The 72089-nt window shown below is 38.3% G+C and overlaps 1 protein-coding gene across 1 annotated transcript; it reads left to right on the top strand.

Annotated features, from left to right (window-relative positions):
- Nucleotides 1-14746: 14746 nt before the first annotated feature.
- Nucleotides 14747-55228, top strand: STUM (stum, mechanosensory transduction mediator homolog). The gene is made up of 3 exons (XM_070949582.1): nt 14747-14972; nt 47974-48153; nt 55191-55228. Exons 1-3 carry the CDS (start codon nt 14747-14749, stop codon nt 55226-55228), a joined length of 444 nt encoding a protein of 147 aa, XP_070805683.1.
- The last annotated feature ends 16861 nt before the right edge of the window (nt 55229-72089 follow it).

Here is a 72089-nt window from a genome sequence, read left to right on the forward strand (position 1 = left end):
GGTGGGCGGGGCCTCCTGCCGGTTTTACTACCGGTTCTATAGAACCAGACAGAACCAGGAGCAACCCACCACTGCTCTGAGGGAGACCCAGTGTGGTATAATAGCTAGTCTTATATTGACACTATAGAGACCCAAGTACTAATTTACCCTCAGTTATAGAAACTCAGTGGGTGACTTTGGGCCCATCACTCACCCAATCCAACTTACCTAATGGCTGTAGCTGGGGGCAGGGATGGGGAGGATAAAAGACTACATAGGTTGCCTTGAACTCCTGGACAAAAGAAATAGTATATAAATCTAACAAATAAGTAAGTAAATAATAAAAGTATAATCAATCTAAGCAGAAAAGATGGTTATATACTTTATTCTTGGACGGTGAATTTAATTTATGAATATTTGGAGCCCCCCTTTCATTGCTGGCGGTACAAGCCTCAATATATTGCTTAAGAGGAAACCCCGGGGATTCAATGAGATGAGCTGCTAATTAGCTTGTATCAGCCATAGTTTTTCAAGTACAGAAAGTTCTGGTTTTTGTAACAGGAAACTTTATGTTAGTTTTTATAAATATTTGACTTTCCTGTCTAGAAAACAGTAATTGTTTTCCTCTGGAGTCAAGATGGAGTCAAGACACTATTCCCTCCCCCGCCCCCCCAAGGGATGCAGAGGACATCTCTTAGTCTGGAAAGTGTCATTTCTTAATATTGTTAGCATGAAATATAAATAAGCCACTTTCTACTGGAACAGAGGGCTAGCCATGCTAGCCTGTGAAGAGATACAATTAGTCTTAAAAGACTAACAGTTTGGGGGGGAACACAGGTCACTTCGTTAGAGTCATGAAGTTGTGAGGTGCATATATACAACTGTATGCTTGGAAGGGATAAACAGTGAAGCCAGAAGGAAATTAAATACAGAAAGTACAGATTGAGGCTGCTGCACTATTAACAATTGCTATTCTCAAAACAGGTCTTGGTTTGAACCATGTTAATTACTGACAGACTAATCTTATGTATGATTTTTTTTTTTTAAAAAACCCTTTTTCTGATTCTCATGCACAATGAAGAGTTCTTAGATTAGACAAGAGAAATGTTTGTGGAAAGACAATAGTTAAAAAAAAGGCGTATCCCAGAAAGTTAGGCTGGTAGGATGGGATACTTTCAACATGTAACAGAAGAGAAGTCATAATTGGAAAGAAAAATTACAAGAAAGAAATCAAAAGATATTTCAAATGCTTATGTATATGACCTGTAGAATGAATAAGATCCTTAATAGCATATTAAGCAAATAATAGAGATTATTCCAAGGAGTAGAGGCAGTCCTCGAGTTACGAATACAATTGAGCCCAAAATTTCTGTTGCTAAATGAAACATTTGTTAAAGACGTTTTGCCCTATTTTACGAACTTTCATACAACAGTTGTTAAGTGAATCACTGCTGTTGTTTAGTCTGTAACAGGGTTATAAAGTGAATCTGACTTTCCCATTGACTTTGCTTGTCAGAAGGTCGCAAAAGTTGTTCATGTGACCCTTGGAGACTGCAACCATCATAAATATGAATCAGTTGCCAAACATCTGAATTTTGATCAAGTGACCATGGGGATGCTGCAACAATCATAAGTGTAAAAATGTTCATAAGTCATTTTTTTCAGTGCCGTTGTAGTTTCGAGCAGTCACTAAATGAACTGTTGCAATTTGAGGACTACCTGTAATAGAAATTTCATGAAAGCTAATTTTGCAGGTCATTCAGTAGTAAGCAAAAAATAAGACAGAAGGAAATGTTGTTTAAAATAATAGGAGTTTCAATTTGCAAGAAGAAAGTGGGAAAGTGGGTCAGTAAGCATTACAAAATACGTATTTGCAATATTATAAATTTCATAGAAACAAACAATCTTGGTAAGAAAAGTTCTTAATAAACTATGTTTTACTAGTTTACATATAAAAATATTCTTTACAGCATTAAGAAAATTGGTTAAAATGATGTACGTAAGTTAAACTCCTTCCTGTGAGTTTTTATTCAAAATAAAACAACTTCTAAACATTATATTGTATTGCATCCTGAATGAATCTGTATGCTACCTATATATATCTTTAGTTCAGGGGTGAAATCTACTTACCTTCTCTACCGGTTCGGAAGTGCGCACTCTGTTCACGCACATACATGTCACATGCGATTTTGGATCCTCTGTGCAAGCACAAAGCCTTCTGCACATGCGCAGAGGGTAAAAAACAGGTTACTCCCTGGTTAAAACCAGGAAGTAACGATGTACGGGTGGGTGGGCAGAGCCTCGCACTGCCGCCACTACTGGTTCGCCCGAACTGGTGCGAACCAGTAGCATTTCACCCCTGCTTTAGTTGATGGGATGTGATCAAGAGAACGTTGGCTTGCAAAATAGTCTTAGATCAGAGATCTTAATCATGCTTGGGTTGTATTTGCTGTATATTAGCTAAAATTTCCCCAAGCAGAGGTTGCTGATGTGGCATGGGTACAACTAAGGTTGGTTGTCTCAACTTGCATTTTTTTATTTTGCCAAAAAGTACACAAAAGCCTTGTTTGATCATGTTTCATGGCGGAGGTTAATATTCATGAGTTCTTCTATTAATGCCCATGCATATGGAGGATTGCAACTTAGCGTGTAAAGTGAATGTATGGTAAAGAAAAATACTTAAGTATAAAAGTAAAGAAACAAAAAATAACATGTGATAGCATTGCTATCACATCCACCTATTGGAGAGCTGCCTGGCTGCTTGCTCTTACACTTTTCCATTCCAGAAAAGCAATAGCAGTCATAACAGAATGAAATATTTTAATATCTATGAATATATGTATGTAAGAGTGGCATAAATTCATACATATGTATGTGTGTTTGTGTCCCACATATTTTACATATAATTTTACATAAATGATATTAAACTGGCTCACACAACAGTGATCTTTAAAATAAAAAATATTTTCTTGCCAGTTATTTTACACTCAATTAACCTCTTGTTCTTTTCTTCTTCATTAATGCTAAAACAGTACACTATCTAAGAGCTTTACCTAGTAGGAAAAAGGTTGCTGATTTGAAACCCAAAAGTTTTTAAAATTAGTGTTCTTTTTCCTTCACTTTGAAACTCTTGTACTTAAAGGGAACTGAAAAATAAAGGAACAATGGAACCTTCTTCATTAAGTCCTCAGCTACCTAAGAAAAGCAAACTAACCAAGAAAACAAAATAATAATTCTAAAAAAGCACTGTTTATTCCCTAAGGGAGTAGCATTGTATGTATGTATATATGTATGTACGTATGTATGTACGCATGCTATTTGATCACCAAGAGCCCTTTAGTTTTAACAAATTTGAAAAAGGAAAGGCATGATATGAAATTTAAATGATACAAGGGATAGGTACAGTAAATAAAATTTCTTTTAGTCCTTTTACAGGATTAGGTGGTCATGAATTCTGGAAGTCTACCATCTACCACTTCTCCCTTGGTAGTCAGCCATTCAAGCAAGCTCTTCCTTTGTACATTCAATACACTTCAATATTTTAAATACCTGACACCTGTTTCTTCCTAAACAAATTTTTCCTCAATGAAGTAAGAAAGAAACCGAGACATATTACAGTAGTCCTTGTTTAACAACCATGATTGAGACCTGCAATTCTGTTGCAAAAGGATGCCATTGTTTAACATCAAGTGACCACTGCAGGCTTAAATTCACTGCAGTCATTAAACAAGAAATCACGTGACCACAACGTTTACTTCTAGCTTCCTCTTTGACTTTACTTGTCGACAGCTGGTTGTACAGTGGGCAAATGGCAATCATGTGACTGTGGGATGCTGTGATGTATATCTGAACAGAAAGTTAGAGAGAACATAAATATAAGAGACACAATCCAACTCCCCCAGGTGACAATATATATTTGTATAATAATATACAAAGTTTATACTTTATTGAAAGTTCTACTTGAGTTTACAATATGGGGAAGCACTGCATGCCAAAAATGTTCATAATTTTTTAGAGGAAGGGATAAAAGCAGAAAAAAATTTTTTTGTTGCTGACTGTAACAATGCTGAAGTAAACATTTCAACTATATGAGTTACATCTCAAAACAGCAAGTAGTTAGCTATAATTTATCAAAAATATGTTTAGAGCAATTTAAAAGTAAAGATCCTTTAATGTTGCCCAGGTTTAATAATTATAAGTAGATTGATTTGAAAAGCCAAGCAACAATTCTGAAACTCTTCTGCAGATTAATTGCTCCAAATTTCAAAAACAAGATACTACACACTTAAAGCAATATCTGAAGTTTCCTGCTTCTTCATAGTTTTGTTCATGCTGTTTAAGAGGTCCTTTTCTAACTTGGTGTTTTCAATCAGTCTCTGTAGTCCACCATATATGAAGGGTAACAGATTGGAAAAGGGTGGCTTGATGTCGCATTTGTTATCCTTGTGTTGATCTTAACCGTACATGTTTTAATTGGTAGCGAACAGCCATTGCTAAAGTAATCCAACATAGTTTATAACTTCGAGAGTGAACATCTTCACTCCTGAAATTAAATAGCACATAGGAATCTTTTACAAATTTGATTTGTGCAATGCATAGATTTTGTTCATGTGGAATAACTGTGAAAGACTGCTATTTTCAGTTTCATGGCACATTTCTGGCCAGTTTTAGCTTTGACATTTGCAATTCAGAGTGATTTAAGCCAAAATGGAAAATTTCTAATACTCATTTCCACTTTCCAAGATTTCCAAATCCAGCTTGGATGTAAAAATTGCTTCCTTGTTTATTATGTTTATTGTTTATTATTTATTCCTTGTTTAACCAAACCGCAGTTTAACCGCAGTTTAACTAGCATCTGGCACCAGCACATCCATACATATTTGCAAAAAACCAAATAAAACACATGTCCTTCAGTTGCATGTCTTTGACCCTTTACCCATTATGAGATGGCAGAAAATAATATCTACATAAAATTTGCAGCTCCCCATCACTGATTCCTATGCTGTTTCTGTTGCACAGGAATGCCAAGTGGGGACTGCCCTATTCTTTAGCAACATCATTTATGATGTGAAAAGTGATTAGAGTTTGATTTTGCTGTAGTCCTTGTTTAGTACTGTACCAATTGGAGAGGAAAACATTATTATTTGTTAAATTATTAACCTATCTCGCTGTGGGGCTACTGTAGGTGGCCAATTCCATACTGTAATTCAGTAGGAATGGAAAGAGATAGGATCTGACAAAAATGGCAGTACTCTGCTTAGGCTTCCCTCAATTGTTCTCTGTGCCTCTCCGTCGACTAAAGTGTAAAAAACACCCACAGGAATTGCAAGGAGAGAGTCAAGTCATTGGCAGAGATTCTCAAGGGACAGCACTTCTGGCTACTACGTAGTCAGAAGAAAGACACCAGATCGCAAAGTAGCATCCTTCCAGGGTAATCATTTGGAGTAAGGTAATGGTTTCTTCCAGAAACGATTGCACTTTTTAGATTTCTTTTTAAAAGTTCAGTCATTTCTGGGAGGAAACATTACCTTGCCCCACATGATTACTCTGAAAGGATGCTGCATTGTGTTCCGATGCCTTTCTTCTGGCAACATAGTACTGTGGGGACCGTGTGGAGGAAGACACTTAAAAGGCTGGGGCAGTAAAACAATGAACAATCTATTGTTCTGTTCAGTGCTGCAGGAGGAGGAGGAAAGCCAAATTGCCTTGCAATTCTTTTTTTTAAAAAATATAACTGTACTGTACTTCTATTGCTGGCAAAAAAAAAAAAAAAAAATCATTTCCAGCAAAGATATCTCTTTTTTAACCTTAGCTGGTGCACTTTCTTTCTTTTTTTTTTTTTTTACAAAGTAAAATTTCTGCCTAGACAGAAATCGAGAACCTTATTATTTCCTATTCAGCAGAGATACATAATCTGAGACCTGGAGATGTATGCTTTGTACGCCAAAGTCTTCAGTACATGCCCCAGCAACTCTGCTAAAGCTGTTACTGAATTCTGGTTTTTAATATGAAAGAAGAAGAAAATGAAGTGAGGTGTTACCAGTAGGGTCAATTGCTGTAAGGTTATTGCTACGGAAAAAATGAGCATGGACAACTGTCACTTGGAAGAAAATGGATTGATTACAAATTTTCACTTGTAAAGCTAACCAATTAAAATTATTATTGGCATTCATTTATATTTATATTAACTAAATTTCATTTATTTTCTTGGCTGCACTTAGTTGCTCCCTTTTCTACATTGGATAAACTGTATGAATTGATGCAGGCTCCTTGAAATGTAGAACATTTTTTTCCTAGAATAGATGTCTTTCAAGGGGCAAACAGAAATCCCTAATTTTAGTTTTTCTCCTGAGCAACTAGTTTTGTTACGCATAACTGATACTGCACTGGCCATGTTACTATATATATTTAGCTATATCAAATCTTCTTATGAGCAGAAATAATTAACTTGCTCCATTAAGAGCAATCTAAAATTACAAAAATTAGATCACTGATATAAATGATAATAAAATCCTAGCAATGGGATACTCCCATATTTATGCCAATGCAAGTGAAAATGGGGATAGGACAAGTTATGATAGGATAAGCCAACCTTTTAAGAGCTGTCTTTTTTCTAAACAGCATTCCTAACTTGTTTTACATTTTGGTCTATTTTTGTCTCATCTCTGAACTATGTAAAATGGCCTGGTAATCGTTCAAGATTTGTATACAGGATATATGCTTTAAACAGATATTACCCAGAGCAGAAGAAAGTTTAGAAGAAACAGAATAGAGTTTAGTTTCTTTAAAGCAGCACCACTGGCAACTATATTTATATTTACATAAAGCAAGTGTAACATGTTGGGAATCAGTGACCTGTTCAAAAAGGGCTACACAGACACAGACTAACCTTACATCAAGTTTTCAAAGAACAGATGTTCACTTCAGATACCTTATCTGCCATCAAGAAATGGGGGCTGTTTCTGGTTCCACAACCTCCCATAGTTCAGAGTGAGAGGGTTAGGCGGAAAGTATTCTCTGTGGTGGTCTCCTATTTTATATAATACTTCTGGAGGTACAGATGGTCCCTGTTTTTTGGCATTTCACCAACTGACCAGAGTCGTGGCCTTTTTCTAGGTATTTGGCCTTTAATGAGCATCTTTAGGAGAGTTAATTCTTTGATGATATTTTGATTATTTATGCTGGATAGCATAGTTTGTTTTCTGGTTTGCTTCTATTATATCCCACCCCAACTCCCTTTAGATTGGGGTATGTTCTAAACTCAGTGAGTCAGTATCCAAATAATTGCTGGAAAAGCCTTTATATTATCCAATTCTAACAAGGTGGTGGGGCAGGGGTGGGTTACCTTTACTACCGGTTCGCAGTGGGAGTGCATCAGGGGTGGGTTCTAATATTTTTTACTACTGGTTCTGTGGGCGTGGTTTATTTTGTGGATGTGGCTTGGAGGTCATGTGACTAGGTGGGCGTGGCTAGCTGGTCAGAGTCATTTCTGGAAGGTCCTCGCACTTACGACCAGTCCTCGCACTTATGACCCGACTCATTTGTTTGCTTTTAACAGTGATCAGCTGTAGGACACCCCTTTGAAGCCCCGCGGCAAGAGTTTAAACAGTTTTTTTCCCTCTAGTCATCAGCTGGGACTCAGGAGGCAGCAATAGATTGGGGGTGGGACCAAATAAAAGGTAAGAATAACATGGGTGGGTGGGGGAGTGGGAGGGCGGGGAGGGAGAACCGGTTCGGTGATGTCATATCGTCACCGCTACCGGTCAGCTGAACCGGACCGAACCAGGAGGAACCCACCACTGGAGTGCATGCACTTGCTCACTTCACTCACACACGCGCACTTGCTTCTGCGCATGCGCAGATCACCCACGATTTATTTATTTATTTATTTATTTATTTATTTATTTATTTATTTTATTGGATTTCTATACCGCCCTACTCCCGAAGGATTCAGGGTGGTGAACAGCCACAGAATAAAACACATAAATACAAAAATTTAAAATAGAATAAAAACGAATTAAATAATTAAATAATTTGGCTGAGACAAATGTCGATGATGTTCTGGTGGGTGGGCGGAGCCTCCCACAGGTTTTACTACCGGTTCTATAGAACTGGACCAAACCAGAAGCAACGCACCACTTTGGTGGGGGGGGGTGTTGGGTTTTTTTTTGTTACTTCTGAATCTTTGTGACTTTGGGATGGACACAGATTTGCTAGAATTTTCAGTCAGTAACTACTTTTTTAGGTTCTTGAAAGCTTATGCTCAGATGTCAATCAGAGCAACTAGATTTTGATTTTTCCAGGATCAGAGCCTTTTTCAAACTCCAGCTTTGACATTATATCAGGGGTGAAATGCTCCCGGTTCGGACTGGATCGCCCGATCTGGTAGCGATGGTGGCGGGTGGTTCGGAGAACCGGTAGCAGAAATCCCTGCGCCCCCCCATGCCCAGCTGAGCCACCCGATAATCAGAGGCTGGTTTTTTTAACTTTTAAAAGCATTTTTTCTACAACCTCTTCGGCCAGAGGTTGTAGGAAAAAAAATGCCTTTAAAAGCCTCTGGCGATCCCAGCTGAGTTGCCTGATTGTCAGAGGCTTCTAAAAGCATTTAGAAAATGTAGAAAAAATGCTTTTAAAAGCTTTTTTTTAAAAATTGACCACGTCCACCCAGTCACATTACACCCCCTCCAATCCACGCCCACAGAACCGGTAGTAACAAATTTTAGATTTCACCCCTGCATTATATGCCTGAAATATTTAAGCACTAATCTCAACATTAGTTCTTCCAATACATTTTACTTGATCTATTTTATTTTGTTGCCTAGAGTACTCAAAACTATATCTCCAGTGCCACCATTCTAGGAAACTGATTTTTCTTCATTCAGCATTTTTGATGAAGCAACTGTCACAGATACATAGTACAACTTGGAAGAACATGGCCTTGCAACATATAATGTTTGCTGGCAATCTATCTTTAAAGTGTAAAACTTTGCGCTTTACAATATTTGTCTAGATTTGTCATCGTTTTTCTCTAAAGAAGTAATAAAGTTCTTTATTTGGTAGTTAAAATCAGCATTTCCTTGGACTTTTGAGTCCAGGAAGGTTAAGTTGACTTCCATTACTTCATCACCTAGTGTTGAGTTTGCCCTAGCAAAGTTATTTGTTGTGATTTCTTTGTTTGATAGTTGTAAGCCACTCAGAGTTGTTGAGAGTTAGACAGCATACAACGGATGATTATGAAGAGGATGATAAAAATTTTAGGTTTTTTTTCATGTGTTTTTACATTATTGATAACATTATCAAATGCTAAAGGAAAGAGCTGAGAATTCTGGCTTGCTCAGCTCTGCATTTCAGCAAATGGAACTCAATTTTTATTTCAAATTTCATTTTTTGTTTCCAAGAAGGATGCTGGAGTTGACTGGGGATAAATGAGGATGAACAAGCTGAAGCCTAATCTAGAGGAACTACACCACTTTTTTCATATTGGCCTTAGATGAAATTAACTGCCCTCCTTGCATCAAGTACATAATTTCTGCAGATGGTAATACAATACTGATCAAGATTTTTTTCATTTGATTTACCAATTGAAACCATACTAGAAAGCATGAATTTGGTTGTAATTATCTTTGTTTTAGTAACAACCAAGCCATGATATTAATATGTGGTGGCTCAAATTGGTCAGATCACGTACATGTTACTATAAAAGTTGCACTGAATACTGTGTTTTCCCCAAAATAAGACCGGGTCTTATTTTCTTTTGAGTCCCAAAATAAGCACTAGGGCTTATTTTTGGAGGGTGTCTTATTTTTCCCCCCCCATGTATAGAAGGCCCACTTCTTCTGCTTGCTTGCAGTGGGGCAGGAGGTCAAGCGGCACACCAATGCCACTGCTGCAAGGTGGGGGAGTGGAGCTGCCCCACATGCCCCGCACCGGCTTACCTCAGGGCCCCTGCATCCAGGCCACCCACACCCCGACACCTGCCTCATCTTGCGGTGGTGGCTCCAGCAGCCATGTCCAGCAGGGCCACGCATGACCGCTGGCCCACTTCTACTTGCACATGGCAGCAACAGACCAGGAGACTGAGCACTATGCTGGTGCCATGGCCATGAGGCAAGCAGTCATGTGGGCTTCTGCTGCACATAGTTGCTGGTGCTACCACCGCGAGATGTTGGGGCATTGATGGCCTGGCTGCAGGGGCCCTGAAGTAAGTTGGTGTGGGGCACATGGGGCAGCTCCATCTTCCCACAGTACTGTGAGCAACCAAATACAATGAGCGGTTGTGCGGTTGTGCAGGGTCTTAAGTGGGGCTTATTTGGGGGGTAGGGCTTATATTAGGCACACATGTAAAACATGCTAGGGCTTATTTTCAGGATAGCTCTTATTTTCAGGGAAACAGGGGTAGGTATTTTCAACAGTGTCCCTCTGATTATGTAACTGCTTCAATTTATATTAACTGAACTCATCATTGCAGGATTTCAGGCAGACCCCCAAATACCCAGCTCTTTATTTTGACTTACAACTCGGATAGGACTTTACTAAGTTTAATGCTACCTGTTAATTTGGATATTTTTATTTTGTTCTTACATTTTTGTTATTGTGATAACGAAGCAAATTTATACAAATTCAAATGATTAATTAACTTAAACAATAGACTGCTCAATTCTCCAACCCTTTTTAATGTAAATGTTTTAAATAGTTTAAATCAAGGTTGACTCAGCCTTCCATCCTTTCTAAGGTAGGTGAAATGAGGACCCAGTTTGTGGGGGCAATAAGCTGATTTTGTATAAAATATACAAAAGAATGAAGGCTATTGCTTAACGCATTGTAAGCCGCCCTGAGTCTCCGGAGAAGGGCGGCATATAAATCAAATTAAAAAAAAAAAATCGATTCACAATTCAAGAAAAATTGCCTTGAGTTAAATGGAGCCAACTTTATTCTCTAATGTCACATGTCTACATTTTCCCTTGTGATTTTTTGTAATATTTGCTTTGATTATTTTACATATTCCATCACCACCGTTGTCGCTATTCCAAGCAACTGGCACTTCTATTAACATTCTACACAGTAGGTTGCAGAATGAATTACAATTACTCATTGTCTTTTAAAAGGTTTTTACAACTCACAGTATCAAGACATGTCCATAACTCAAAGAGAGAAAAAAGAAACAAAGAACCATAAGAAACTGGAGGGGTATGTTTTCACTCATTGTATAGGAATCAAATATTTAATTCTATTGCTGTACATTGGAATCAGTTTTCATGCAATAAACAAGTAATACTAATAAAATACATTGTTGCTTTGATTTATAATTTTGATTGCTCTTTTTCAATTGCTACAGAGTATATGATCTCATCAGTGGTGGGATTCAAAATTTTTTATTACTGGTTCTGTGGGCGTGGCTTGGTGAGCGTGGCATGGCTTGGTGGGCGTGGCATGGCTTGGTGGGCGTGGCAGGGAAAGGATACTGCAAAATCCCCATTTCTTCCCAATTAGCTGGGACTCAGGAGGCAGAGAATAGATGGGGGCAGGGCCAATCAGAGGTGGTATTTACCGGTTCTCCGGTTCTGCTACTGATTCTCCAGAACTGGTCAGAACCTGCTGAAACCCACCTCTGGATCTCATGCAATGTGTTTATATATGAAAATGGAATTATTACAATTATACATAATTGATTATATAATTATTATATATATTATATATAATTGTTATATATACTATATAGAAGGGACCTTGGAGGTCTTCTAGTCCAACCCCTTGCTGAAGCAGGAGACCCTGTACCATTTCAGACTAGTGGTTGTCCAGTCTCTTCTTGAAAACCTCCAGTGATGGCACACCCACAACTTCTGAAGGCAAGCTATTCCACTGGTTAATTGTTCACACTGTTAGAACAATGTATTTATTACACAACATATTTGTAATACACAATGTATTTATACAGTACTGTGTATTTATTTACTTATCAATCAATCAAATTTAGTTGCCACCAATTTCATTTTGACTTGTTGTGGCTTACAACAGTTAAAATGCCCATGAAATGCATGACAGTATAAGCAACAAAGCACCCACACCTACAGTAAGAAGTAAAACATTAAAGTATTCACTAACATGTTCATGGAAAATAATCTAACAAAGAACACAAAACAGTATAATGCCTTACCATTATAGTTAACTAAAATACACCCCTAAATACAGCAACAATTTTATGCAATCAAACAATTTAAACTTGCAAAATAGAAAGAAGTCCACAGGCTCTCTCTTATAGCTTGTCTTTCTTGCTTTTCAGAAGATGCTCACAGTGGGGGTTTACTTAATTCCAAAGGAAGCTGTGGCATAACTTTGATGTTACAGTAGAAAAACATCATGTCCTAGCCTGATCCCCTTTATCTCAAGAAAATGTGGGATTAGTCAGAGTTTCTCCCGTGATTAATACACCAATTGGTTCTAATTGGAACACAGCCTGCTTCCTAGAGCAGACAGACTGACCATTTGTTGAAGTCATGTTTCCATCTCACGTCCAGCTTGCTGTTGAGCTGGATAAAAGCATTCTGGCATGAGTGTAGTATTTTAAATGTATTTTTTGTATTTAAAATACAAAACAGTATTTTGTATTTTAATGCTATGGTAGTACCAGACATCCTTTGTTGTGGATGCTTAGTTTGTTGAGGACCTTTTTGGAAATTGATGATTTGTTGAAATTTGGCTGTGCCAAACCTGGAATTATTAAGTTACAATCTATCAGTAGTTGAAGGTCACAAGTTGCTAATATTTGGAAGAAGATGAAGAATCAAACCAATGGATTGCATTGCATTCTCTAACACAGTATTTTTCAGCCTTGGCAACTTTAACATGTGCGGACTCCGGTTTGCAGAATTCCCCAGACAGCATGCTTTAAGATGTGTGGACTTCAACTCTGCAACTGGGGAACTATGGGAGTTGAAGTCCACACATCTTAAAATTGGCAAGCTTGGGAAACATTGGTGTAATCCAAATCCCTATTGGAAGCATGCACAATGCTTCACTGATTTATTATTTCCACTAGCTGCCTCTTTTCTCTATGGTGTTCTCTATGGAACTGATCTATGTATTTTTCTTAAACTTGGAATACAATAAAACTGGTCCCATTGTCTTGATAGTCAAGGCAAAGGATAAAGGAAGAACTAAGATATCAGTTGAGCTGCTTCAGACAGTTGTCAAGTCATAGTATTAGAAATGGCATCTCCATCTGAAGGCAAGGGAAAGCCATAGCTGAGGTGAGAATATGATTCTGGATTGAGGATCCGGAGTGAAGAAAGAATAGATCCTATCATATGGTAGTTGGTTGGTGGATGTAAAAACCAAGCCTAAATGAAACAATCACGAAAGACACGTTGTTGGAGTTTGCATGCAAGGAAATGAAAAACTGAAGGAGAGTCAATCAAGAAAAAATATGAAAATGGAGAGGTGGATGGAAACTTGGAAAAGTATACTTTAATGTGCACTAGAAAATGCATCAGAACTACACCAAAACATATATTTTAGTGTTTTGCTTCTAATTTTAATTTATAGGAAGATAATATTAATAATTAATCATTATATAATTATAATTATAATAATTAATAATAATATTACATTTCTGAATTTTGCCATTGCAAAAACCTCCAGTCAGTTCAAGCACCTAAACTAAACAAATACAGGTAGTCCTCGAGTTACGACCACAACTGAGCCCAAAATTTATGTTGTTCAGTGAGACATTTGTTAAGTGAGATTTGCCCCATTTAAGGACCTTTCTTGCCAGTTATTATGTGATTCATTGCAGCTGTTAGGTTAGTAACATGGTTATTAAATGAATCTGGCTTCCCCATTGACATTGCGTGTCAGAAGTTTGCAAGAGTGGATCACATGACCCCTAGGACAGGGCAACCGTCATAAATATGAACCAGGTGTCAAGGGTCTGAATTTTGATCCTGTGACCATGGGGATGCTGCAACGGTCATAAGTGTGAAAAATGCCCATAAGTCACTTTTTTTCTCAGCGCTGTTGTAACTCTGAATGGTCACTAAATGAACTCTTGTAAGTCGAGAGCTACCTGTACCAAGTGAGGAGCACTCAGTGGCCCCATCAGGGTCAGAGCTTCTGTTTACAAGCTGAAAAGAAAAAAGTCATAAGATAACTGGAGAAATTCCTTTCTGCAGGAGTGGTCTTCTGTTTCATGTTCAGATGACATAACAGTATCAGGACAAAGCACTTAATAGTTGCGTGTGTGGGATGTGCGTGTGGAGGAGCACGGGTGTGTGTGTGGGGGGGGGGGGGAATGGTTGTCCCATTAAAACTACTGTGCTCTCGGAATGTCTATCCACGTGAAAGGGAATATTAGTGGGGGTGAAGAGTGATTCTTCATAACTTTCTACAAAAATTACTCGGGGGAACCCAACAGGTGAGAATAAGCCAAGTTCTTTCTGTGACTGGTGGTCGGAGACAGCCTGTGAAGACAGGACCTGAGGAGAAGAAGAGGCAGAAACGAGGCCATAAATCCACCGCTCGCCTTCGGGCGGGCGAAGCGGCGCGAGGCGAGGACAAACGGAGAGGCGAGAGCGTGCGCAGCGCGGTCTCTCCAAGCGGCGTAGTCGGGCGCTTTGGGCGCGTCTCGCCTTGAGATCCCTCCACTTGAGCTCAGGCGCCTCCTTATCCTTAGGCAGACGCCGACTCCCGGTCAGAGCCTCACTCGAGCGGAGACGCTCTGGGGCGCAGCTACTCCGGCGCTCCCTCGCTGCACCGGCTGAAGCGGACAACCATGGACCATGGCCTCAAAGAAGGGGACGCTGCCGGGCCGACCGCTGCCGGTGCCGCGCGAGGAAATAATACCGCCGCCGCCGCCACCACTGCCGCCTCCTCCTCCTCCGGCGGCGTGGTCGTGCAAGTGCGCGAGAAGAAGGGACCCTTGCGTGCCGCCATCCCCTACATGCCGTTCCCTGTAGCCGTCCTCTGCTTGTTCCTCAACACCTTCGTACCTGGACTAGGTAAGCCGCCCCTGCCCTTCAAAATTGAGCGCCCGCCAGGCGGCGCTCGCGTGGCTCCACCTGCCGGGAGGGAAAAAACCCAAAACAAAACCACTAGGCGGGAACCGGGACGTGCCCAAAAACCAGCGGAATTCCTCTGTAAGCGAGGCGCAACTTAGCCGCCCAGGTGCGAAGGTGTAGCCTGGCGAGGCTGCTGGGCGGGATATTCCGTCTCTTCCTTTACGTTTTAGGCTAGCGGGGAGCTGCCACTTAAGGCAGACGCCTTCGCTGTCACTCTCGGGCGGCTATTTGATTCCGCCTGTTATCGCGGTTACTTGGGAGGTGGGAAAGTAAGTGGGTCTATTATAAGCGTTCACTTGCAAACGAGTCAAGGTAACTGTCAGGCTAGTGAGAGCACGTCGCATGGAGAAGAGGAAAGTTCGCACAATACCTTTGACGGCTGTAATAACTCTTCTCTATAGTAGTTTCACTGAAGGGAGTTGAGTGGCGAGCCTGCAGGATTTCTTATAGGGGAAAGAAAAAGTCAGTCCTGGACTGTATACACTATATATATTTTCTGTTATACATATAATGTATACAGTCCAGGACTGTCTTTTTCTTTGGCAGTTGACCAAATATACAAGCCTAAAACCATTTTTAATTGATGTTGGTAGAACTGTATTCCATTTGATTATCCAAAGTTCTGGAGCTAAGGACTATAATCATCTCTATCCTCTGTGAATTTCTTTCAACTGCTGTTAAAAATAGTACTCATTTAAGTTAGTAACTGTTGCTAAGTACTGGGGTTTTGAATTTTGTAAACCCATTTCAGCACTGTTTATCCTGAATTCATTGTGATGTTTTAGAATGGAGTCAGGAGAAGTCTGTTCTCAGAATAATTAATTCAGAACCCCAAATAAAAGCTGAATAATGCCTTTTGCTTGCTCAAGTTCTGGCATTCTTGTTAGGACATGAACAACTACAGGTGGGGAAAGAAGTGTAAGCATTTTTTGCTTTAATTGTAAGAATGTATATAGTAACATAATATACGCATTATCTTTTAAAGTTGCTGAGATTGATCTGCAACCACCAGGCAAACATTTTTGCATCACGTTATTGGCTATTGAACACCAAGTTCTCTTCAATAGAAGCCTCAATTCTCTACAAAATTTCCATTTAGTAGAAATACAAAACTCTTTCACATGATGAAACAGGTCCATCTCAAGTGGAAAAAGAGTGGTGAAAATGCTCTTGCATGGCCATTAGAATGGGAATATTTAGAGAAAAAAAGTCAATATCCAGAATCAGAAGTCAGTTTTATTAGAGATAAGATTACTGAAAAAAGTTTCATGTCATCACATAGCTCTTCTGATATGAAGATTCAGAGAAGCAAAAAGCCCATCTGGTGTATTTCTCCTTGCTGTATCTGATATGACAACCTGTCAAAAAGATGAGTTATTTTCTTCTTCTAGCTATATTGGCTATTCATGAGCGAAATTTCTCTTTGTATTGCCTTTCCTTTGAGAAATGTTAAGTTTTCCATTATTTAAACTTGTAATGTTAATATAGCTGGGATAGAATGATAGAACTAGAGGTTATTTGCAAAAAAAAAAAAAAAAACAGAAGAGAAATTGTAATAATGTCTTCTTTATTATGAAGAAATATTTTAATAATTTTATTGTGTATATGATATACAATAACAATAAAGGCTATACTATAAATGCTGTGGAAAATATTAGCAACTGTGTGTGGTTGGCAAAATTCTTGAGTACAAAATAACTGGGTAATGTGGGCTTAAGCAGCACTGAGTGAGATAAAACTTTACATATGCTGACATTGTTAAAAGAGCAGGCTGTTTAATCCTGCTGTAAATATCTTAAAAGCCAAAGGATATTGCCATGGAATTGGCTCTAGACTTTTTTTGCATGGTGTGATATTACACCAGCACATTGTTGATAATAATTCATGTGAATAGTTGTTATATTTTAATTAAGTATTAACTTTATGAAATGCCAATCAGCATAAATGAGTTTCCTAAATTTTATGTTCCTTCTTGATAAGGTGCTGGTGCAATCTAAGACTACCTTCATATATCTCCATCAGGGGCGAGTTCCAAATCCTGTTGCTACTGGTTCGTGTGTGCGCTTGCGTGCGTGCCCGGTGCTTCTGCGCATGCACAGAAGCGTCCGGGCGGGTGGGCGGAACCTCCCGCTGCCGCTACTACAAGTTTGCTCGATCCGGTGCAAATCAGTAGCAACCCACCACTGATCTCCATATATTCCAAAGGAAATACTGTGAAGAATATTTTGTAGTGTTTCCTCTGGAGTTGCATTTCAGACTCTTTTCCATAAATGAAAACTATCTTGTCTTACCTGCTGGGACTTCCCCTTTCCCCTTGTATCATAATTGTATCTTAGAAAACCATGCCATTCAAATCTAAGATTGTGCCCCAAGCTACCAAATCCACCAGTTAAAGCTCTGTGTTTGAGAAGGAGAGCTGACTGATCTGCCCCTCTGCCTCTCCATACAGTATAGAGACTATTTGGAAGCATCCTGGAAGCAGGTGCTATTTCAGAGTGGCCACAATTCATTGCAGCTGCTTCCCAAATAGTGCCCACTTCTGGGACAGTGCCACACTTCCTCCATGTAGGAAGGCTATGTGGCAGAGAGGCTATTTCCCAAATGACATCTATAGAAAATGTAAATGACTGAGCTGTGATGGAGATTGGGGAGGAGGATGTGAGACTCAGCAGGGTGAGAAGCAGGCTCAAGCCTGCAGGGACCTGGCAGTGAGGGATGTGGAAGGAAGATAGGCAGGGGAACTGCTGCAACATACCTACAATTGATCATAAGAGTAGGTAAATTTAGGAGCACCTGAATTTTGTTCATGTGACCATAAGGGTGCTTCAGTGACCGTAAATTCAGGCAGGGTTCCTAAGTCTCTTTATTCAGCACCATCGTAATTTTGAATGGTCACTGAGTGAAGGGACTATTTATAAGGCATGATATCACACGCAGAATTGATTATCAGATTATGCAATAGATACAATGATACACCTGACTGTAATTTCTCCTTCAAATGAGTCAATGATCCTAGAGGTTTACATCCTTTTGCTATACACAAATACATAGCTTTGGATAATTTTCTTCAATAAATTAATGAACAAGTATAATGTTTTTGACTCATTTGATTAACTATTTTTAGCTGGGAGTGGCAGTAAAAAAGAGATAATTGTGGGTTCTTTCATCCTGATTCCTTTATTAAAAATTCATCAATTGTTGATTAATTTGTGTAAAATATCTACAGGAAGTAGAAGTAATATATTCTTCTTAAAATCTATTGAACTAAGTGTTGAAACAAAATTCATTTTCACAACATTTATTATTTCTTATATACTCAAGAAGTATTTTAAATTATTGTTACCACTGATATTATTAATATCATTTACAGTATCTACATCTAACAAAAATATTTTTCTTGGAATTATTATCCCAAATATTTAAGAGATCCCAAACAAACAAAATGTAGTGTTTATATATTTTCATAGAAATATGTTATAGAGTAACACAGATATAATCTTGGAAGAAAGTATGCAACAACTATGTTTCTTTTTTACTTATATATTAAATTTATATGATTCCCGCCAACTCACACATAGGTGACTCCAGGCAGAGTCCAATGCTAAGTTAAACATTAACTTAGCATTGGAAAACAGGAACGCATGATAGCTTCACCTTCAGTCTCTGAGGGAAGAAAGGGGAAATGCTGACAGGTTTTCAATATTGTTAGTATAGCTTATATTAATAAATTAAGTACATTTTAACAAAATATTTCTTATGATGTCTATATCCTGATCCAGTTTTCCTTAGAGGGCAGAGATTATTGTGCAATTAGTGATTAGTTTTATTCCAATTTATTGTATGTCCAGAAAATATACTTGGGTAGAGAAGCTTAAAAGTTGTTGATTAGACCAAAGTGTTATCAGCATGTAATTACAACTTGTATTTAATTTCAGCTAAACCTTAAATACCTATAGATTGTCTATTGAAACAGGGCAAAGATTCTAAGGCAATGGAAGATATGTTTTAACATTCTTGATGGATTTTATAATAAGGCCATCCAGCATTTTTAATAACAAGTGTCCAATGGAATAAGATAATTTTAACTGTATTCTGAAAACTCAGTAGGGGGAGTAGCAATCTAGTAAGGTGGGAAGGGGGAAGCTGTGTATAACAGCTGAACCACAATTATAGGTGGGAGTCAAGAACCGTAAGCCTTTTAAAATTATCAACAGCACTTTGAATTGCATTCAGAAACCAATTGGCAACCAATATTCAGAATGCCTAAATGGCATGCAGCAGAACAATAGATCAGGCTTAAACTGCAGGGATCTTGGCCCATAATAAGTATTTTAACAGCAAAAAGCATAGGAAAATAATTGGAGGTAAGCCCACCCATAGCTTTACTTTGCTTTAGTCAATTGGCCTTAGCAACTCTTTTTTCAGTAGAACTTAATCCCAATATTGCAATTTAGCAAAGAGAGAAAATTATTTTGAGTGGATGCAATGTATATAGAATTGATTTCCTTTATCCACTACTTTTCAGGCCTCAAATAAGAGGGGGAGGGGCGCGAATTTGGAATCGAGTAAAAATGATGCCAGGATTTGAGAGTTGCTTGTTTCATTTTATTCTTCTAAAATCTTTGTATTTCAGGGATGGTGACAACATTAAGCCATAGTACAATTATAATAGAGATAAGTAGCCTCAAAGTCTTAATTCATATTTTGAATACCTATTGAACACATTTTCCTTCATTCACCCACACAATTCACTCATGGGAATGCAGGATCATTGGCTAAGCCCCAAGTTGGGGCAAATTCTTTCCCAGCTGTTGGGTTAGTTGTTATTATGGCATTCTACAAATTGATCATCTATGCATCCACTTGCTGCTGGTGTTTCAAGAATGCTACTGCCAGATGCTCAGCAAATAGTGGAGTTCCTTGGGAAACGGCAGCCATTCCTGAAATTTCTCTCTTTGGAAGACAGTAGGAAACTTGCAAAATTGATGTTGATTTCATGGGATAAACCAGGTAAGAATTGTGATCAGATGAGCTACATCTACTTTATTCTAAAGCTATATTGACAAACTCTTTCAACTGATTTCAATTCTCTCCCCTATCTCATTTACAACAAAAGAAGGTGGAGAAGGTCTCTTTTGAGCCTCTGGGCCCACCCACTGTCCAGTTGTGACTGTGCTATCTCTTATCTAACTGTTGTCTTGGTTGCGTATCTTTGCCCAATCTCCAAGGTCTTTCTCACATATCATTACACAGCCCAACAGGAAAAATGATACCAGTTCACTCACTGGCAGACGCATTGGATGGGACTAACAAGTTCAAAGTACCAAATGCAAGAGGGAATTAATTGAGGGATGCCTCATATCAAAGATCCATCAATGGAAACTACATGTCCTCAAAGACTCAAATATAGAAAAGAGCAGTAGGAATTTCCCTAGCATGGATATGAGGAGTAAAGAAGCAGTGGTCTTGGTAATCCTCCAAATAAAGCTCCTAGCCAGAGTTTTTGAATTTGCCAGTCTATAAGTGTAAATAAATAAATGATCATGATTGCCAAAGCTAAAAAGATTAAAATCCAGATGGCAATTTCTTAAGCCACTTTCATTTCCAGTGAGTTTCTGCAAGAGAGAAAAGCAGCCTAAAGCTGCTGTGCAAAACAATCCTTTATCTTAATGTTATAGATGAACCAAACCAATCTAGCTTGTTCAACAAATTATTATTATTAACACAAATGATGAATTAGTTCATTTTTTGAAGTCAGTTTTTTTCATGAATAACAAATGTTTCATTTACACTGTTGGAATGCGTCTCTCAATCTTGTGCCTTCCTGTTAGAAATTTTTAATTAACAGCCATCCTCATCATGTGAAATTTATGTAGGCATTTCTGAGATTTGGATTAATTTGTTTAGAGTTCAGATGTTAATATTAACTCATCATCATAACAAGAGAGCAGTGAACCAGGCTTCCTATCTGTGTTTGTATTAGACTGATCAAACCTAACTTCAGAAATATTCTTTTGCTGGTATGGTTCAAAATATTTTATGAATGTGAATATTTTTATCCTTCTAGCAAGAATTTTAAAGTTGCTAATTAAAAATTCTGGTATGATAGCTTTATTAAAAATACATCTTGAGCATTCTGAATGCTTTCTTCTGCAAATCATTTGTACATTTTTTATCTATTGATTGCAAAATATGTAGTGTATTGCAATTATTAATAGAACTAGAGGATTTTTTTTCAAGCTGGTAATAGATGGCATGTAATTAGAAGCTGCAGAATTGTATTCGTAATGGTGTTAAAATCTCTCATGAATAATTTATTTGTATTAAAAAACTGTATGTTTAAGATAACTATTACAGCCATTAATGATTATTTAAAAGTAACAAGTATAAATTACATTTCACCTGAATCTGATAAATGAGACCTGTAGCGGAATCTGGAGCTGAAGTGAGGGGAGAAGTTAGGAGACTAACTAGCTTGGAATTGCTGGGGGGAGCAAAGGAAATCATACTCTCCCTAAAGTTTGCAGTGCTTATCTAGTAGTTTCTCTAGTCAGTGCGTGAATCTGGCAAGATTCCTGTTAATAGGCAAGTAGCAATAAACACACCATTCTGACCAGTTGCCTGGGTCATCCTTGTTCCTTGCACCTGACAGTTCAATAATATTTTATAGCTGTAAAAAATAAGATTTTCTTAGAAGTTTACAAACAAAATACAACAATAATTGTGAATTGCAGTTCTTGCCTAGGTTGAAAGTTACAATAATTGTCCAAGATACTATGCATAACAGCATAAAAATACTTTAAAATGAGTATAAGAAATTATTTATTTATTTATCCAATAGAATCACATGCCTTGAATTAATCTTAAATGATTTTTTAAATAATTTAAATTTATGATTGGCTGTCCTTTATTTTCTGCATACAGGGAAAAAGTATTTAAGTGTATTTGTGAAAGAATATATTTTGCATAAATGGTTCCTGTTAATTTGCTATTTTTAAAATATTTCTGAGTTCATTCTTGTTGCCATGACAATTTCATTTTCATAAACACATTTTTGTGGTGTCTATGTCTGCTCCTATCTGACATTCTGGAAATTATATAAAATTGAAGAAAACAAATGAGTAATTTTGATATTCAACAGATAATGCTGTCAATTTTGATTGATTATATATTTATGCATTTTATTGGGGTAATTTTACACTGCTTTTTGACCCCAAAATACTCCTTCAAAGTAGTATACAGTTCAATACAATAAATAGCTCAAATGCCAAAATCAAACGACAATAGTGTATAATTGAGACCAAAATAGAATAACTTACACACAATACATTTTCCTAAAACTAAAAGCTGGAAAAACATCTTCAGTTTATCCAATTCTCAGAAAGAGACAGAATCAACTGGAACATGAAACTTTCAATCAGTTTCATTGAAAATGCTCCCCACCTCCTATGCTATCAGTATCTTGCACAAGTTTTTCATAAGTATGAGAAAAAGTGACTGGGCTCTCATACCCAAGGTAGGCTTTGTAAGAAGCAGAGTCTGTTTAAAAAGAACTAACAACAGAGAAGCCAGGCAGGATCTTTTTATAGTTCTGCTAACACAGTGTCAATTTAGCAAGCTGGTAATAAACACAGGGTGGGGAAGGGACATTTCAGATTTCAAATTGATTTGGGCAAGTTATTGGTTAAGTCAGCTGCTGTCAAAACTTCAAGATAGCCCAGACTAGGAAACCAAAACCATAAATACAAATACTACTTTTACTGTAGTTTCAGTTACAGAATCTTGCAAGTCGGAAAGCACTTCCCCTTTCTTCTGTCTTTACATTCCAGAGAATTAGGGACCGTCAACTCTGAGATGCTTTATCCTCCTCCACTTTTGTACTCAGATTTCTCTTTTCAGATCATTGTCTAGCCAGGGGTGTCAAACTCGCGGCATCACATTGTCATCACGGGACGTATTGTGACTTTCCCCCCCTTTGCTAAAATGGGGGTGGGCATGGCAAATGTGTGATGCATGTGGCATGCGGGCTGTGAGTTTAACACCCCTGGTCTAGGCTGTAGCCCTCCATCCTGTCTCTCAAGGTTATTCTGACAGTCCATTATAATTACACAGTTAAGAATTAAAAAGGTAAAAAATATCTGTGCCAAATATATAAATTGTGTCTTATTTGATTGGCTATTCAATAAGCATGCACTGAGACAATAACATGAGCAATCATGCATGTACATTCATGCAGCACATCATCCCATCCTGCCCCAGGGACTGCTGAAAGCCACATTTTTACAGCTTTACATAAAATTCCAGAGTAGGTACTATATGAACTTCAGTGTGAATACTGTACCACAGGAAAAGTGTAGCTACTGAGAAGATAATCTCCTAATTTCCACAAAATGACAATGCTTTATAACTGTGATCCGGAGTGAACCAACTCTAGTAAATTTTACTGCCAGGGGAAAGTCAGTCCTATACGTATTCAAATTCTAACCCATAAATTGCCTCTGACAGCCCACTAGTATGGTAATCAGTGCAGCTTGAGTTAAACCCAAGCTCATTTCTTTCCCCCAAAACTTCGCAGTCTCCAGGCATCAAGACAGGGTCTCCATGGCATTCCCTGCCCATCCAGGGGTCAAGATTTAAAACTGAGTACTATTTGTATATTGATGATGCTTAACACTCATGCCAATGGGTGACCTCACCCACTTGCCTCATGTAGATGTTGAATTGGAGTACATAAGGAAAGTGTCAGGCTCCGTGGAATTCTATATTGCAAGAACTTTGCGTTACATCAGTCCCTATTAACACCAACTGAAACCAGCCCCAGGAAGAGAATCACTATACTACAGTGCTCCCTGCTCCTAACTCTCAGCGATGGTTCAGAAGGATGCTTTGATTTTATTTTTATTCTGCCTCCCTTTTTAGAATTGAATGCTTCTGAAATATCAAGCAGAACCAGGAAAGTCATGCCACCCCTATTCTGGTCCTGCCGAATAAGTACAACCAGAGCTAATCTCAGGCTGAAGGCTTGACCAAAATGGCTTCAAATAATCAGCTTCCTCCAGGCTCCACCTTATCCTTAATGTTGCACAAAAAAAGGGGAAAGTTGGAAACTGGTTCTAAATTATCCCACATTGTCAGTTCCAGTGATGGCTTCATGAGCATGGAATGTACCATTGCCTTATTCAAGGCAGATGGGATAGTCCACTCAGTCCAGAATGAATGCATGAATGTTTGAGCCCAGCCATTTGTCACCACCTAGGGGGCTTTAATCAACTAGGAGGGGCAAGGGCTTAAGACACAGTTGACAACACTAACATCCTCAAGGACCAATGTCCTTGTTGAGAAAGTTCTCAACAGTCACGACTATAGAATATAGGACCTACCTGACCAGGGTACAACTTCATTGAATCTGAATGATCTTATTCATCAGATGTCTAATGTATTTATGATAGCAATTCTTCATATGGTCATCTTGTCCTTTAATCTCCATGAAACTCTGGGTTGCTTTCAAAGGGGCTATTGGACACTGATAATTGTAGTAAAATAATTATATACTGCAATCCTAATCACTATATAGACTGTAATGTGGGCATAGTCATGTTTTGATGGACTTATTTTTCATCTTTCTCTAGTGGTAATCTAGGCATCTCTTCTGGCTACTCTATTTCCCTTGAGTCGTTAGAAAACCAAGGGGCTCAGTGTGATTAGCTGCTGCTCATATGCAGTCCTATACAACACAACTGGCACTTCCCCATTTGTGGAAGCAACTAAAGTTTCTGGTAAACTGTCCTCCAAAGACTCAGGAAAATTTCCAAATACCATCTGAAAACCAGTTGGGTCGATCATGCAGACCAATCTAAGAAGGTCCACCTTTCTTCAAGATGGAGGACATCAAAAAGTTTCAAAGAAACCAATTTCAAAGAAACCAGTTTCTGAACCATGGTCAGAAATTGATCTGACAATGACAAGACAAAGTTACAGTCCCCTGCAATCTTCAGAAGCCTGGGCTTATTATCTAGGCAGGTTTCTCAAATTGTGGTTTGCAGAATCTCTCTCATGTACAACTCAACAATGTGACTCTGGACCAGGGGTGAAATCCAGCAGGTTCTGACAGGTTCTGGAGAACCGGTAGCGGAAATTTTGAGCAGTTCGGAGAACCAGTAGCGGAAATTTTGAGTAGTTCAGAGAACCGGCAAATACCACCTCTGGCTGACCCCAGAGTAGGGTGGGAATGGGGATTTTGCAATATCCTTATCCCAAGAGTGGGGTGGGAATGGGGATTTTGCAGTATCCTTCCCCTGCCACGCCCACTAAGCCACACCATGCCCACCAAGCCATGTTCACAGAACCAGTAGTAAAAAAAATTGGATTTCACCACCGCTCTGGACATTGTACAACAAAAATAAACATTTTTAAAAAGTAACCATATATCATAAAAAGTAACCCAATATATAAAATGATGAATGAAAAAGGACAATAAAAACAACCAGAAGCCAGGTCTTAAGACAAGTAATGTGCGGACCTGTCATATATTGACTCTTGATCAGGAATTCTGCGTTGATAGATTCCACATCCTAAGAGATGTTTAACCTCTGATCTAGGCAATATGGTAGTATTAAATATACTTCCTGGTAAACATATTTACTATGAATGTAAGGATTTGGCTAGAAAAGAGCAGATCAAGAAGCATCATTCTTTTATATTGTCCCAGATTTCTGCCTCTGAAATCCCTGAAAAGGGGAGAAAAGATGGGCAATCAAGAGCAAAGATGCTTTTAAATCATTAATTCATCTTCTCTCATTCACCTGAACAGGTGAGTCATATAATGTTGGAATGATTTCTTTTCTTTGGGTATAATGTCTTTGTGCTGTGACAGGACTTCAAAAAGAGCTATGAAGTCTGTATACTGGGTAGAATAAGAGCAAAATACAAATGAAGGTACTGTGCACATATATTCACTCAGAGAGCTGTTTAATGGATGGAAAAACAATATTTTCCTGACAAGTTTGTTTTTAAAATCCTGGGTTTAAAGGCACAGTTGGGATTTGTTCCCTAGCAACATTGTACATCTAAGACTTGTGAATGATTGCCAATATTGTGAAAAGCTGCTCAGAAGAGTGAAGCAATTGGGAATCTGGGGGGTGAGAACAGTTAAATAAAAAGGTAGTATGGTGAAAGAAATTGTTAAAGATTTTCTGGAGCTGAAAGCATTTCTAAATAATGATCAGAGGTACATTAAAACTTAAGACTTGGAGAAGAAATAATTATTTCATTGACAGCTTATTCACATAACCACTTTTTCATAACCAAAAATTAATATATTGTTAAAGCAACAGTGACTAATATACAGAATTGTACAGTTGTTGAAAATCTACGGAGAAATGAAGGTAGGCTATGTTACTAACTGCCAGTATTATGCAAGGAAAGCAGTTTCTTAGGAATTCTGACTTGATCCTGACTTTCAGAAATGATTATTGCAGGTGTTGAAGGATCCTGAGAATGGTTCCTAAAAGCAGAATGTAATTTGAAGGAATAATGTTATTCTTTGTATAAGAGGTATAAAGAGGAAGCTTATATGCAGCTTGAAAAGGGTCTTAGTTTAGTTTCTTACTTCTACAGCTAAAGGGGATTAGATTCAGAGATCAAGTAAGGGAAAAGACTATATGAATTTTTTTTAAATATAAGTTTTAACCTTCCATTTTCAAATACTGAAGATGATGCTTCTGGGAGTAGTTTCTTATGCTTTTTTGGGCTTGGTTCTATTTCATACATTTGACAAATTTGTCTAGTAAGATGAAAGGAAATACACGTGCAGATAAAAAGCAAACTTTCTCAAGTGATTTTAAATTGGCCAACATGTATTTTAAAAGCTGTATCTGCAGATTGAGAAAACAAGTGATGGATTTCCAAATTTGCATATATGTATGCTATTATATTATTCCCTTTCAGGCTTTATAAATTACAGAAGAAGAATTAGAAATAGTAAGCCCAATAGTAATAGATAAGAATATAATGAGATAATAGCTCTAGGTTTCTCTATTTATGTAAAATTTACATTAGTTCATCATTTTTCCCTACATTAGTTTTCAGATTTGGTTCTTAGCAAACAATTCTTAAATCCGGATATGAAAGAACTACATTAAATAACACACTTCTAAAATCCCTACAAGGAAATATCAAACTTCTCTGCCTTATTGTCTGTTCAATGTTGTATGATTTGCTAACTATTCCATATTCTACAAAATATTCCATAATTCAAGCTGATTTGTTTAGATTGATAAACAGGAAGAGGACAATTAGAACCCTTCAGAAGGTTCTAATTGAAAACAAAGCATTATAAGTAATTCTGAAAAATGTAGATTTAATATTCCTGTGATTTGGCTGATAATTGTGGTGGCTGGAAAATAAAAAAATTCCCTTGTTTTTGAGGGGAATAAAGATAATTCTTTATTATCTTTAATAAACATAATAGAGGGAGCAAAATTAGGAAACATTATTGAATTGTTATTTTACCATAGGCTTGAAATATATACTGTTTAATTTTAGCAAGAAATGCTAATTTAGTGTTAGCTTCACTAAAAGCCCATGCTGGATTGTGGGCTTTAAGTATTGTGGCAAATTCAGGTTACCCTTGAGTTACGACCACAATTCAGCCCAAAATTTCTGTTGCTAAGTGAGACATTTGTTAAGTGTATTTTGGCCCATTTTTCTTGCCATAGTTGTTAAGTGTATCACTGCAGTTGTTAAGTTACTAACACAATTGTTAAGTGAATACAGCTTCCCCATTGACTTTGCATGTCAGAAGGTTGCAGAAGGTCGTGGCTCTGAGATGCTGCAATTGTCATAAATATGAGTCAGTTGCCCAGCATCTGAATTTTAATCATGTGACCATGGGAATGCTGCAATGGTTGTAAGTGTGAAAAACAGTTATAAATCACACTTTTTTCAGTGCTGTTGTAACTTTGAATGGTCACTAAACTGTTATAAATTGAGGACTACCTCTAATGTCTCAGCCTTTGCAGAATAAGTATTAGTTGTTTATAACATAGAAAAAAAGGCAGACTTCAGTTATGTTATGCACACACTTATCCGAAGCAGCCACAGGCTTATAGATTATTGTTTATAAGTAGGTTTTTAACCATCCTGTACTTATTTCTGGACATAAGGCAGGAATTCTGATGAAACAAAGAAGGTGTTTTAGTAAGATTTGACATATATTTGAGGGATCAGTTCCAAGTTTGTGATTCTTTGTGAGTGGGAACGATAAAACTCCATATATGTGCTGCAACATTTTTAGCCTCTGCTCCCAAAGATTCAAAATAAAAATCATTTATTAGACAAGATTGAGATTTGACTTTACATTCATTCTGCCAAGGTACACAGAAAGAGAAAAACTTCAATATTACACCAAATAATCGCTTCAATAATACATCAATGCTACATGTTAGGGTTTTTTACCACTAATATTTCAATAATGATTGTAAATAATACTTCGCCACATCTTCACCTCACCCTACCCTACCCCATCTCAATATAACTAAAAGGTGGAACTAAAGCAACATTCTCGTGTGTTTTCTTTGCATGACTGTTTTTGTATTAGGAAGACTAAAATGAAAGGGGCTCACCAGTCTGAGTTCCCACCCTGGATCTTAGTAAGCCTGTTTTATTATCTTGGGAATTTGGAGACCCCAGACTCCACATTACTCAGCCTTTTTAAAAGGAAAAATGTTAGTAATTTAATATTCTGAATAATACAATTGTCTTATAATAATGACAGCTCTATTATAAGGATCCCTAATCTTGTATCCAAGGACACATTTCAATTGTTAAGAACCAGAATAGTTCTTATAAAATAGTTATGTTGACACATCCAGGTTCTCATTTATTGATTTGTTTAATAAAATGTGAAATGAAAGGGTCAGATGGACCAAGAAATGTTGCAGTCATCATAGAGGAGTAGTAATTCCATGTCTACAGCTTTTGAACTGTTCAATATTTTAGATATAATCCTCCAAGGGAAGCATATACACTGAACTGGTTTTGCCCTGAACTCAGGCCAACTGAGATATGGTATATTATTTCTTCTTTCTTATCTTCTTTTGAGAATCTAATTCTGATCATTTAAGTCTGTTTCAGTCTCATGATAACAGGAGATGTTTTTTGTTTTAAGAATAGTGTCTGCATTAAAAGTCAGTTACCTTTTTCATTATTGCATTCACTTGTCTTTTTTTCTCTTGAATACACACTTCCACTATCAAATTATCTTGTATGGCAGAGATTTTTACAAATTTTAATATTGTTAAAATTATAATTTTATAGTGCAAGAATTGGAAACTACATACAGTGTAGCCAATAGAACTACACTTGGATGATTCTGTGGTTCACATTAAAAATGTCCTGTTCTAATCAAGGAGTGAGAAAAAAAACCATACTACTAAAAGTTAAGACTATTCAGTACTTAAATGCAGTTTCAGTACTGGCCTATACTGGTTCTCTTGTAATTCTTCTAAATTATCATTTCTCTAGTTCATATAAGATGTTTCCTTTATATTTCCAATTGTTAACTGAGTACTTCTACTATTCTACTATTGTTTCTTATCTTCCATTTTCACAATTTTTCTAAATCAATTCCAGTTCTGCATTCCTGAATATTTTAGTTCTGGTAATTAATCCTCTTTGATCTGCTAATTGTTATTCAATGATATTTGAATCTGGATAAATTCTTTTCAACCCGTTGCTTTAGGTAATGTTGCTTTAGGCTTTGTTGGTTCTGATTTATAATGGCATGATTTTCATACCCAGTGTACTTTTGGTTTTTCTGTGGTTTTTGTTCTTCCAGTAATCCTACAGCGATAGCTCTTAGTTATCCACCTTCAACAGGTGCCCAGGAATTCAGATATCTGATACCATACTTGTCAATCTGGACAAAATCTGATCCAATAGAGAATTCATTTTGTTTTCTCACCATATTAAATGGATTGATAGATAGCCTTAGTCTGATTCTTCTGCTAAAACCTGTCTCGCATAGGTGATCATTCTGGTAGATACAGTATAGTCAGCATAGTTCTGAACCTTACCAAATCATCACAACCCCCTTTCCTATGGCAAGGAAGTATTGTTTCCCTACTTATTTCCCTCTGGGGTTTTATCTTTTAGAGAGTGCAGTGAGATGCATCATTTCATCATTACTTCAGTCACTTGAATCTCCAATGACTTGAGCTAAAACAACCAAAAATAAATTTTCTGACAGAAAGAACCACTGATGGGATTCAACCAGTTCACACCTATTCGCTAGAACTGGTTAACTTTCCAAGCAATTCAGAGAACCGGTTGTTGGAAGAAATCTCCTTTTGTTTTTTTCCACTTTACAGGATTACAGGGCTAATCCTGTAAGGAAGGCAGGAAGGAAACATTCTGGTGTTGTTTCTAGCCTAATCTTTATTGCCCTGCTTATAGAAACTGCCTCTCAGTTAATCCTTATTACATTGTAACAGCTAAAGGTTCTTGGCAGTACGCCCAGACTTACTGCCGCCTGAGTTTCTCAGGAGTTTTTCTTTTTTCTTTGCTGGTAATTTGCTGGGACTTGACTTTCTTAAAGGGGAAGGGTTGTTTTAAGCTTTTTACACTGCTGTTGCAGTGTAACATTTCCTCCTGTTGGGAGGAAATACTCCCCTGTTGGAGTTCTTCCAGCCTGGATGCAACGATCAGCACTTTGAAGAAATAATTGAATAGCGAAGCAGAAAAGAAGCTTTTAATGTTAAGGAACCAAGATGAGTAACATTTAGCAAGGCTTCTTGGCTAGCTAGAAAGATTGACATTCAAACATGAGTTTCTGAGTTTTGGTCTAAAACTGGTTTTTGGTGAAGTTTAATTCTGTGCTTGGTGACATTTAATCCTGTGTTTATTGATGGGATAATTTTTCCTATTAAGCTTTGTTTGGAAGGAAAAAGGTTAATCTCTGTTCCTGAAAAGAAGCAGGGTTCAGAAATCTGGCTAGTTCCTGTATCTATTTGTTCTGGTAATTGGTTTAACAAGCAACAGCTATTGTGTTTGCTCTTTTGCTACATTCTAGCGCTAATTGCTTTCTTTGTAGTTAGGATTATCTCAAGTGTTTACACTTGAGTTTGCCTGGGATGTGAGCTCTGGCAAGGAGCCAGACGAAGCTTGTGTTTTAGTTTTAAAAGGATTTAAACTGTTGTGATTTAATTATTTGTATTGTGTTTGAATTTTTCCTGCTTCGTGGTTTCTTTTTCTATCTGGGGAGGGGGTCTTTTTTCACAGCTTTAGTGGTTCCTGGCACTGTCCTTTTGGGTGTAGGAAGTTAGCACCCACCCCTTTCCTGGAAGAGTGAAATATTTTAGGAAATATGAAAAAGGCAGAATATTATATTTCCCTGGGATAAACATGTTTTGAAGCAGCTCCCACCTTCCTGCCCCCACCCTTTGTCAATGGGCCATTAAGGCCTGGGCCAGTCTATTCTACATAACAAAGATCTACCTCCTTCAGGCAGAACCATAGTAGGAATTGCCAAAGATCCAACAAAGATAGGATTAGCCTCTACACAATAGCAGCAGAAACTCACCACATGTGACCTGGGAAGCACATGTGACCATCAGCCAGCAAGGCTAGCTAAGACCCCCACCCCCTGGGAGTCTGACAACCAATCAGGATACTCTTTCGGGGCCCCAAGAAATGCAAAGCCAGAAAGAGCATAAAAATCCGTGGACTCGCTGTATTCCTCCCTTTTCTGTTCAGGAACTCAAGCCATGTGATCCTGTCCACCATTAAACCATCTTTCCAAGCAGTCTCCATGTTTCCAGTGTCTGTTTCCCCACTTGGAGCAGAACCCAGAAGGATGTTTCTTCCAACATGGGGTATACTTCCAAGAGGCAGAATGCAAGCTTGGCACTGATATTTTTTACTCCCTTTCTGCAGGGCATGTGATCTTACCTTAAATCTGCTTGATTTCCTTAGGATATCTTGTGAAGTGAGTGAGACCAACCATGCTTGACAAACTTGGGAGATCAGAGACTTGAACCTGGGTTCCCTATATATTTTGTTAATTTGTCTCTTTAGTTCATCATTTTGTAGCCCAAATATGCCCACCCACTTTCTGGAGAGCTTAAATTACCTCTCTGCTAAAGGTTGCTTTATGTGCTTTATGAGCAAGAGTTGACTGCTGATAGTTATCATTGCATTTTAACTATTTTAATTCCTCAAGGTGCTCTGGCACCCTGCCTGATTTGTAACTCTGGGTTGCAGGTATTTCTAATCTAATGATTGGTATTTAGGGCAGCTTTTTGCGAGCAAAGAAGCTTTTTGTATTTTTGACAGGTAATCCTTGACTTACAACAGTTCATTTAGTGACTATTCAAAGTTACAGTGGCACTGAAAAAAGTGACTTCTGACTATTTTTCACACTTACGATCATTGCAGCATCCCCACCATCACAAAGGCCGGGTGAGGAGAAGCGCCCCTCGATGTGAGTGATGTTGAGTTGGCTACACCCACTCTGTCACATGACCACCCAGTCACACCTACCCAGCTGGTCATTGGGGTAGAGAACTGGTTGTTAAATCATTTGAATCCCACCACTTGGTAAGAACAATCCATTAATGAAATGACTTGCCTCCAGAACTTGTGAGTGCTCCATCACTAGAGGTTTTCAAGAAGAGATTGGACAACCATATGTCCGGAATAATTAGGGCTTCCTGCTGGAGTAGGGGGGTTGGTCTAGTAGATCTCCATGGCTCCTTCCAACCTTGCTATCTATGTTCTAATATAATCCTTTTTGTAATTAAGCTCTTGTAACTCAACTGACTGGAGAAATGATTTTGACCCAGCCACCTTCTGTTTACAGTAACAGGCAAGTGTTAATAACTATTGTTCTACAATACAATTACTAGTAGTTCTAAAAGGCATTAGAGACCAACAGGGCAGTAAAAAAATATTTTATTTTATTTTAAAGCTGGTGTGCCTGTTTGTGTGCGTGTTAACTTTGTGTGTATAAATTTAGTGTAACTTTCTGTGTATATGTGTGTAACAAGACATACCTCCATGAAGATATGGAACTTGGGAATTGTTTTCCCAGAACAGAAAGCTGTATGGCCGAGCAATGGGTGAATAATTCAATTGGAGGACAAGGTAATTATTGCCTGGATTGAATATGTCACAAACTCTGTCAAATTATCTCAATCCAAACAGAATATTCTTAAACATACTACGAGATAAATTATCCTGAACATAATACAGGCAATGTGCTCAGAGGCTAAATTTCCTTAGAACATTCCATTCCTATAGGCGATATAGCATTTTAGCATATAAAATAATATATTCTGGAACATTTCTAATTAATTTTCTTATTAATCTAATTGTTTTGTTTATACAGACATTGAACATTTTCCAGAAAGTTGAGCCAGCTATGTTTATAAATATGTACAGTACTCCAGGTGCTGCGTATAAAAAACCCAAAGTGATGACAATAATAATGATTTGTGCCTTTTGTTTATCTTGAATTTTCTTAATCTCATTAGAATGTTAGTGCAGTGCTTTTAATACCATTCCTCAGAATGGGTTTTCTTTTGTTTTCGTATCAATAGATGGATTGCTATAATTTATTTATTTTATTTATTTAATATAATTTATATGCCGCCCTATCTCCATAGGACTCAGGGCGGCTCACAACAAGTAAAAACAAAGCCAATAAAAGACATAAAATACATAAGTATACATACATAAAATACATAAATGTATAGATATATAGTTTAAACATATATTAAAACCCATTAAAATAATCAAAAACCCCCTCAGTCCAGGCTGGGTGATGTGAACAGCCATGTTTTTAATTCGCGGCGGAAGGTGCGAAGGCCAGGAGCCAACCGAAGCCCCAGGGGGAGTTGATTCCAAAGAGTGGGCGCACCCACAGAGAAAACTCTACCCCTGGGGGCCGCCAGCCGACATTGTCTAGCCGATGGTACCCGGAGAAGGCCCTCCCTGTGAGAACTCACCGGGCGATGGGAAGCCATTGCTGGCTGCAGATGGTCCGACAAGTATCCTGGGCCTAAGCCATGTAGGGCTTTATAGGTCATCACTAGCACCTTGAATCTCACCCGGAGGGCAACCGGTAACCAATGCAACTTGCGCAGGAGAGGTGTAACATGGGAGTATCCGGACCCTCCCATCACAACCCGCGTGGCTGCATTCTGCACCAGCTGAAGCCTCCGAGTGGTCCTCAAGGGCAGCACCAGGTAGAGAGCATTACAGTAGTCAAGACAGGAGGTGACTAGCGCTTGAGTAACTGTGTGTAGGGCATCTCGGTCCAAATAGGGGCCAAATAATTGAGCTGCAATAATAAGCATATGTGTTATGAAGATCCAAATATATGTGTACTATTCTTATTATATATTTTATCCTTCAAATTCGTACAATTGAAAATTAATATATTTACACAATGAAAATATACACTATTTTTGTAAAGCTTTTTTCCATATATTTTAGGAATGATATCAACTGTATGATTTTGTACATACCTGTAAAATAGCATCTTTGTGCTAGTTCTGTAGCTTTTATGTTTCTATGCAGGTCTTCCAATGTCAGAAAAATGTAGTGGTTAAAGTGATGAACTAGGAATGGAGAGAACCATGTTCTAATCCAGCCTCCGCCCCAGAATTACGCTGGGTGTCTTTGGGCCATTCATTATCTTTCTTCACATCTACTTCAACAGTTCTTTCTGGAAAAATGTAGGTAGATGTTGTGCTCTGCAGGCTGCCCAATTCTTTAATAGGATAGAAACCAAATAAATAAATGAATGAAATGTGTGTAATTAATAACAGGATAACAGAGGGACCTTGGAGGTCTTCCAATCTAATCCAATCCTTTGCTCAGGCAGAAAACTCTATACTAGCGATGGCGAACCTTTTAGGCACTGAATGCCCAAAACGCGTGCATGCCCAAATTGAAAGGTGTGTGTGCGAACACGTGCATGCGCAGACATGAATTCACACATGCGTGGACATGCATGGACATGTGCATGCATGGACATGCACAGACATGCACATGCGCAAACACATACATGTGCATGCATGAACATGTGCAGATGTGCACATGCATATCTGCTCATATGCAGCATAATCCCAAAGACCAGGTAGCTGGCAGGTCTAGAGAAAAAAGAGAGGAAACGGGACAGCCCAACACCGGCAGTGCACCAAGAGGTAAGATCTTTTTCTTTTGTGAGCTTCCGTTTCGTCATTTGCAGGGAAAAAGAAGCTCACGAAAGAAACACCACTGAGATCTGACCTGGGGCGACGGTGCATGTGCCAGCAGATAGGGCTCTGTGTGCCACCTCTAGCATGTGTGCCATAGGTTTGCCATCATGGAAATAGGGGGAAGTTGGATTCATTTAACAGCCTCATGATTTACTTAATAACTGCAGTGATTTGCTAAATAACCATGGCTAAAAAAGTTACAAAATTGGCTACAACTGATTTAACCATCACCTTCCTTAACAATGGAAATTCTGGGCTCAGCTGTGGTCATAAGTCAAGGACTAACTGTATAGGAAGAATATCTCCTTTTCCACACCTCCACATATTCCATTTCTAATATCTTAGTTGATAATGCGAGAACATGTATTTGCAAAAATGCAAATTTCTAATTTTATAACTTTCTATGCTTTAATATTAATCCTGAAAAAGTTTCTATTTCTTTTCCTATAAGTTACCCTGTTCCTAAAATATTGTGTAAAACATAAAGTCTTTCTGAGACTAATACAACTACTTGGATAATGAAATGTCTGCAAGCAAACAATCAAGTTCAGAGAGCACCAAGAACTCAAAAATTCAACCCTGAACTACAAAATATTCTCTCCCACTAATAATGCAGCTGTGTTGGAAGACTGGAATATTAATAATACTATGTTGTCAAGCATCTTTAGGAGCTTTTTCCATGTGAGACTGCATATAAATGATGAGTTTAATGAGAAGCCCTCTTTCAAATCCTTCTCTTTTCTGCATTCATTCTCTGAGAAATACCAGGGGAAGGAGACTGACCTTGGGAGGTTTACCTAGCAATTTCTTTATACTTTATAATATAAAATACTAAATTTTAATGCAACTAACAATTTATTATTTTTATCGTTCATATATTTTAATATTACTTACTTACTTACTTACTTATTTATTTATTTATTTATTTATTTATTTATTTATTTATTTTATTTTATTTTATTTTATTTTATTTTATTTCTATACTGCCCTTCTCCTGCAGGACTCAGGGCGGTGTACAGCTGAGATAAAACATAGCATATAAAATTTAAAAAACAGTTTAAAAAACAATTAAATAATTTTGGCCCAAAATTTAAAACAACCCAATTAAAACCGAATTCAATTAAAAACTGAGAGGATGGGATCAAGCCAGCCCGGCTAGATGGAATAAGTGTGTTTTCAGGGCCCGACGAAAAGTCCGGAGGTCTGATATCATGCGTATCTCAGGGGGCAGGCCATTCCAGAGGGCAGGTGCTGCCACAGAGAAGGCTCTCCCCCTGGGGGTCATCAGCCAGCACTGTCTGGCCGACGGCACCCTGAGGAGGCCCTCTCTGTGCGAGCGAACCGGTTGGTGGGAGGCTATTGGCGGCAGGAGGCAGTCTCACAAATACCCCGGCCCTAAGCCATGGAGCACTTTAAAGGTGGTCACCAACACCTTGAAGCGCATCCGGAAGACCACAGGAAGCCAGTGCAGCTCGCGCAGGAGAGGTGTCATATGTGAGTGCCCTGTCGCTCCAATAATCCCCCGCGCAGCCGCATTCTGGACCAACTGCAGCCTCCGGGTGCACCCCAAGGGGAGCCCCATGTAGAGAGCATTGCAATAGTCCAAGCGGAAAGTGACGAGTGCTTGAGTGACCATGCGTAGGGAGTCTTGATCCAGAAAGGGACACAACTGAAGTATCAGGCGAACTGATAAAAAGCCCCCCTGGCCACGTCCGTCTCATGCTCTTCTAAAGACAGCCGTGCATCCAGGAGGACGCCTAAGTTGTGAGCCCTCTCCGTGCGGGCCAGTGATTCGCCCCCAATAGCCAGCGATGGCGCCAGCTGGCTATATCGGGATGCTGGAAGCCACAGCCACTCAGTCTTGGAAGGGTTGAGTCGGAGCCTGTTTCTCCCCATCCAGGCCCGCACGGCCTCCAGGCACTGGGATATCACTTCAAGGGCATCGTTGGGATGGCCTGGGGTGGCATTATTGACATTGACATACTGACATGATTCACAGATGAGGTTTTCATTGCTTTACTGTTAACACTTTTGATGTGCTTTTACCATTTATCAGCTTTTAAGTTTTTATTTAGCTATGATTTCCAGGTTGCCCTGGAAATTGTTAATTAGAAAGGTAGTACCGTACATTTGTCACAGTGCAGAATCTGTGGAAGCTGAAGGTTGGTTTCTTAATATTCTCTGAGCTTGCTTCTTTTCTTGTAGCACAATTTGAAACTCATGGTGAGCATGACATGTCCATTTTGGAGGAAAGTGCCCTGTACATGTCCGTGTATTTTGCATGTCATGGTGAGGACTTTTGTTTTTCTTCCCAACATTTCCCCTGCTGTGCAGATTTTCAGGGAGTTTTTTTTTTTCTTGCAAAGTGGCCAAAGTATTGGCTACAGGAGCTATTAGTGCCAAGGAGGTCATGTTTTAACTGTCCCATTAAGAAAATAAGCAGTTGCCTTTGCTAATTAACTGGAAAATCTTTCTGGTAAGAGGAGAAGCAAATTACACTTTTCTACTACTTAACTCAATCCTATATTGAAATGGCCCTGCCTGGAATAATAATAATCTTGAAACTATTTGTTACACTGGCTTGAACGTCTGTGCAAAAGACAGAAAAATTATGTTTTAGACTTGTTAGGAAAGAGGAATGTTACTGGATGTGAAGGCTGGATTGTTTTAAAACAACTTTCAATTGACATCTGTATGTTTATGATAAAAGCAAAGAGGTTTGCATTGTTTTAATTTATATTAATCACAGAGCAGCAAGGACTTTTTTTTTAATACTGAGACTATTCTGTGGTGTTCTTATATCAGGACATTTTAAGATTGTAGCAAAATCTATTGATGTTTCTGTGCCCTCAGTAAATCAACCTGTCCAACCCCAACAAGTGTGGTCAGATAAGTTAACAATTCATTTCTGTCCATCTACTTTTAATCTGATCCACAAATAGCAGTTTCAAAAGAGACTTTGGATAGGATGCATTGCAAAGATTTAGCTTGAAAGATAATGCCAGCATGAATGACAGCTGTTTGAATCTGAAGGGAAACACCGTCACATTCTCATTAGAAAAAGCAGATGAAAAGCACATTGTCAGCTATGGCTTGATAATAATAATAATCTGATGCGCTGAGTATCTCATGTTCTAATTAAGCCGAATTCCAATAGCTTCCTGGCTACCACATATATTTTATGTTGTCAGTAACTCTTTGATTCTAAAATAGTTGATATACCTTGGTGAAAAGATGAAACCTTGGAGCCAGTATTGTGGAATGAACAGGTAAAAAGTTTTGGTTCATGCCTTTCCTTCCCTGCATATTTAATTATTACTTCTGATAAGCAGAGAAATCAGTAGGATTTTTTCTAAATCATAATTTTCTGAGTTGGGACGATATGGTGGTTTATGCTTTATAGCTAACCATAAAGGAAAGGAATAAAAAATGTATCTGCCAAGGAATATTGCCTTTGTTTTCCCATAATGTTTGGTGGAAATCACTCTAAACCGATTCTCTGGAATGAGAGAGAAAGTGAAAGAGAGCGGGATTTATCAAATTGTTTTGCTGAAATGTCATGTGATAATTGAATCTCACAAGATTTCAGGATATTTGAATGAGATTGTTTGTGATCCTTGTGATAAGATTTATTTACTACTTATTTATTTGTAAAATTTATTGGTCACCCATCTTACCACAGGGTAACTCTGGGAGGCTTACAATCATAAAAAGATAAAAACTATACAAAAGCTAAAAGACATAAATAAAATACTGTGAAGATCCAAATACCGTGGCCCAATTAAAAACTGGGGAAGGCAGGAACAGGATGGTGGGGGACGAGGTAGGATCTGTTGTTAATTGATCATCTCCATTGTGATGCTCCTTCATTGGGGCGCCAAGTTGACTGGCAGAGCCAGATCTTTAGGCTCTTACAGAAAGTTGGAAGGGTTGCAAGATGCTCCAAAGGGCAGGTGCAACAGCAGAGAAGACTCTTCTGGACCCGGCCAGACAGAATACTTGGGCCCATGGGGTCTGCAGCATGCCTACTCTGCTGGCAGGGGTGGGGCAGGCCAATCCCACTGGGATGAGATAGCAATAGCACTTAGCACTTAGACTTATATACGGCTTCACAGTGGTTTACAGCCCTCTCTAATCAGTTTACAGAGTCAACATATTGCCTCAAACAATCTGGATCCTCATTTTACCGACCTTGGAAGGATGGAAAGCTGAGTCAACCTTGACTGGCAAATTGCAATCAGCCACCAGTCAGCAGAAGTAGCCTGCAGTACTGCATTCTGAACATTGTGCCACCTTGGCTTTTCTACTTGATGGTCCCTCAAGTAGCCTGCACCCAGGCCACAATGGGCTTTAAAGGTGATTACTAACACCTTGAATTGCACTTGGAAGCTGTCCGGCAGCCAATGCAGCTCATGGAGCAGTGGTGTTACATGGACCATCTTTGGGGCCCCAGGAATTGCCTGCACCACCACACTCTGCATTAGCTGTAGCTTCCAAATGCTCTTCAACAATAGATTGAAAGACTACTGTATTTTTCAGAGTATGAGACACACTTTTTCCCTCCTAAAAGAGGGTGGAAATGTTGGTACATCTTATATACCGAATACAGCCATTTTTGGCCCCCCAAAGCCCGACCCTGCTCATCCCATTTTTCGCAAAAATGGGGTGCACAGAGGGATTGGGAGGCCTGCAGAGTGTTCCTGGGGACAGGGGAGGGCAATAACTTTTTTTTCTTACTTACCTCTTCGAAATCTTGGTGTGTCTTATACACCAGTGCGTCTTATAGTCTTATATCCGAAAAATACGGTATGTGGAATTTGGAATCTCTTAAGATTTAACTTTTTAAAAATAAATGTTTGGAGCAACCCATACCATTTTCTAAGATGACAGCTGACATCCACTTCCTGAAAAGGTTGCTGATCTATGCCATGATAGCAAGCACTGTGTTTAAATATCACCGGTCTACCACACTAAAACATACAGGGCTCTTTTACCATTACCTTCCACTTGCTCTTACTGGCATATTTTTGTTATAAGAAAAATATTGTCAAGAGTTCAGTATTATGGGAAAGAGAGGTTTAATTAGGTAATATCAACATTCTGGATTTTGAGTTTTTGTGTGCAAAGCCTTTTGTAATGTGAGGCATACTACAAAAGAAGATAATAGAGAATTCTGAAAAGTACTTTAGAAAAAGTCCTTTGAGTCTAATATCCCTCCCCCCCCCCCCCGAGGCAGTCTTTGTATTCTCTCTGTTGTGTTATTCTATTCTCCAGTTTGACTCATGATGTTTGAAATTTAAGGGGGATTGTGAGAAGACTGTTTGACATAAAGGGGAACTCCAAAGAACTTGGTATTAATATCTGCTTTTTAAACCAATATAAGAATGAGGCCAGAAGTACTGTAGACATGCTCTTGACTTGCTTTAATTTCCAAAATGTTTATTCCCCTAATCTGAAAAATAAAAGCCCAGGCAAATTGTCTCTCAGTTTCAGTTCAGAATTTCTTTATTAGTTTAATTTTGACTGATCCTATTTAGAAAAAAAATGTTACATTTATATCAAAACAGCAAGTACAGGTAGTCCTCAATTTACAATCATTCAATTAGTGATTGTTTGACATTACAATGGCCTGAAAAAATGAATTATGACTGTTTTTCACACCTATTGAAGCATCCCCATAGTCACATGATCAAAATTTGGTTGCCTGACAACTGGTTCATATTTATGACAGTTGCAATGTCCCAGGATCATGTGATCATCTTTTGCAGTTTTCTGACAAGCGAAGGCAAGGGAGAAGCCAGATTCAATTAATAACCGTGTTACTAACTTAACAATTGCAATGATTCACTTAACTGTGGCAAGAAACATCATAATAATGGGACAAAACTCACTTAACAAATGTCTTGCTCAGCAACAGAAATGTTGGGCTCAGTTGTGGTCATAACTTAAGGACTACCTATACCTGTTTCAGTAACAATTGGAATCCATCACGTCTACTTCACATTTTTTTTCTTACTTGGTCTTTTTTTCCTTGGTTGCTTGTATTGTTAGATCCTGTATTTTGACCATAACTATTAGCAAATGAAAATATGTTATTGATTTTACCTTTGATTCCTTCGATGATATTTTGATTGCCTTTGCCATGAAAATAGTTCATGTTGTTGATTCTTATTTACATGCAGGATTAGGAGAAGTAAGCCATCTTAGATTTCACACACATAGTGGTTTTTGTTATTATTATTAATTTAGCTTATATGGCCGCCCATCTTGCCTTAGCAACTGTAGGTAGCTAACAGCATATAAATACAACAATACAGAAAGCATTAAAACAGCAACACATGCAGCCAAAATAAAAACTATTTTATAGTAAAATCATAACAGCCACTACATTGACTCAGACTAACCATGTGACACCCATGCCCAGGAATACATTGGTATCTTCAAAGTCTTCCAAAAAGCCAATAGATCACGCCCTATCTAATCTCGGGGCTTGTAATGTTCCATTTTAATATAAAAAATATATGTCTTTGCCTGTTTAGATGTAATGTCTGCAGCCTGGAATTGTCAGTATTCTTACATGTCAAAACCTATAGATGGGATAATAGCCCTGCTATTTTTATTTCAAAGGATTTCTAAAAAGTTGTGACCTTCAGAGTACACCAAGCTGTATTTGTCAGCAATTTCATATGTTGTTGGACTGTAATTCCATAGTCCAGCATATTTTTTTGTATTCTGTTTCATTATTGTGCGGGACTGTATTATTTGAACTGTGGGTGAAGATTTGTTGCTGAAATATTTTTGCAAGATTATTGCAAGATTATTTGTAAGATTATTTTTCTGCACAACTGCTTAATTATGGAGGTAATTACATGGGTGGGCCTTATTGAAACCATACTTTCTGACCCTCCCAGCTTTATATGCATTTATATGCATTAAAAAAAAGTAATTAAGGCAACTTTTATGAAATATAAGGAGCTAAGTATTCTTTATTTCTCTCACTCAGAAATCTAGCACATTTGAAGAATAGTTTAAATTATATATATATATATATATATATATATATATATATATATATATATATATATATATATGTATGTTTTTCTTCTAGCCAGGTTTTCCCTACAGTTTTCCCTAGAAGAAAAACACACATAAACCCTACGAAGAAGTAAGAAAATTTATATATATATATATATATATATATATATATATATATATATATATATATATATATATATATATATTTAATTTGATTTATATGCCGCCTTCTCCGGAGACTCAGGGCGGCTTACAATGCATTAAGCAATATTTTAATATTGATTTGCAGGTTTTCTCTGTGTACTTTGTTTCTGTCGTCCAGAAACAAACCTCCTTGTAGAGTCAGAAGCAATACAGCCCAGCCAAGCCTATATAGGTAGTCCTCAATTTATGTCCACAATTGAGCCCAAAATTATGTTGCTAAGTGAGAAATTTGTAAAGTGAGTTTTGCCCCATTTTACGACTTTTCTTGCTAAGTGAATTTGTTAAGTGAATCATTACAGTTGTTAAATTAGTAACATGATTAAGTTAGGTGAATCTGGTTTCCCCATTGACTTTGCTTGACAGAAGGCTGCAAAAGGGATCACATGACACTGGGACACTGCAACCGTCGTAAATGTGAGTCAGTTGACAAGCACCTGAATATAAATCACGTGACCATGGGGATGCTATAATGGTCATTAGTCTGAAAAATGATCATAAGTCACTTTTTTCAATGCCGTTGTAACTTTGAACAGTCACTAAGTGAAGTGTTGTAAGTCAAGGTCTACCTATATGCTTCTAGGTCCAAAGTGTCTCCCACTCTTCACCTATAATATCCCCTTATGAAGGAGGATACCAGAAAACAACTCAGGGATTTCTATTTCGTTATATAAAAGCAGAAATCTAAGTTTCTTTTTGCAACCCCACTTGCTTACCGATAAATTATGCGTGTATAGAATCAGGGGTGGGTTCTACTTACCTTTACTACCAGTTTGCAGTGGGCTGCGCATGCGGGCTCGCTTCGCTTGCGCAGAAGCTTTTGCACATGCACAAAAGCGCTTTGATGATGTCGGGGTCAGTGGGCGGAGCCTCCTACCGGTTTTACTACTAGTTCTATAGAACCGGTGCGAACCGGGGGCAACCCACCACTGCCTTAAATGTCTTGTAGTGCTTGGATCTGCATTAAATCTAATGTAACTACAGGCAGAGCATACAGAAAAATCACTGTTGTTATTTTACACCTGCCAGCCTCAGAAGAATGCAGATTGAGACTAGTGGCATACAGTACTGTTTTTGTCTATGGTATATTTAGCATCTCATTTGAAAGTAAGGCTCCCTTTTTTCCCTTTCAGCTCAGTTAGGAAAGAATGTATGTTTTCTTTGGCTTTCTTCCCTGCTTGTTACAAGAGGAAAAAAATAAACTTGATTTCGAGGAGAAATTAATCAGAAATGTCCATACAGTAATCTGTTAGAATTAGCAAGTAAAATAAAAACAGTAAGTTTTAAAACAAAGTGTGAATTCTGGTTTTCTGTGAGACAGATTTCTTCCTGTTAAAAATTGTATACTTTTAAAAGGGTGTGTGTGTGTATATGTGTGTGTGTGTGTGTGTTTGGCATGGATAAATACATTCAACTACTGTCTGTATAAGGTCTTAGTCATCCTAATTTGTATCTCTGTTGGAGAAGTGTGGGAATGAACATTTGGAACAGTAAAATAACCCAGCATAGTATCAAGCGAATGCTGAGATACTGAGCCAAAATGTACAGATCAGGCTTAGTGCCAGCGCTTGAATCACCAGCCACTCTACCACTATATTAGTAATTAGGTACTTTGTTTTGTGTTTCATTGACCTCTTTATTCTTTTAAAGGTATAATTTCTTTATTTGCAAAGCAATTCACTGGCTAATTAGAAGTCTGAGACAATAGTGAGATTTTAATCTGTTTTTATTTTTCAATCCCTTTTATTACTGCTTTTTTGCTCATGGAATAAATAGCTATTTCCTTATAAGGTTAGGAATGATGTGGTGCACTTTAAAATTTACGGTAATTTCTTGTCCTTTTAACAAAGCTTCCCCATGACTTGTTACATTATCCTCAGCAGTTTGTGGGCTGAGATCCATGAAACTTGGAAGGAGGAGAACATTAAGAACAATGACACTTAGTGGGTAGACAAGCTTGGGAGCTTTCTCTTACAGGCTGTCAACTGTGTCAAGCCTTTTTAAAGGACTTTTCCTCCTTCAAAAGAGTAGAAAAGCAAACTGTCCATGTTTGACATTCTCTGGTTCTGGGGTTTTTGAACAGGCTTTGGGGTGGGAGAATTTTTAACTTGCTACAATGATTCCTTAGAAACTAAGGATGGAATAAATCTATTCATTTTCTAGATTTTGAAATTTTGATTTTCATGTTTTGATATACTCATCCCATTATAGAGGCAGATTGATCTGTACCTGTTTTCGATTCCTTTTGGGGTTTTGCTATTTTTATTCCATTATGGAATATGGAGAAGTTGTCAAACCAGACGTTTCCCTGGTAACTCTAGTTTTAAATATTGAATTTCAAACTAGTATATTTATATATAGTTTTATTAAGAATTTTGATTATAATAGTAAAATCTAACAATTTTCTCTGTATAGCTTTTTACTATCTCTTTCAATTTCTTTAAGCTTATAAATAGTTTTTCTTTGGTTCAAAGCTTAAAATAAACTCATCAATGAAGATATTTGAAACTTTTTATTCTGATAGCTTTAAAGTTAATAGGAAATTTCCAAAAGAGATTAAAAAGGGAGGTTTGCAATCTTAGCGTCCTTGAAAAGGCTCGTTTGCAGTTGTGGGGAAGATGGCTAAACCTTTGTCTCCCAGTGCTCCAATTCATAGAAAACCTCTGTCCTGTGATTGGCTTGTGAGGAGCAATCATCCAGAGTTTGTGTGATTGATCTCCCATCCTGTCCTTATATGGAGAGATTCCAAGGAACTCACAGTTGTCTTCTCTTTGCCATTCATCCCCCAGGAGTTAAAATCATATCTGAATGATCAAGTAAATTTTGAGTTAAATTCTAAATCAGAAATTCAAATAGTTTGATTCTCAACTGCCACATGTTAGCTGGGGTGAAATCCAGCAGGTTCTGGAGAACTGGTAGCGGAAATTTTGAACAGTTCGGACAACCGGTATTGGAAATTTTGAGTAGTTCGGAGAACCGGCTAATATCACCTCTGGCCGGCCCCAGAGTGGGGTGGGAATGGAGATTTTTGCAATATCCTTCCCCCAGGAGTGGGGAGGGAATGAGGATTTTGCTTTTACAATGTGATTTTGTCTTATTTTCTGCACTGTCATTGCCTATTATAATCACTGTTGTTTATTTTGGTTATGTTAACCTTCAGAATTTGCTCCATCCAAAAGGTTAATTTCTTCCAAACATACATAATAAAAGACAATTCTGGTGTGGTTAAAAAAATGAGACTTGTACAGTATTTGGTTGACCACATGCTCTGTTTTAATTGTTTTACTTGCTTCTGAAGAATTCATTGTACAAAGCAAACAGGACTTCTCTTTTAGAGTGGCATATTTTTCTCTTTGGCTTCAGTAGCTACTGATTCAATACAGTAATACAATAATGACAGTCAGCGGTGGGTTCTAAAATTTTTTATTACCTGTTCTGTGGGCTGGCTTATTTTGTGGCCGTGGTTTGATGGTCATGTGACAATTCTTTAGGATTTAGCAGAGGTACTGGTTTACCAGGCTTTTAACTACTTGCAGAACCGTACTGGTCTACCCATTTGTTCTTGGAGCGTTCCGGTCTACCCATTTGTTTTTGGAGGCACTGGTCTACCCATTTGTTTTTGGAGGCCCCAGTCTACCCATTTGTTTTTGGAGCACACCAGTCTATCCATTTGTTTTTCGAGCACACTGGTCTATCACAACACTGCCTTTTAACACTGATCAGCTGTAGGGCGGCCCTTTGAAGCCCCATGGCAAGAGTTTAAACAGTTTTTTTCCTTGTAGCCGATCAGCTGGGACTTGGGAGGCAGCGAATAGATTGGAGGCGGGGCCAAATAAAAGGTAAGAATAACGCAGGGGGGCGGGGGGGCAGCTCCTGAACAAAGAGAACCAGTTTGATGACATCATATCATCACCGCTACTGGCTCGGCCGAACTGGGAGGAACCACTGATGACAGTGCAGAAAATAAGACAAATTGATTCAATAGGAAAATAAGGACCATAGAAAAGTCTCGCACTGCAGGAAGTCTCTCCTGTCTTTCTTCTTCTGTACCCACCACTTTCAATATTATGTTCCTTTTCTGGGTCTTAGCAGCTCTTTTCCACTCCTGCTGCTCCCTGCTTTGCTTCTGAACTGATTCTGGACATCTGTGGTCTTTGGGAGGTACATATACAAAGGTGGAAGGGTGGTTTTACACACTTGGGTGATAAACAAGATAATACTTGTATAGTAATGCCTAAACTCTTGCCTAGTATCCACAAAACCTACTTGTGTTAGGAAATGACTCTGAATTTTCAGAAATGAATCAATAAAATATCTTATGCCACCAGACTTCAAATTTTGAGCTTAGACAACTTAGAACTACGCTGACTTCGGTCTGACTTAAGTGTATTACATAAAATTATCTGCCACAATGTCCTACCTGTCAATGACTACTTCAGCTTCAACCACAACAATACACGAACAAATAATAGATACAAACTCAAGATAAACCACTCCAAACTCGATTTCAGAAAATATGACTTCAGTAACAGAGTGGTCAATACCTGGAATGCACTACCTGACTCTGTGGTTTCTTTCCCAAACCCCCAAAACTTTAACCTTAAACTGTCTACTGTTGACCTCACCCCATTCCTAAGAGGCAGGGATGGGTTCTACTTACCTTTACTACTGGTTCGCAACAGGAACACATGCCTTCGCAGATAGTCAATTATGATGTCCAGGTGGGTGGGTGGAGCCTCCCATCGCTTTTACTACAGGTTCTAACGAACCGGACAGAACCGGGAACAACCACCACTGCTAAGAGGACTGTAAGGGGCGTGCATAAGTGCATCAGCTTGCCTACCGTCCCTGTCCTAATATTCCTTTTTACTCTTACTCTTTTCATGTGTTCAAATTATGTTTATACTTTTACTTGTTATCTTATATATGCTTGACAAATAAGTAAGTAAAATAAAATAAAAGTAAAACTGAAATCTGGTGCTCTATTAAATAAGCAAATAAATCTATGGCTCATCTTATAGCCTAACAGCACATATATTCCAGGACTGTTAATGAATTTAATTAGCACCTAACTTCTAGATGCTTTTTCTATAACAATATTAATGATTATGTGGGCTGATCTGTGGAAACAGTGATTGTGATTTGCTATGTAGGAGTAGGAGGCTAAACTTTAGTGGATTTGTTCCTTTCCTATTCTAGGGTCCTATAATAAGCTTTTTCTAAGCAGTAAATAATAAGCTTTTTAATATATTAAAATGCTGCAAAGTGTTTTCAAATGTGGTGGATATTTTTATTTATGTATGTATGCCTCTTGAAACAAATGCAGATCATTTCTGAGGCTGGGCCTGCCAGTTATTCTACTGCTCTTATATGATGGTGTTTCATGTTATGTCTGTGACCTTTGTTATCTTCTGAGTTTTTAATGCTGATCTTCCTTTCTACAGGGACATTTGTATCAGCTTTCACAGTCTTGTGTGGAGCCCGGACGGATCTCCCTGACAGACACATTTGTTGTGTGTTCTGGTTGAATATTGCAGCAGCTCTGATTCAGATTCTCACAGCAATTGTGATGGTTGGCTGGATCATGAGTATATTTTGGGGGATGGACATGGTCATTCTTGCCAGTAAGTTTTTGTTCATTTTTGTTTGTTATTCTAATTATTAAGAATTAAAGTGAGCTTGTGGGAATTGGGATAGAAGTGGGTCCTAGTTAAATCAAATAGTTCTCTAACAGCTAAAATCTCTTTTTTGTGTGAGTTGATACCTTGATGGAATCTGTTTGCGGAAACAAGCTAAAGATGCTTCCTTCTCTTTTTCCCTAATATTTCTTTGAACAAAAACAACATTAGGATATAGAGATCAACTTTTGTCATGGAGTGACCTCCAAAACACTTTCTTTCACATTCTTTTATAAATGTACCATACTTGTTCTCTATACTAGTCAAGCAGTTGGCTCCCAGTAACCATAAATGGTGCATAAAGGCAATCACGATTTATCCATTTTTTTAAAAATTAATCAGTTTGGCCATCTCAATTACCAAAGGAATTCTAGGCAGTATGCAGCAATATAATAAAAACAGATTAAACAAACATAACAAATCTAATAAAAAACAATGTACCAGTAGAGCTTCTCATCAGGGAAATGTTAATATAATTATATGGCTAACAAATATCATAAACTGGGTCACAAAGGAGCCTATCCAGGGGCCTGATCAAAAAGCAAGATCTTCAAGGCTTTCCTAAAGACAACTGGGTCCCAAGTAATGCTCTTTCAGAGGGCAGTGGCAGACAAAGAGAAGGGGTCTCTGGGGTCCCATAAGATAACACTCCCTTCATCTATGGGATCTGGAGCATGCTTATTCTACAATATTTACTAAAAAAGCAAACAACCAAACCACAGAGAGAAAAAGATACTCATGTAGGTAACTAGACCCCAATTCATGAAGGTGCCAACTAGCATGTTGAATTGCAACTGGAAGCCAACTGGCAAGTGGTGCAGCTTGTGAAGTAGAAGTGTCACATGGGTGAAATGGTATGCATCTGCAGCTACTCATGCTGCTTCGTTCCAACTGCAGCTTCCAGGAGCAACCCCAGCTGGAGCATGTTGCAGTAGTAAATAAAAATATCTAAAACCTGAAAGACTATGAGAAAGGGCTCCCAAATCAGAAAAGAGCGTAATTGGCTAACCAAATGTATTTGTGCAGATAGCTTTCTTGGCCATAGCTGCCACTAACCCCCCAAATTCTGCCTGGGTTACTGCAATGTAATTGAGAACTAATATTAGAAAATCTCTAAAACAGAAGGTCTTTGCATCTTCAACCATTCAGTGTTGCTAGGCTTGTGAAAAAAACTCACCAAGGCTGAGAATGAAAACAAAAGTATTTCAAAACATAACTAATGAAGAGCAGATGGTTGTTTCAGTGTCAGGCTTATCTGGGAAAAAGAGTGGTTAGTGCTTCAGTTTCACAATTTGGGAAAAAGGTTCAATAATTCAGTGATCCCACCTTAATTAATTCATTCCTAAATGTAGGTAGGAATTTGGCTTCTTTGGTTTCCAAGGTTCTATATCCTAATCTCTTATTTCCTGACAATAATTAAAGACATTTCATGTGACTCTTGCTTCCCTGACTGCTGAGGACTGGACAGGTTGACCCTGATCCTGTTCCTCTGTATCCAGATCCAACATCCTCGAGGCACTACAAAATATTGGCAGTGTTGCCCAATGAGCCTGGGATTGAAATAGACTATCGGATGTCACCCACATATTGACACTCCCTAACAATATTTCCAGATAACTCCACATAATACCCTCATGTAGATGTTAAATAAGAATGGGGAATGTGTTGAATCCTAAGGGCTCTTACAAAATGAGGGTTTCAGGTGTCAGGATGCTTTCCCTCCCAACACAACTGCACCCAATCCCAGAGAAACTTGGAAACTACAATATGATAGTTGTCAGCCATTCAGTCAACAACTGTGTGTTGGCACTGAAATATGAACTTAAAACGGGTCCTTAAAATTCTAGCCATCTCCACAGTCACATGATTGCAATCCAGGCACTTGAGAGCCTGGCTCATGATTAGCCTGTTGCAGGGAGCTGTGACCTGTGATCACCACTTGTGAACTTTTCTGTCAGATTCCCACAAGCAGAGTCCAGTAAGTTGCCCCTACCTCTTTTTCTCCGGGAGCCCATTACAGAGATATCATATTCCTTAACGCCAGTGGTGGGTTGCTACCGGCTCACCCCGGATCGGGCGAACCGGTAGCGGCAGTGGCGGGAGGCTCCACCCACCCAGCCGGTCGTCTCTGCACATGCACAGAAGCTTCTGTCCATGTGAAGAAGCATCACACATGAGCGGTGTGCGCTCCCATGAGCGAACCAGTAGCAACTGGGTTTGAACCCCACTACTGCTTAGCGCCCCCTCCTGCCCGCACTCCATAGTGCACACCTGCTCACCGCACCCTGCCCACACCTTCTGCCAGCTTTCCCATGTTTCCCATCACCTATTGGAGTCTATCGCTAGCTTGCTCTCACTCCCTGGCATCCATCTGCAGCTGTTCTGCCCCAGCTATGGACCCCAAAGAACACAGCACACACAAAATCCGTACAAATCTTAGTTTACTAATTTAAATCAGTCTTTTCTGAACAAAGGCTGTTAATTTAACTTCATTAACAGCCGACAAGAATCCAAAGAATAATAAATCAATTCTGAGGCACAATATTTCAGATAACTGTAATCTTACTGTGGTTGGCAGAATGCCCAGAAGAAATTTGCAGGAAAACTGATAAGAGAGAAACAAGAGCCGAATCAAGACGTGAAGGAATGTGAACGAAGTTGTTTCCTGCAAATTGCATCAGTCATCGTCCTTCCTTAAATAGGCTAGGGGAATGGCCAATTAGCTCCAAGCCTTACTCTTGAGGAGATCTCCTCAAGAGATCTTGAGGAGCCACTCCTGCCTTTTCGCAGCTCTGTGCGCTTGTGCATTGAGAAGAGGCTTCTCCTCTTCTTCCTCTTCACTTATGGGAGCTTCTGGAGGTTCTGAAGGCTCTGGCTGAATCCCTGCCTCTGCCACCACTTCTTCTCCAGCCTCCTCATTGTCTGACTCAAGTGCCAACTGCACAGGCTGCTGGCGCAGCACCACACCAGCCTCCTCGCTGTCGGAATCAGCTACTAACTGCACAGGCTGCTGACAGGCCACAACAGCAGCCCTTACTAGCTCACTCGTGTTCTGCAGAATCCACTTTTCAGTCTTACCAAGTAGACTAGACAGGAAACACACCCAAATAAACTAATTCTATTTTATTATGAAGCTACAACAATAGAATCTTGCAAATCTGAAAATACAGTTTTCCTGCCATCACCTTTACAGCCCAAGAACTCAGGGTGTTTCTTGCTTCAGCTTGCTATACAGCTGCAGCCTATGTGCTTTCTTATCTGGCCATTCCTTGCATTATATTTCTTTGCCCTGCCTCCCAGGTTCATTCCCACATACCATTTCATTACCTGCAACCTCTGGTAACCCACGTGAGCCCTCTGCCAGCTCTCCTGCAGCCCTGCTATCCTGCCCACATAACATAGTGTCTGCCTATGGCACCTGCCCCTGCACAGCACCCTCTCACTAGCAACCCCCTCCTCTGCTCCTTGCCTGGGACTCTCTTGTTTCCATTTAATGACCTTCTGGGGTTATGATGACAACTGGGATTGCTGGGATAGGTGTTGCTAAGTGATCTGGTCACATGTTGTTGCACTTTACAACTGTATCGTTTAACAATGGCAGTCCCAGTCCCAATTGCTGTTGTAATTTGAGGACTATTTGTAGCACAGTCCCTTCCATTCTTAACTCTCAGACCCAGTCCATAAGAATACCATGACTAACAGTATCAAAAGTTGTTGAGGGGCCAAGGAGGGCATGCAGAATTACATGTCCTATATCTGATATTGTCAGAGGTGGTCCATAAGTATAATCAGTGCCATCTCAGACATATATAAAGCCTGAATTTGAACTGAAAGGGGCCTTGTCATTACTTCCCATAGGCAAACTTCCTCTGATCCTGGACACATTTTATTAATATCCTGAGAAGTTGCCCATTTATAATATAATAATCTTAGTTGGGGACTGCTATCATGTGATTCTAAGTTTGATGGTTTTAACTACTCTATGAGAAAAAATACACCTTTAATCACTCTCCACTAGTTTAATGCTAACTCCTTATATATAGGATAATTTTTTCCTCTCTATACTATACATGACGTTTTATCACTCTGTCATGTTCTCTGACAGGTAGGGACGCATAGGGACGCTGTGGCTCAATGGCTAAGACACTGAGCTTGTCGATCAAAAGGTTGGCAGTTCAGCAGTTCAAATCCCTAGTGCCGTGTAACGGGGTGAGCTCCCGTTACTTGTCCCAGCTTCTGCCAACCTAGCAGTTCAAAAACATGTAAAAAATGCAAGTAGAAAAATAGGGACCACCTATGGTGGGAAGGTAATAGCGTTCCGTGCACCTTTGGCATTTAGTCATGCTGGCCACATGACCACGGAGACATCTTCGGACAGCGCTGGCTTTTCGGCTTTGAAACAGAGATGAGCATCACCCCCTAGAGTCGAATGACTAGCACAACTGGGCCTGGTGGCTCAGCAGACTAAAAGCATTGTGATTAACACCAGCTGTCTGCAATTACTGTAAGTTCGAATCTCACCAGGCTCAAGGTTGACTCAGCCTTCCATCCTTTCTAAGGTAGGTAAAATGAGGACCCAGTTGTGGGGGCAATAAGCTGACTTTGTATAAATATACAAAAGTATGAAGGCTATTGCTTAACGCATTGTAAGCTGCCCTGAGTCTCCGGAGAAGGGCGGCATATAAATCAAATTTAAAAAAAACAACAACATATGTGCAAGGGGAACCTTTACCTTTACCATGTTCTCTGTTAAGTTTTTTCCCCATAATTGTATTATGCTAGCTAATACAATATCCTTTGATAGCACATTTAATCCACTAATTCCTCATTTGGATTGCCATTTTAATATATGTTTAGCACTATAATATTCTTTTGGGAAGATAGCAATTAGAATTGTACTTAGGGTACAAAGTATGGTCATATTCTATTAATTTAAAACATTGTGATATTGACAGTTTTATTCATGATATTATCATTTTTGCTTTTGTGTTGAGTCAAGATTTTAATTGATCTGATCCTTACAAACCCAGGGTTATTTTCCTTCTCAGATTCCCTCAATGCATATCCAGTGCATATTCTAGAAGCAAATTTAAATTCTTGTTAGTTAGGGATTTGCAAAGGAAAAAAAGCTTCAATTCTAAAATACCATTCTTTAATAAACAGAGAGTAGCTAATCACTGTACTTATGTTTTTCCATTTTGCTCTTTTTTGAATAATTTCTTATAATTATGGCTTTGTTTTTCTCTTTTATGTTTCTTTCACTTCTTCTGAATGATCAACCAAGTTTCACAAGGTATGTTTTTATCTGATATTTCCCCCCACAATTTAATTAATTTAAACATAAACACTTTTCCTCAGGGAAAATGTTTCAAATACTAAACTAAGCCTGCATTCTTTTATTAATTCAAACCATAATGCAATTGCTTTGTGTGGGGCTTAGGATATTGTGAACTAAGCCACCAATATTACTAAATCATCACTTTTAACTTTGCTTAAACCCAAAGAAGTGTGATTTATTCAGTAAATCACGATAAAGCAAACCCTACCATAATGCACATGAACCCCATCTTTAAGACCTTGGCCAGAGATCACTGAGGACAATTCTTTGATCCACATGTTTCAGTTTCTTAATCTATGAACTAATTTTGCTTCTTCACATTATGAAGCTTGAAACAAACTGCTTAAGCTTAAAAAAATTTGAACTGCATGGGTTAGAAGCATACTCAGAAAAAAATCTGCAGAAAAATTAGGTGGGCAACCATTTCATAAAATATCTGTGTGGGGAATTATTTTTTGTATGCCAAATGTTGCATTCAAATGTGTCCATTCCTCCTCCCCATCCAAACCTAATGTTAATTTGCTTTCCAATCCAATTCCATTTAAGAATATATATATATACTGAGATCCTGCTGTACCTGATACTGTATATATTATAATAGTGGCATTACTTGTAAATTAAATCAGAGTTCTTTTTTCTGTAATTTTCCCACATCTGATTTACAAGCCCAGACAAAACCAATAACAAAAAATAAGTCCTATTAAAATGTATTTACTTGAGGTGAGTAACAACTGAGGGCAGTTCTGAAGGGAAGAATATGTGCCAAGCACATACAGTGTCCCTCTGAGCTTCTGTCCTGATTTATCAGCATGCAGACTAGAATGCAAAATATGTGTCAGATGTTATTTACATGATGTTCCTTGTATCACAGAAAAAAAATATATCCTTAAGCTGTGCTTAAGTTTATTCATCCATGTTTTAAACCACATTTACATATAAGGAACTTTGGAGAAATAATGCTTGCAACATCTTGAGACACAGCTATTTCAGTCTCCTGGTTATGTCCCAGGATGAAGTGAGCAGCATATGAAAACACCTTTAGAAAATGAATGGAAACACTGTTGGCAGTGTAAATGAAGTTTTAATTTAATATATTATGCCATGGATGCAGAGCAGGGGTACTTTTTGAGTGTCCTTAACAATTAATTCTCTGAAAACTCGGATATGTATCCTGAATAAAATCAAGGAACTCTTGTACATAATTATTTTCTTATTCTTTCACTTTGCCCAGAAAGGCAATGACTATGTCTAAAGTTGCTAGAAATCCTTACCTTCTACCCTATAGTTTAATATCTATCTCCACACCCGATTTTTTAAAATCAGATATTGTTTTTATGTTTGCATTTATACTTTGACCTAAATAAATAATTTTCAATAAAATAAAATTAATGGTAGAATTCCCCAGAGACTGACTTTGGTTGCTAATATTCATTTCTACACTCTTAAGCGCAATCACAGAAGAATATTCTCCTCCTATTTCATTACCTCTGAGCAGTAATCCAAAATATTAAGATTTATCTTATTGCTTAGTGCAGATTGTTTAACCTTCCTTTTCCACCAGAACCTAAGATACTGTTGGATTCCAATGGAACCCAACAATAACTTCCTTTCCATCTTCTTTCTTTCTTTTGTGTGTGTGGTTGAGTATCCAGCAGAGCGGAGGTGCAGATCAGCAGAGAGTGACCTTCACTGATCACTTGGACAGCTAAAACTGCTTATGGAGACTCTGACATGTGGATTTTTGAACTGGCACAGTCAACATGCCAGGATGCCAGCCAAGCCATTCCAAAAGTGGAAGAAAGCCACTGGTTAGGTAGGGATATGGCTGAGGAGGAAGATAACATTTGCGCAAACATCACTGAAGAAGTTGCATTTTTTCCATCTTATGGGATGAACTACATGGAAATATTTCACTTCCTTTGTCACTTCTTGAGGAAATGTCCTGATGTGAATATCAAGAAGCAGAGGAAATATTGATAGATAATGTGCAATATATCAAAGCAAACATTTGAAGGGAGATTCCCGCCCCCCCAAAGGCATTCTTTAGTGCAGGAAAGTTCAAGTTGTGACTTTCTTGCTTGTGTATGTACTTGTGGGATTTTTTTGGTGCTTGTTAAATAACTGTTTTCTGCAACCAATTTAAGATTCAGCTTGCTGCTTTTGTAAATCCTGTCATTATTGCTTACCTATTCATGCATTTTGCCACCTTTTACCTTCTGAATGTTGGAAAGAAGCTGTGAACTCTTTGTCTAACCAGAAGCAAGAATTTGGCTTTGCTAAATTTTATTTCCACCATTACTTTTTACAGATGTTTTATTCTAAAGTGTGAGGACTGGGTTTTAAGAGATTATAATATGGGGAAAATTTTATTGTATACTATGGAAAATGAAAGAAGAAAGAAGTAATATTTTCTGCTCCCTCAAAGAAACTGTGCCAGTAAATGTTAATGTATTTTGGAAATGTGCATATAAATGATGGATAGTATTTGTAGCTGAGCTGCAGTAAAGGTGTGATATCTCTCTTTCCTAGTATATGTGCTCATAGGGTTCATTACAGGTAAAACAAGTTAATACTTTTAAGATACTTACAAAAATAAGGCTAACAATTTACTGAAGTTAACAGAAACAAAGCCCTGTTGTGGAATTTGTTGAGCAGAACTCTGTTGTGTTGTTACTTATACATTCCAAGACCTCATAAGAGCTTAACTATTTTTTACCAGCATCCATTCAGATTCTTGGTTATGACTGTTGGTGTCTTTATAGATCATAATGAGAAGAGTTTAATAGACAGATTCCAGTCCTTGTTCAACCATGATGACTTTGGTTCAATTGCTTTTTCGGCCATAATATCATTAGATTGTTTTGAAAGAAAAAAATAGCTGTTTCTGTGTGAAAATCATTAATGCTGCCTGAATGGTAAAATAAACGCATAATATTGTGAGTGAAACATGATGCTTTTTTCTGTTCAGGAAAAATGCTTTCAGGAACTGGAAGTCAACTACCAAAAAGGAGGTTCAAAAATTCTGTCAAGTACATGACTGCTAAACTGTGACTTTTTTGCTCACACATTAGCCAGCTAACAACATTCTATAGACAATCATGATTTTTTTAGTGCCGGATTTGAATTGCTGCTGCTATATTTAAGATATTCATTGCCTATCATTTTAAATGTGTTATTGGTTTGCTACCCAACCCTGAGTTAGATATTTAATGGAAGTATCTTGTCATAAATGAGAGAGCTGACATATGCAGAAAATTAAACTAAATATCTAGAAATCTGTAATTTTATCATGTAAAACACTGTAGGACCAATTCTGATACTTCAGCCCACTTTCCACCAGGTTTGTGAAAACTCTAATTATAATTCAGGTAGCTCTGAAAGCTGTGCAATCTCTGTACCTGTGACAAGAAAAAAAGGTACTGTGGAAGCAATGACAGTGGTGGGAATCCCAGTGGTGGGATTCAGCCGGTTTGCACTAGTCCGGGCGAACCAGTTGTTAAATTACCCCTCCCCCTATCAAAGTGGGTCCTGTGTACTGCGCTGCGCTGCAATGGAGAAATGGACAATGGAGCAGCCGGCACAAGGGAAGGAAAAGGCTGCTTTCTCTCTTTCTTCTCCCTGCTCCTCCTCCCCTTGTGCCGGCTGCTCCATTTCCCATTTCTCCATTGCAGCGCCGCACCCAGGATCCACTTTGATAGTGTCTGTGTGTGTGTGAGGGTGGGGGGCAATTTAACAACCAGTTCATGCAGGGTCTGGTTGGCCATCGTGGAAGGCTCGTCCCACATGTGCAGTGGAGCAGGAGGACGGCGATGGGCTGTGTCTCCCACAACAGCCAACCTGACCCTGGGCAAACCGGTTGTTAAATTACTTGAATCCCACCACTGTGTGGAGGTTATGGCTGTCCATAGCCTTTGAAAGTGAGCTTTGCAACATAACAAGAACAAGTTAAGCTCTTCCTTGCAAATAAAATAGCTACCTATTTTATTAAGCTCAGCCTCTTTTCTTTAACCCAGTGAAGTCACTGGGCAAGAACCCAAATTTACTTCATAAGAAATAATAACAAATATCCTTTTTTAAAATTTATCATACCTTTTATTTTTGCTTGTAAACAGAGAATTCTATTCTCTCTTGCAGTAAATCAAGGGGAAATTGTTTAACACCTTCAAGTATCACAGCATCGCCATAGATGGATTGTAATTGATTGACCAACCAGCCTCAATTTCTAGTCCTTAATGGAACTGCATCTACATGAAGGGAAGTATGCAGTGAAGTACCTCAAGGTTCTGTCTTGAGTTCAGTCCTCTTCAACATCTTCATAAACAATTTAAATGAGGGGATAAAAGAGGAACTCATCAAATCTGCAGACAACACCAAGCTGGCAGGAATAGTCAACACTCAAAAAAATAGGCTAAAGATCCAGTACAATCTCGACACACCTGAAAACTGGGGCCTATCAAACAAAATGAAATTCAGTGTTGAGAAAAGTAAGGTTTTACACTTAATAAAGAAAAACCAAATATACAATAGGTGGTACCTGCCTCAACAGCAGCAACTTTGAGAGTAATCTGGGGTTTTTGTTGGATAACCACTTAAATATGAGCCAGCAGTGTACTGCAGCCACCAGAAAGCCAACACAGTCCTAGGCTGCATTAGCAGAGGGATAGAATCAAGTTCACATGAAATGTAAGTTTATAATGACTTGGTAAAACCACACTTGGACTATTGTTAGTTGGAACCAGTTTTGGTTGCTACAATGTAAAAAAGATTTTGAGACTCTGGAAAAAGTGCAAAGAATAACAACAAACATGATTAAGGGACTGAAGACTAAAACATCTGAAGAATGGTTGCGGTAATTGGATATGTCTAGTCCAATGAAAAAAAGGACTGGGGGTGACATGATAGCAAACTTCCAATATCTAAGGGGCTGTCATAAAGAAGAAAGGGTCGATCTAGTCTCCAAAGCATCTGAATAGGTGGAAGCTAATCAAAGAGAGATCCAACCTAGAAATAAGGAGAAATTTCCTGACAGTTGAAACAATTAATCAGTAGAATAGAATAACAGAGTTGGAAGGGATCTTGGAGGTCTTCTAGTCCAACCTCCTGCTTAGGCAGGAAACCCTACACCACTTCAGACAAATGGTTGTCCAACATCTTCTTAAAAGCTTCCAGTGTTGGAGCATTCACAACTTCTGGAGGCAAGTTGTTCCACTGATTAATTGTTCTAACTGTCAGGAAATTTCTCCTTAGTTCTAAGTTGCTTCTCTCCTTGATTAGTTTCTACCCATTGCTTCTTGTCCTACCCTTAGGTGCTTTGGAGAATAGTTTGACTCCCTCTTCTTTGTGGCAACCCTTGAGATACTGGAAAACTGCTATTATGATCCCCCTAGTCCTTCTTTTCATCACTAGACATACCCAGTTCCAGCAACTGTTCTTTATATGTTTATCCTCGAGTCCCCTAATCATATTTTTGTGAAGCGGCTTGCATTCAGAAATCGTGGGAGGTTTTTAAGAAGAGATTGGACAACCACTTATCTCAAATGGTATAGGATTTCTCCAAATGGTATAGGAGATCTCCAAAATCCCTTCCAACTTAGTTTTTCTGTTCTGTTATGCTCTGTTTTATTCGTCATGGTATAATACATTCATTACTCTTCATGCTGCTTTTATTTTGTTGTAATTCTAGTAATTGGGATTGTATCTTGTCTAGGCTTCAGTGAGGCATCCCTATGAAAAAATATTGCAGAAAAGCAGTACAATATCCATGTAGCTGATTAGTAAGGCGAAACTAATGGGGAACAAAATGGCTCTTAAGATCAATACTTTACTGCCAAAATTGAGATCTTTCCTACCTTACACTTTACCTCCTATTGGGATTAATGAAGCTTTAAAACTTCTAACAAATCTGACTTTTGGTTGGCTAATACTCTATTTTAAAGTCAGCCACTATAATTATATGCTTATTTAAAGTAAAATCTCCTTCAAAGAGAACTCAATTCCTGGCAACTTTATGAAGACATCCATTTAGTTCCCTTGGCAACAGTACAGAGACAGTTTCCTATTACATTCTTCCAGGATGTTTCTCACCTTTCCTGCCTAGCCCACAATCCTGGTTTTTCCTGGTAGTCTCAAATTCTAAACTAATCCAACCCTGTTTAGCTTTTAAATATAAGTCAAGGTCAGGTATATGCTGCCACCTAGCTGAGGATATGCTTATTCACTTCTGTATTTGTATCACGTTGAATAGATTTGTCTTGTTCTTGAGAGGAAGCTGACTTTTAAAAACAAAGTTTATCTGAGCTAGAATTATTTGATGGATATTGGTATCTCTGTTTTAAATATATATGGGCAACCTATAGCCTTCAGTTGTTGATGAGCTAAACTCCCCAACCAGACCAGATAGCAGATGAGCACTCTTTCTACAGAATTTGGTCAGAAACTTTCACTAAAAGTTCAGAAGTATCCCTTTTTTCTGGGGAATATTAAAATTGAAGTAGCCATATTGTCAAGGACAATATTTCTGCATACTGTCAAGATAGGATTATATCTTATTGACTAATTATGTGCCATCATGTTGGTATCAACTCTTAGCAGGAAGAAATATAGACTTTTACCAAGATATTCATCTCCAGTCTGGACCTTTGGAGTGCATGGCTCATGTAGTTAGGGCATTAGATTGGAGGTTAGCAACCCCACTTAGGAAACCTGAGTGCTATTGTGTGATGGGGTGAGCTCCTGTCATTTGCTCCAGCTCTTTGACGGGACATGAAATCAACCTCTGATCAAGTTCAAAATAATACATACATTCTGAGCAATAATGCCTTGTCATTTTCCATATTTTTAAATGCAATCAACAATAGATTTGATTTGACATAAAGAAGAGATGTGTAAATGATGACAACATCTAGATAGTAAAAATCGGGAATATGCATACACACATACATACATACATACATACATACATACATACATACAAACATACATACATACATACATACATACCATGTTTCCCCGAAAGTAAGACCCTGTCTTATATTTTTTTGAACCCTGAAATAAGCGCTTGGCCTTACTGCCATGTGCTCAAAAGCCCAATTGGGCTTATTATCAGGGGATGTCTTATTTTGGGGAAAACAGGGTACATACATGTGCACGCACACACACACACCTCAGTTTCACAGACATTTAACTTAGTTTTTCACAGACATATTACTTATTTTTCTTCTTTAATTTTATTCATGTTTAATATTTATTCCTCCTATTTTCTAAATGCTTTCTAATCTAGCTGGCATAAGCATGGAAGCTTCAACAGAAAAATCACTCCAGAGTCAAGGAGGGATGTAAGTCAACACAATACCTCTTGCTGAGCATTAGGGCAAGAAGGACAGCCAGTTTTGAGGGTCCTCTGTATCTGACATCTCAAAGTTCCCAACTTCATTATTTTTAAAGTATCAATTTACTGAGAAAGAATTATAATTAGAATTTAAAGAGCAAAGTTTGTCATTCCATTTTCCTTGCTTGTTCAGATTATTTTTATAAACACTTTATCCATCATATCAGTTTATACAAGTGATGCTCTTTTCACAAGGCAACAGTATCAATAATTGTGTTACAGAGAAGGTTTTGGTTAAGAAAATAGAGAGATTTTTAACTGTTAGATGAACTTTGCAGTGGAAAAACCCAGCTCAGTATGTTTGATCGATTCTTTCATTTTTATATGAGGCTGTTCACCGCCCTGAGTCCTGCTGGAGAAGGGTGGTATACAAATCAAAATAATAAATAAATAAATATGTCCATTTAATTAGTTGCTTTTGGGGCTAAAATAGCATTCCAAACAAGCTTAAAAATCATTAAAAGCAAGTCACTGAAACTAACACAAACTCACAAAAGAGCATCCTTGTGTTCATAGGTCAAGGAATAGGGAGGTTCCACAGATCAAAGCAGGAGAGATGCCATCAGTACTTTAGGTACTGGATAATGTACCTTGAGCTAGAATGAAAAATCAGGTCTCTGAAGTTGGACCACAACTTCCTTTATCCCAGTGGTGGGATTCAAATAATTTAACAACCGGTTCTCTGCCCTAATGATTTCTTCCAACAACCAGTTCACCAAACTGCTCAGAAAGTTAACAACTAGTTTTCCCAAAGTGGTGCAACCTGGCTGAATCCCACCACTGCTTTATCCTTTCCACTGGCTATATTGACTTGAGCTAATGTATGTTGGAATCAGGCAGTGTCTGGAACCTTGCAGATTTTCCGTTACTGTACTAGAAAGTCTTTTAAGTCCTATCACTCTTTTGCATAACAGAATTCAAACGGACTTTCGAGGTGTTCTAGTCCAATTCCCTGCTCAAGCAGGAAACCCTATACCAGTGATGGCTAACCTTTTCTGGACTGAGTGCCCAAAGCATGCATTCGCCTGAACCCCCAAAATGCAATGTGCACTGGGGGCCCATGCACACGTACCCCCTGCATGCGCCCTGCCCCCACACATGTGCCAGCACCCACCACATGCACCCAGCCCTCCCACGCATGCATGTGCGGACCCCCTGCATGGACTCCGTCTCCCCCCAGCATGTGTGCCCAACCCCCCATATGTGCCCCCCCGCACATGTGCGGCAGAGACCCAAAGACCAGTTGGCTGGTAGGTGTGCACATGCATGCGTAGCAGAGCTAAACTGGGGCAACGGCTCATGTGCCCACAGAGAGGGTTCACTATCATGGCCCTATACCATTTCAGACAAATGGTTGTCCAGTCTGCTCTTAAAAATCTCCAGTGCTGGAGTGCCCACAATTTCTGGACACAACTGGTTCCACTGATTAATTGTTCTGTCTGGAAATTTCTCCTTAGTTCTAGGTTGCTTCTCTCCTTGATTAGTTTCCATCCATTTCTTCTTGTCCTGCCTTCAAAATTTTATTTATTTATTTATTTATTTATTTATTGGTTCGATTTATATGCCGCCCTTTTCCGGAGACTCAGGGCGGCTTACAATGCATTAACCAATAGCCTTCATACTTTTGTATATACCTGCTTAGTAGGGCTTTCGGCCCCCCCAGAGTGGTGTTCTTTTTTATACAAAGTCAGCTTATTGCCTCCACAAACCAGGTCCTCATTTTACCTACCTTCGAAAGGATGGAAGGCTGAGTCAACCTTGAGCCTGGTGAGATTTGAACTTGCAATAATTGCAGGCAGCTGGTGTTATCTTAACAGTGCTTTAGTCTGCTGTGCCACCAAGGCTCTTTTAAATAGATATAGATTGGAGAATAGATTCTTCATTGTGGCAGATCCTTTGAGTTTTTGAGTTTCTTTCCTATAGTGAATCATATCATTAACTTGCACATATTAGTTACTTTTGTTATTTAAACAGTAAAGTACCAACCCCTACTCCATTTTTAATCTATTTTCTCTTCCTTTTAAAAAAGTAAAAGTACATTAAATCAAAGTAATATATGTGCTAAGGAGGGGCATTAGATCCATCTAGATTAGAGCAGTATTTCTCAATCATGACAATGTTAAAATGTGCGGATTTCAATTCATGGTGGTTGGAGAATCCTAAGAACTGAAGTTCACAGATCTTAAAATTGCCAAAATTGAGAAACACTGTCCAGAAAATCCCTGTATTTTTTGACTTTGTAACATGAAGAGAGAGTTACTCTCTGTACGTCCCAGGAAGGCGTAAGAACTTGATCTGCCTGCTTATTCATGGCTTTTCTGGGTGCTTTTTTTATCATGGGTTTGTATATTCCAGCAAGTACACTGAATCAGGAAACAGTTGCTATGGAAATCTTGAACTCCAAAGGATTGCCTGTGTATTGTGAGACTACTTCTATTTAATTATGCTTGGGCATGTTGACTGCTTTCATTGTTTTAATGATATTGCCAAAGATCACTTCATATGTAATATGAGCTGGCTTAAGGATATATAATTGGTATGTAAATGTTATTTTATTGCTTCGGATTTTTTTAAAAAAATATCCACAATTGTGTAAATTAAGTGTTTTAGTTGCTTATCTGAAGTGCAAATGGAACAAGAATCTATGAATTAATTGCATGCTGAATTGTGCCTTTATTTCATGAAGAAAAGTGCCTGTCAAACTGAGTTTGAGTGTCCAATCAATTTTAATTAACAGTGGTTTAATCTCCCATGTTGTTTTTAACCATTTAAATATCACCTAAGATTTACAAAAAAACACATAGAATTAGTTTCCTTTAATTTCTCACATTTAAAAACATAACAATAGCCCCATACTATTCAAATTTTGTTTTAATGTTTCTTGCTCAAAGTCAATTTGTAAATACCTACATGACAACATTTAGTTAGGGATAGAAATGGATTGACTTGTGATGGGCTTTTTGAAAGATGAAAGCACAAAAATCTGATAAGATTTTCTAAAAGTAGGTTAGCTGAACAACTGAAGAGACTCAAGTGTCTGTTTTTCTATGTCCCATAGACATGGTGTATTAAGTGTGATTAGGTGCAAACTTTAATAAATGCCATTACTGTTTCACCTTGGATACTACTCAGACACAGATATCTGAATTAATAAAATCTGGGAATCTAATAATTTCAGCTTCTCTTCCCTGAGTAACTCAGTATGTGTTTTAATAATAAAATATTTTCTAGTTCTTAAAATCAAGTCTACTTATTCTAGCCAGCATAAAGAATTAGTGAAGCGGGTATGAATTCAATAGATTTCAATTCAGCAGAAACTTTCATAGTCTGCTTTGATCAATTCTAAAGTACTTTGTTTAGACCACTGGCCTGTCTGACCTATCAGCAACATAACAAATTCTCTTATACCAGGTGTCCCATGGTTTCATTGACTAATCCAGTGTTTCCCAAACTTTTGACATGTGTGTACCCCTTCTATAATTTTCATAACGCTGAGTACCCCTCATAAAAAACATATGCTTTAATAAAAATCAAAATATATTTATTTTTTCTTTTTTTGGTACATACACAAAATAAACGAAAGTTATATTATAAAGAACATGTATTTGATTCAATGAGAAGGATGAAATTGTTTATGTTGAGATGACAGATCATCATAATTTGGTTCCCTGGTTGTTAATTTTAATCTGAGATGCGGTTCCAAATTTCTTTCCTTGTTCTGTGGGCGCAGCTAAGCATGGTGCAGTGGATATTCCCACATGATCCCCACCAAACTCCGGTGCAATGTGTACCCCCATCAAACTCTTCCCGTACCCCTGGGGGTACGCATACCACACTTTGGGAAACACTGGACTAATCCAAGATATAATATGGTTTGTTCAGCTCTGGCTTAGCCTACTATTGGAATCCAGCTACTGAGGTTCATAAACCAGGGTTATATCTTAAAATTGCATGTGATCAGGCAAATGTAACTTATTCAAGAACCATGGCAGGACAAGCAATGCAAATAAGCAATGAGATCCCAGTTGATATGTCTATTGTAATCCTTCTTTTACAAGGAAAGGAGGAAGGAACCACTAAAAGAGGAGAAAAGATTACTCAATCCTGGGAAAATGGAAAGCATATGAAAGAATCTTAAAATAGCCTCAGCATGGTTTTGAAATAAAATGTGATAGAGAGAAACTAATAGACTTTCAAGATTCTGTTATTTTATAACAAGGAGCTTTCCTGAAATCCATGCTGCTTTGTTTCTTGACCTTGCCCAACCTTGAAAGACTGACATCCATGTAGCTCTATACTGTCCTCTCTGATTGGCAAAGGTTCCCCAGAATTTCAATCAACCTTTTTCCTAACTCCTGCTAAACAGATCCTTCCTGCTGAAATAATTGTAGTTTAATTCTGTAGAATGATTTTTCACCAACTTGACCTTCTTCTTCTTCTTCTTCTTCTTCTTCTTCTTCTTCTTCTTCTTCTTCTTCTCCTCCTCCTCCTTCTCCTCCTCCTCCTCCTCCTCCTCCTCCTCCTCCTCCTCCTCCACCTCCTCCACCTCCTCCTCCTCTTCCTCCTCCTCCTCCTCCTCCTCCTCCTCCTCCTCCTCCTCCTCCTCCTCCTCCTCCTCCTCCTCCTCCTCCTCCTCCTCCTCCTCCTTAGTGCTTTTTCCAAAAGGCAACTGGACTTTTTTTTTCCTGTTTGGAAATGTTTCACTTCTCATCCAAAAAGCTTCTTCAGTTCTCATTTTGTTAGAACTGAAGAAGTTTCTTGGGTGAGAAGTAAAATGTTTTAAAGAGAACCCCCACCCCAAGAAAGTCCAATTGCCTTTGGGTTGCCTTGTAGAAATTCTTCAGTGTTTCTCAGAGGTGCTTTCCAGATCCACTTTTAAACAGCATTTTTCACAGGAAATATAAGGAAATCTTCTGCATGTAAAATGCATCCTTTATTACTGATTATAATTATCTTTAGAGAACAATGCATGGGGGAACAACTTTTTAAAATCTGGGTAATGTTTCCAGATTTGATAAACTTGATAGATCTAGTTTTATTTAATAGAAAATATAGTATGGTCAATAATCAGCAGGGCTCATAAATCATATCATAAAGATGTGGAATGTCTGATAATCAACTATTTCATGGGGAAAGTTGAAGGAAAGGTCACAAAGCAATTTCAAATAGTTGGAATGAAGAGTATATTCATTATGTTTCTCTGAATGCGAAAAATGAACGTGAAAAATGAACAGCCTTGGTGTACATTTTAATGGTGTGTTAAAGAAGTATATAGAAAATATCTGCTACCTAGTTTGCACAAGTATTTGTTTTTGTTGAAAAAAATTGTGCAAATTTAGCATATAAGATCTGGTTAAAACTTTACAAAAGAAAAATTATTATTGGCTACCATAGTAATACACTGACTTTTAACTCTTTTCTATTTAATTTTTCCTTGAGAAGACATCCCCTCATTAAAGCAATCCCAATATTTATTTATTAAATTTATATGCCGCCCCTCTCCGGAGACTCAGGGCGGATTTCCTTATGACAGTCATTTGTCTGCAAGTACCGCATGTTAAAAGTGTTGACATGAAAAATACAATTGGAGAACTGAAAACATTTTTATTGTTGTTGTCATTATATTAACAGAGTGATAAAGCTGCCTATCTACCAAAGCATTTTGGGCAGCAGGCAACTAAAAAGCAAGAATCCTTATCAGGAAAAAATTGCATAAAAAGAAATAGCAACAGTAGTGAAGATCTCTAAAAATACCATAGGAATAAAACAAATTGACCTCAGCCATATCAGAGCCCCAGTAGCACCCTGGGCACAGTGCCTTGGGTAAGTGTCAAGTCTTTATGGTCCCTTGGAAGGCCAGCAGGTTAGGGCCATCCTGTCTTGGGGAAGGCTATTACACAAGACAGGTATCATGACAGAAAAGTTCTTATGTTGCAGCATTTCAACTCTCCAAGCCTGCAAATTGCAAAAGCAATATGAAAACGAGATTCTATGAACTGTTGATTCAGACTTTCTGAGGGCCAAATGTACATCTCATTGCTATATCTCTGGCTGGCAAAGGCCCAACAGCAACAAATATCACCTCATCCCTACTCGACACAAAGGATATTTTTAAAAACAAATCAAAGAAGTCTCATGATTTGTAGATGACTGATCCATTAGAGAAACGAGTGGAAAATTTTGTCAACTTCACTTCTGTTATTTGGCCTCATCTAAGGAGGAGTTAGGCTTAAGCCTAAACCAGCATTCCCTTTCAAGACATGTTATATAGTCAGTGAAGTTCAGGAGCCAGAGAGTGAGACATAACAGTTTCTTCCCTCAAGATCCAAAGAGCTCCACTGTTTCCAGCTAAAATCAACCTGAGAGCAATTCCTCTTGTCCCACAACTAAGTGGCCCTCAGCTGGATCAGAGGCCAACCTGGGAGGAACACATGGAAGTACTACTTAGCTGACTAACCAATGACCTGCTCAAAGTTATACATATATCAACTCCACTCTTATGGCTTAATATAAAATATCTCTCTCTCTCTCTCTCTCTCTCTCTCTCTCTCTCTCTCTCTCTCTCTCTCTCTCTCTCTCTCTCTCTCTCTCTCTCTCTCTCTCTCTCTCTCTCACACACACACACACACACATATATATATATGCAAAAAATTAAAATCTCGGGTGTTTTCCTGCGTCATTATAAATAAGTTGGTTAAAATATTTAAAATCCTGGTTAAAATCCCAGCTTAAAATCTTCTAAAAATCCTTACAGAGCACTCTGCAAGGTCCTTTAAAACCTCAGCTAAAATCCTACCAGTGACTTTAAAAGTTTTTCTTAAAGCATATATACAAAGCATATATATATATATACAAACAGGACGTTAAAAATAAATTTACCAAATGATGTACTTTATCTTTATATAAATACTACAAAGTACTTTATATAAATAGAATACATTTTTATTTTTACTTCATAAATACATTTTTATATACTGCAGGCAAGGTTCCATCAACTTTTTCTTTAGGGAAAAAAAGAGGAATGGGGAGAAACTTTTTAAAAGCCAAAAGAGAACTGAATGTGGTCCACATAACTATATTCATTAGTTATTGTTTTTTCAGGTTTTTCTGAATGCAAATACTTGATGATTACTCAAAGTCCTATTTGCCTGGAGGAATGTCTGCAGAGTGCAGCCTTGAAAATCAAGATGATGTTTGTGATGGTACAATTAAAAGTTTGATTGTTTTGTATCTGCACCACACCCCTGCTTGCTTGACTTGTGGTTTCAGAGATTCTTTGAGGTGAGAATAAACTTCCTGTATTTGAGAATTGGCTGCACAAAGCAATCTGGAAGGTAGGTATGTGTATAGGAGTGTGCTACTTTACAAAAAGTAAGAAATTATCTTGAATGTCTTTTTCTTGCTCCAGAGCCAGGATCTCTTTCATATGGTACAGAATAGGTGGTGCCTGGCTCAACAGCAGTGCTGTAAGAAGTATTTTTGAGTCCTAGTGGAGAATCACTTAAATATTAGCCAGCTGCAGCTGCCAAAAAAGCCAATACATCCTTGGCCGTATTAGCAGAGGGATGGAATCAAGTTCCCATGAAGCGTACTACACTTGGACTATTGCAACCAGTTTTGGTCTCCACAATATAAAAAAGATGTTGAGAGTCTAGAAAGAGTGCAGAGCAACAAAGATAATGAGGACTGAAGGCTAAAACATATGAAGAATGGTTGCAGGAACTAGGTATATATATCTAGTTTAACGAAAAGAAGGACCAGGGATATCATGATAGCAGTGTTCCCATATCTAAGGGGCTGCCGCAGGGAAGAGGGGGTCAACCTATTCTCGAAAGCACCTGAACACAGAAGAAGAACCAATGGATGCAAATTAATTGAGATAACCAACCTAGAACTAAGGACAAATTTCCTGATAAGTTAGAATAAATAGTCAGTGGAAAACCTTGCTTCCAGAATTTGGGGGTGCTTTATCACTGGTGGTTTTTAAGAAGAGATTCAATAACTATTAGTCTGAAATGGTGTAGGGTTTCCTGCTTGAGCAGAAGGTTAGACTAGAAGACCTCCAAGGTCCCTTCGAACTCTGTTATTCTGATATGGTGTTTATAGAAGCCAAAAAAAGTAAGCTGATATGCTCCAAAAGAAAGCACCAATCTTCATCTTCAAGAGCATTTCTCAAAAAAATTCTTAAAAACAAATGCTTGTAAACAGCTCCTGGCATCTTATTTTATTGCCTCTTCTGCCATTGTCTGTTGGATCCAAGCTACATCTGCTGAATATCTGCCTGCCACACATAACTGTAATATGCCAGAAATAGAAAAGGACCCCCCATGCGGCTCCTTAATCAGAGACAAGCTCTCCCATCAATCACTGCCAATCATTTGAAGCATCCTCTGTAAAGTAAATACTGTAGAAGTAACATTTATTTCCTTGTAAACTATTCCGATAGGATTAAGACAAGGATGGTAAAAATAGGTTTCAATGCCAGCCCAAATGATAACCATGAAAAGGGCAGCAGCTGCCTATGAAAAGAGAAAGAGGGGAGCCTGTTTTCCTGGACCATTCTTGGATCTTGTTCAATGTATCAAAAGATATACAATGCATGGCAAAAATGTCCCCAGTCTACTGTAGACCCAAGATTCATCTCTAGAATAGAATAAATAGAACAGGGGAGGGGAGGGGAGGGGAAATGGGAGAGGGGAGAGGAGAGGAGAGGATACTTCACTTGGCCGAATGTGATTAGACAGAATGTGATTAGATTAGACAAGGAGTTTGTCTACAGTGCAAAAAGAAACAGTAGATTGTACTGCTATGGGCCACAAATCTATGGAACAGAGAAATTAATTAGGCACTACTTTAAGTGCACTCCTTTCAAAACAAAACAAACAAGGTGATTCCTTTTATTTTCCAAACTCAACTTTGTGACAACTTCCCAAAGAGCTCTCCCTCATCTTCCAAACTCTCAAGACTCATTGTTCACAAATATTTTGAAGTCTTAGTGTCAGTTAAAACACTTTTCTTCTCTAATACGCAGGCAACTGTGGTGGGCATGATGCTACATTTTTCCTACAGCACTTCTCAGCAGTCTGTTATCCTCCCTCTTGGGCATATTTAGGCATAAAATGACTCCCACAGGTAATTTAAAACTCATTTCCTTTTGCTCACTAAACTGCATCAGACAAGACCTCCCCTTGTCTTCTATCCCTCCCTGCTCTGCTCAGCCAAACAGCACTTCCAGATAGCATCCAATGCCATCTGCCATCTTATTGCTCTGGATGGGATTCTATATAGCCTCATTTTAAGCTGTATTCAGTCAAAATGCTCCTCTTTGGCAGGAAGATTTCAAAAGGTTGGTAAAAGGAACACATTGCTCTGCCGGAATCAGCAGAAGGGAAAATACACTGTCACTACTTCTCTGAGCATCAGAAGAGTAACAAAGCAAATCGAGCAGAACCAAAGTTCCATTTAGATAGGATGACATAATTCATTGGCAGTAGTAAATGTGGATAATTCTTTAAAGGTGAATAAATTGCATGAATATATTGTATTTTTCACCATCAGTGAGTAGATGAGATTTGGGTTTTCTGCTTTAGGAAACAAACTGAATAACCAATATTTTATATACAGAAGGACCCAAATTCAGTCAATTACATCTTCCATTTGAAAAAGGTGCTGAACTATCAAGAACATTGCCCAAAAGCCAAACTTAAAGTGATCCTGAGTTGCATTAGAAAGTATTCATAACTTTTAAAATTATCTCATATGCATGGGAAAAGATGCCCCAAAAGATCAAAATGAACTAAGAGTTATAGTTTTATTTCAGTTGCTCTACTGTCTAACATAGTGTTTTGTAAAAAAAAAACCACTGAATCAAAAGAAAATTAAAAACAGAATGCAGAAAAATGTATTTAGATCCCCATCATATGAGGAATGGTTAAGGGAACTAGGTACGTCTAACCTAACAAAGAGAAGAATTAGAGATGACATCGTAACTATCTTCCAGTAATGAGGGGCTGCCACAGAGAGGTGGAGATTTATTCTCCAAAGCTCCTGAGGGTAGGACAAGAAGTGATGGATGAAAGCTAGCTAAAGAGAGATTCAACCTGGAAATAAGGACAAACTTCTTGACAGTGAGAATAATTAATCAATAGAACAGCTTGCCTCCTGCAGTTATGGATGCCCCACCACTGAAGGTTTTCAAGAAAATATTGGGCAACCATTGTCTGGAATGATATCAGGTCTCCTGCCATGGACAGGAGGTTGGACCAGAAGACCTTCAAGATCTCTTCCAGCCCTATGATTATATGACTTTGAGACTGAAGCAGTGAAGGAAGGGAATAAAAAAAGAAATTACACATAGAGGACTGAAACAGTCAAGATTAAGATCAAATTCATCTAGTCCAGGATTCTGTTAATCTCAACAATCCAATGTAGCTCCCATTTGGTTGGTTTCCACCATCTACTCAATCTAAATTGTGTTTATAAATAAAAAAGATTGGCTTCACACTAGCCTAAATAATAACTTACATTTGTCTTAGTTTGATGTGCAAAACTGAATCCTAATCTTATTTCTGATAGATTTCCCCTAAATTAATTTTTTTTTAATCTGGATACTGTAAATGAATGGTCTCAGAAAAGATGAATTAAGAAAAATCTTTCCCCTTAATACTGTTCAAAAGCTTATTACAATTGATAGAACAAGCCTTAGTTATGAAGTACTTTTTAAAACCTCCTAACCATCATTGATAGTAATCCAAGAAAAGATTCCCATTTCCTTTTGTCTAATTCCTCAGGCCCTTTAAGATGCCTGGGCTTCACAATTCGTGTCTAGGGAATTCTGGGAGTTGAAGTCCACGCATTTTAAAGTTCTTGCAGTTGAGAAAAGCTGGACATTTGATTCTATTGACCTTTTAATTCAGAGGTCTGGTTTCTGGAATAAGGAGGGATTGTCTAAAGAATGGTCAGATCTGACCCAGGTACAACCTGTTGTTGATAACAATTTGAGACATACCTAGTCTTAAGCCTGTCTTATTAAAGACTCTTCAGAACATTTCTTCTAAATCAGTGAATTCAGTGGGTTGGGGATTCAACCAGGCAATGCATCTATATCAAGGGCAGTGAGATGCTGCTATCTCAGTTGGGGATAATTTAAACAGGTAA

This window comes from Pituophis catenifer, unplaced genomic scaffold, assembly GCF_029215685.1.
Source record: "Pituophis catenifer annectens isolate HBS135680 unplaced genomic scaffold, rPitCat1.0.hap2 SCAF_1, whole genome shotgun sequence".
Lineage (NCBI taxonomy): Eukaryota > Metazoa > Chordata > Lepidosauria > Squamata > Colubridae > Pituophis > Pituophis catenifer.

Excerpts from the sequence above, each read along its gene's own strand:
- STUM (XM_070949582.1), top strand. The coding sequence starts at position 14,747 with ATGGACCATGGCCTCAAAGAAGGGGACGCTGCCGGGCCGACCGCTGCC. Across the intron at positions 14,973-47,973 it reads CACCTTCGTACCTGGACTAG|GGACATTTGTATCAGCTTTC; the intron begins GTAAGCCGCCCC and ends TCCTTTCTACAG. Across the intron at positions 48,154-55,190 it reads GGACATGGTCATTCTTGCCA|TATCCAGCAGAGCGGAGGTG; the intron begins GTAAGTTTTTGT and ends TGTGTGGTTGAG.